A 72,089-nucleotide genomic window follows, 5' to 3' on the forward strand; every position below is an offset into this window, starting at 1 on the left:
TTGGCTGACCTTTGGTCATGTCTAGTGTTTTGGACCGAAGCTTTCTTTGAAAGCTTGGCTGGCTGTGAAGCCATGTCTAATTCCTGGACCGGAGTCTTAGACTAGCATTGCACTGATTCCTGGAATTCTCATTAGAATTTTGATACTTTTTCCACTCTTATTTTCGAAAAAAAAAATAATAAAAAAAAAATTTACAAAATCATAAAAAAACCAAAATATTTGATGTTTCTTGCTTAATTCTAGAGTCTCATCTTAAGTTTGGTGTCAAACGCATGTTTTTGTTACATTTTTCGAATCTATGCATATATTTCTTGTTTTGATCTTTGAATTCTTTTGGCTTGAGTTTTTATGTGTCTCATATAGTGTCAGTAGTATACAACTGCTAAGTTTTGGTGTCTTGCATGCATTGTTATTTGATTCTTGTTGCATTTTGATTATTAAAAATCCAAAAATATTTTTAATTTGTGTCTTTTCAAGTCAATGATACAAAGAATTGAAGATTCAGAACATACTGCAGAGGAATACAGAAAAAAGCTGAGCATTCAAAAATGCCCAGTGAAGAAGGCAGACTGGCGTTTAAACGCCAGCCAGGTACCTGGTTGGGCGTTTAACGCCCAAAAGGGTGCATTTTGGGCGTTAAACGCCAGAATGTATACCATTCTGGGCGTTTAACGCCAGGATGGTGCCAGGAGGAAGATTTTGTTTTCAAAATCAATTTTTTTTTCAAGTTTTCAAAGTTTTCAAAACCAAATCTTTTCAAATCATATCTTTTCAATCAATGTTTTCAAAATCAAATTCTTTCCCTTTTCAAAGATACTTACTAACAATTAATGATTTGATTGACATTTTTTGCCTTTTCTATGAAGGAAGGTTTTGTTTGAATCATATCTTTTCTTGTTAGGCAAGTCACTAATTTTCAAAATCATATCTTTTCAAATTGTTTTCAAATCATATCCTTTAAAATTGTTTTCAAATCATATCTTCTCAATCACATCTTTTTAAAACCATAACTTTTCAATCAATTCTTTTTAACCTCATCTTTTTCAAATTAGTTTTCAATCAAATCTTTTTAACTTCTAATTTCAAATCTTTTTCAAAATCATTTGATTTCTTTTCCACTTTGAGTTTTCGAAAATTATCAATCAAATTTTCAAAATGTTTCAAAATCTTTTAATTGCATTTTCGAAAATCATCTTCCCTCCTTCTCACATCCTTCTATTTATGGAGTACCACTCCTTCTAAATGCACAAATTCGAACCTTATCTAATTAAAGTTCGAATTCTTCTTCTCCTTCTTCTTACTATTTCTCTTTTCCTCTGACACTTCAAGGAATCTCTATACTGTGACATAGAGGATTCCACATTCTCTTTTTCTCTTCTCTTTCATATGAGCAGGAGCAGAGACAAAGGCATCCTTGTGGAAGCTGATCCTGAGCCTGAGAGAACCTTAAAGAGAAAGCTAAGAGAAGCCAAGGCACAACTCTCTTTAGAGGACCTGACCGAATTCTTCAAGAAAGAAGAACACATGGCAGCCGAAAACAACAACAATGCCAACAATGCAAGGAAGGTGCTGGGTGACTTTACTGCACCTACTCCTGATTTCTATGGGAGAAGCATCTCTATCCCTGCCATTGGAGCAAACAACTTTGAGCTTAAGCCTCAACTAGTTTCTCTAATGCAACAGAATTGCAAGTTCCATGGACTTTCAATGGAAGATCCTCATCAGTTCTTAGCTGAATTCTTGCAAATCTGTGACACAGTCAAGACTAATGGGGTTAACCCTGAGGTCTATAGACTGATGCTATTCCCTTTTGCTGTAAGAGACAGAGCTAGAATATGGTTGGATTCTCAACCTAAAGAAAGCCTGGACTCTTGGGAAAAGCTAGTCAATGCCTTCTTGGCAAAGTTCTTTCCACCACAAAGATGGAGTAAGCTTAGAGTGGAAGTCCAAACCTTCAGACAGAAGGATGGAGAATCCCTCTATGAAGCTTGGGAAAGATACAAACAATTAATCAGAAGATGTCCTTCTGACATGCTTTCTGAATGGAGCATCATAGGTATTTTCTATGATGGTCTCTCTGAACTATCCAAGATGTCCTTGGATAGCTCTGCTGGAGGATCTCTTCATCTGAAGAAGACGCCTGCAGAGGCTCAAGAACTGATTGAAAGGGTTGCAAATAACCAATTCATGTACACTTCTGAAAGGAATCCTGTGAACAATGGGACTAGTCAGAAGAAAGGAGTTCTTGAGATTGATACTCTGAATGCCATATTGGCTCAGAACAAGATATTGACTCAACAAGTCAATTTGATTTCTCAAAGTCTGTCTGGAATGCAAAATGCACCTGGCAGTACTAAGGAAGCTTCATCTGAGGAAGAAGCTTATGATCCTGAGAACCCTTCAATGGAAGAGGTGAATTACCTAGGAGAACCCTATGGAAACACCTACAATTCTTCATGGAGAAATCACCCAAATCTCTCATGGAAGAATCAAGAGAGAGACCTCAACAAGGTTTCAATAATAATAATAATGGTGGAAGAAACAGGTTTAGTAATAACAAGCCTTTTCCATCATCTTCTCAGCAACAGACAGAGAGTTCTAAGCAGAGTACTTCTGACTTAGCAACAATGGTCTCTGATCTAATAAAGACCACTCAAAGTTTCATGAATGAAACAAGGTCCTCCATTAGGAATTTGGAAGGACAAGTGGGTCAGCTGAGTAAGAAAGTTACTGAACTCCCTCCTAGTACTCTTCCAAGCAATACAGAAGAAAATCCAAAAGGAGAGTGCAAAGCCATAGATATGGCCGAATTCTGGGAGGAAGAAGAGGCAGTGAACGCCACTGAGGAAGGCCTCACTGGACGTCCACTGGCCTCCAATGAGTTCCCCAGTAAGGAACCATGGGAATCTGAGGCTCAAAATGAGACCATAGAGATTTCATTGGACTTACTTCTGCCTTTCATGAGCTCTGATGAGTATTCTTCCTCTGAAGAGGATGAGTATGTCACTGAAGAGCAAGTTGCTAAATACCTTGGAGCAATCATGAAGCTAAATGACAAGTTATTTGGAAATGAGACTTGGGAAGATGAACCCCCCTTGCTCACCAAAGAACTGGATGACTTGTCTAGGCAGAAACTGCCTCAAAAGAGGCAGGATCCTGGGAAGTTTTCTATACCTTGTACCATAGGCACCATGACCTTCAAGAAGGCCTTGTGTGACTTAGGGTCAAGTGTAAACCTCATGCCCCTCTCTGTAATGGAGAAGCTAGGGATCTTTGAGGTACAAGCTGCAAGAATCTCACTAGAGATGGCAGACAACTCAAGAAAACAAGCTTATGGACTTGTAGAGAATGTTTTGGTTAAGATTGAGGACCATTACATCCCTACTGACTTCATAGTCCTAGAGACTGGGAAGTGCATGGATGAATCCATCATCCTTGGCAGACCCTTCCTAGCCACAGCAAAAGCTGTGATTGATGTTGATAGAGGAGAGTTGATCATTCAAGTGAATGGAGAATCCTTGGTGTTTAAGGCCCAAGGACATCCCTCTATCATCATGGAGAGGAAGCATGAAGAGCTTCTCTCAAAACAGAGCCAAGCAGAGCCCCCACAGTCAAACTCTAAGTTTGGTGTTGGGAGGCCACAACCAAACTCTAAGTTTGGTGTTGAACCCCCACATTCAAACTCTAAGTTTGGTGTTGGGAGGTTCCAACACGGTTCTGAGTATTTCTGAGGCTCCATGAGAGTCCTCTGTCAAGCTACTGACATTAAAGAAGCGCTTGTTGGGAGGCAACCCAATGATTATATTTTATATATTTTCTTTTGTTATTTTATGTTTTTTGTAGGTTGATGATCATAAGAAGTCACAAAAACAATGAAAAAAGCAAAAACAAAATAAAAAACAGGAAGAAAAATAGCACACCCTGGAGGAGAAGAAGCTGGCGTTCAAACGCCAGTAATGCTAGCTGTTGGGCGTTTAACGCCCAGTCTGGCACCATTCTGGGCGTTTAACGCCAGAAAGGCACCAGACTGGCGTTAACGCCAGAAAAGGGCAACAACCTGGCGTTAAACGCCAGGAATGGGCACCAGCCCGGCGTTTAACGCCAGAAACAGCTCAAAACGTGATTTTGAGCAACATTTGGTGCAGGGATGACTTTTCCTTGACACCACAGGATCTGTGGACCCCACAGGACCCCACCATCACTCTCTCTCTTCTTCCCCCATTCACCAATCACCTCAATACCTCTTCCCCAAAAACCCTTCACCTATCAAATCCCATCTTTCTCTTCACCACTCACATCCATCCTTCATAAATCCCCACCAACCTCACCCTTCAAATTCAAACCACTTTCCCTCCCAAACCCACCCATAATGGCCGAACCTTTACCCCCTTCTCTTCTATAAATACCCTTCTTCAACCCTTCATTTTCACACAACCTAAACACCCTTTCTTACCCTTCTTGGCCGAACACACCACCATCTCCCTCTTCCTCATTTCTTCTTCTTCTACTCTCTTCTTTCTTCTTTTGCTCGAGGACGAGCAAACATTTTAAGTTTGGTGTGGTAAAAGCGTTGCTTTTTCGTTTTTCCATAACCATTTATGGCATCCAAGGCCGGAGAAACCTCTAAAAAGAGGAAAGGGAAGGCAAAAGCTTCCACCTCCGAGTCATGGGAGATGGATAGATTCCTCTCAAGGGTGCATCAAGACCACTTCTATGAAGTTGTGGCCTTGAAGAAGGTGATCCCCGAAGTCCCCTTTTCACTTAAAAAGGGTGAATATCCAGAGATCCGCCATGAGATCCGAAGAAGAGGTTGGGAAGTACTTACCAACCCCATTCAACAAGTCGGAATCTTGATGGTTCAAGAGTTCTATGCCAATGCATGGATCACCAAGAACCATGACCAAAGTGAACCCGAATCCAAAGAATTATCTCACTATGGTTCGGGGGAAATACTTGGATTTTAGTCCGGAAAGTGTGAGGGTGGCGTTCAACTTGCCTATGATGCAAGGAGATGAGCATCCTTACACTAGAAGGGTCAACTTTGATCAAAGGTTGGACCAAGTCCTCACAACCATATGTGAAGAGGGCGCACAATGGAAGCAAGATTCAAGAGGCAAGCCGGTTCAATTGAGAAGGCATGACCTCAAACCCGTGGCTAGAGGATGGTTAGAGTTCATACAACGCTCAATCATTCCCACTAGCAACCGGTCCGAGGTTACCATAGACCGGGCTATCATGATCCATAGCATCATGATTGGAGAAGAAGTGGAAGTTCATGAGGTTATAGCCCAAGAACTCTACAAGGTGGCGGACAAGACCTCTACTTTGGCAAGGCTAGCCTTTCCTCATCTCATCTGTCACCTCTGTTATTCAATTGGAGTTGACATAGAAGGAGATACCCCCATTGATGAGGACAAGCCCATCACCAAGAAAAGGATGGAGTACACAAGAGACCCCTCTCATCAAGAGATCCCTGAGATACCTCAAGGGATGCACTTTCCTCCACAAAACTATTGGGAGCAACTGAACACCTCCCTAGGAGAGTTGAGTTCCAATATGGGACAACTAAGGGTGGAGCATCAAGAACACTCCATCATCCTTCATGAAATTAGAGAAGACCAAAGAATCATGAGGGAGGAGCAACAAAGACAAGGAAGAGACATTGAGGAGCTCAAGCACTCCATAGGACCTTCAAGAGGAAGGAAGAGCCGCCATCACTAAGGTGGACCCATTCCTTGATTTCCTTGTTCTTTATTCTTCTGTTTTTCGATTTTTGTGCTTTATGTTTATCCATGCTTGTGTCTTGTGATCATTAGTGTCTTAGTGTCTATGCCTTAAAGTTATGAATGTCCTATGAATCCATCACCTCTCTTAAATAAAAATGCGCCTAATTGAAAAGGAAAAGAATAGCATGAATTCTGAATTTTATAATAGTTTAATTATTTTGATGTGGTGGCAACACTTTTGTTCTCTGAATGTATGCTTGAACAGTGCATATGTCTTTTGAATTTGTGGTTCATGAATGTTGGCTCTTGAAAGAATGATGAAAAAGGAGACATGTTACTGAGGATCTGAAAAATCATTAAAAATGATTCTTGAAGCAAGAAAAAGCAGTGAAAAGTATTGAAAAAAAAAAGAAAAAAGAATAGGCGAAAAAAAAAAAAGAAAAACCGAAAAAGAAAAAAAAAAGAGAAGGAATAAAGTTGTGATCCAAGGCAAATAAGAGTGTGCTTAAGAACCCTGGACACCTCTAATTGGAGACTTTAGCAAAGCTGAGTCACAATCTGAAAAGGTTCACCCAATTATGTGTCTGTGGCATGTATGTATCCGGTGGTAATACTGGAAGACAGAGTGCTTTGGGCCACAGCCAAGACTCAATAAGTAGCTGTGTTCAAGAATCATCATACTTAACTAGGAGAATCAATAACACTATCTGGATTCTAAGTTCCTAAAGAAGCCAATCATTCTGAATTACAAGGGATAGAGTGAGATGCCAAAACTATTCAGAGACAAAAAGTTAAAAGCCCCGCTCATCTAATTAATACTGATCTTCATAGATGTTTTTGGAGTTCATTGCATATTCTCTTCTTTTTATCCTATTTGATCTTCAGTTGCTTGGGGACAAGCAACAATTTAAGTTTGGTGTTGTGATGAGCGGATAATTTGTATGCTTTTTGGCATTGTTTTTAGTATGTTTTTGGTAGTTTTAGTTGAGTTTTTAGTATATTTTTATTAGTTTTAAGTTAAAATTCACTTTTCTGGACTTTACTATGAGTTTGTGTGTTTTTCTGTGATTTCAGGTATTTTCTGGCTGAAATTGAGGGATCTGAGCAAAAATCTGATCCAGAGACTCAAAAGGACTGCAGATGCTGTTGGATTCTGACCTCCCTGCACTCGAAGTGGATTTTTTGGAGCTACAGAAGCCCAATTGGCGCGCTCTCAACGGCGTTGGAAAGTAGACATCCTGGGCTTTCCAGCAATATATGATAGTCCATACTTTGCCCAAGATTTTATGGCCCAAACCGGCGTTCAAAGTCACCTCAAGAAATTCCAGTGTTAAACGCCGGAACTGGCACCTAATTGGGAGTTAAACGCCCAAACTGGCACTAAAGCTGGCGTTTAACTCCAAGGAGAGTCTCTACACGAAATTGCTTCATTGCTCAGCCCAAGCACACACCAAATGGGCCCGAAAGTGGATTTTTATGTCATTTTACTCATCTATGTAATAGTTTTCTATAAGTAGGACCTTTTACTATTGTATTAGAGAGATCTTGGGATTGTTTTAGACCTTTTGATCATTTTTAGATCTCTAGATAAAGCTTTTGATCATGTTGTATGATTGAACCCTCTTTGGGAGGCTGGCCATTCGGCCATGCCTAGACCTTGTTCTTATGTATTTTCAACGGTGGAGTTTCTACACACCATAGATTAAGGTGTGGAGCTCTGCTGTACCTCGAGTATTAATGCAATTACTATTGTTCTTCCATTCAATTCCACTTGTTCTTTATCCAAGATATCACTTGTTCTTCAACATGATGAAGGTGATGATTGACGCCCATCACCATCCTCACCCATGAACAAGGTGACTGACAACCATTCTTGTTCTACACGCATCTGAGGCTTAGTGAATATCTCTTGGATTCTTCGGAGTCTTCGTGGTAAAGGCAGGACTTGATGGCAGCTTTCAAGAGAATCCGGAAGGTCTAACCTTGTCTGTGGTATTCTGAGTAGGATTCAATGACTGAATGACTGTGACGTGCTTCAAACCTGTAACCTACTGGGCGTTAGTGACAGACGCAAAAGAGTTATTCTATTCCGGTAGGGGAGGGAACCAAACCGGTGACTGGCAGCACTGTGACAGAGTGTGTGCATTAGCTTTCACTGCGCGGAAGGGAGGTAGCTGCTGACAACAGTGAGACCCTACACGAGCTTGCCATGGAAAGGAGTGAGAAAGGATTGGATGAAGACAGTAGGAAAGCAGAGAGACGGAAGGGAAGGCATCTTCATACACTTGTCTGAAGCTCTTACACCATTGATATACATAAGTATCACTATCCTTATCTTTATGTTATTTTCGTTCATCATCATATACAATTGAGTTTGCCTGACTAAGATTTACAAGATGACCATAGCTTGCTTCAATAGCAACAATCTCCGTGGGATCGACCCTTACTCACGTAAGGTATTACTTGGACGACCCAGTGCACTTGCTGGTTAGTTGTGCGAAGTTGTGTAATGCCATGGTATTGAGCTACCAAGTTCTTGGAGCCATTACCGGGGATTATGAGAGTTGTGAAAAAGTATTGTTCACAATTTCGCGCACCAAGTTTTTGGCGCCGTTGCCGGGGATTGTTCAGTTTGGACAACTGACGGTTCATCTTGTTGCTTAGATTAGGTATTTATTTTTTTTCGAAATTCTTAAAGATGAATTCTAGAGTTTCATGATGATTTGTTGAAATCTGGCTGGCTGAGAAGCCATGTCTAATCTGATTGGACCGAGGTTTCAACTTATCACCACAAGAGCTTGTGGATTTTCATCAATCTTGCTTTTGGAGCAGTGATCTGCTAAGGCTTGGCTGACCTTTGGTCATGTCTAGTGTTTTGGACCGAAGCTTTCTTTGAAAGCTTGGCTGGCTGTGAAGCCATGTCTAATTCCTGGACCGGAGTCTTAGACTAGCATTGCACTGATTCCTGGAATTCTCATTAAGAATTTTGATACTTTTTCCACTCTTATTTTCGAAAAAAAAAATAATAAAAAAAAATTTACAAAATCATAAAAAACCAAAAATATTTGATGTTTCTTGCTTAATTCTAGAGTCTCATCTTAAGTTTGGTGTCAAACGCATGTTTTTGTTACATTTTTCGAATCTATGCATATATTTCTTGTTTTGATCTTTGAATTCTTTTGGCTTGAGTGTTTATGTGTCTCATATAGTGTCAGTAGTATACAAACTGCTAAGTTTGGTGTCTTGCATGCATTGTTATTTGATTCTTGTTGCATTTTGATTATTAAAAATCCAAAAATATTTTTAATTTGTGTCTTTTCAAGTCAATGATACAAAGAATTGAAGATTCAGAACATACTGCAGAGGAATTATACAGAAAAAGCTGAGCATTCAAAAATGCCCAGTGAAGAAGGCAGACTGGCGTTTAAACGCCAGCCAGGGTACCTGGTTGGGCGTTTAACGCCCAAAAAGGGTGCATTTTGGGCGTTAAACGCCAGAATGTATACCATTCTGGGCGTTTAACGCCAGGATGGTGCCAGGAGGAAGATTTTGTTTTCAAAATCAATTTTTTTTCAAGTTTTCAAAGTTTTTCAAAACCAAATCTTTTTCAAATCATATCTTTTCAATCAAATGTTTTCAAAATCAAATTCTTTCCCTTTTCAAAGATACTTACTAACAATTAATGATTTGATTGACATTTTTTGCCTTTTCTATGAAGGAAGGTTTTATGTTTGAATCATATCTTTTCTTGTTAGGCAAGTCACTAATTTTCAAAATCATATCTTTTCAAATTGTTTTCAAAATCATATCCTTTAAAATTGTTTTCAAATCATATCTTCTCAATCACATCTTTTTAAAACCATAACTTTTCAATCAATTCTTTTTAACCTCATCTTTTTCAAATTAGTTTTCAATCAAATCTTTTTAACTTCTAATTTCAAAATCTTTTTCAAAAATCATTTGATTTCTTTTCCACTTTGAGTTTTCGAAAATTATCAATCAAATTTTCAAAATGTTTTCAAAATCTTTTAATTGCATTTTCGAAAATCATCTTCCCTCCTTCTCACATCCTTCTATTTATGGAGTACCACTCCTTCTAAATGCACAAATTCGAACCTTATCTAATTAAAGTTCGAATTCTTCTTCTCCTTCTTCTTACTATTTCTCTTTTCCTCTGACACTTCAAGGAATCTCTATACTGTGACATAGAGGATTCCACATTCTCTTTTTCTCTTCTCTTTCATATGAGCAGGAGCAGAGACAAAGGCATCCTTGTGGAAGCTGATCCTGAGCCTGAGAGAACCTTAAAGAGAAAGCTAAGAGAAGCCAAGGCACAACTCTCTTTAGAGGACCTGACCGAATTCTTCAAGAAAGAAGAACACATGGCAGCCGAAAACAACAACAATGCCAACAATGCAAGGAAGGTGCTGGGTGACTTTACTGCACCTACTCCTGATTTCTATGGGAGAAGCATCTCTATCCCTGCCATTGGAGCAAACAACTTTGAGCTTAAGCCTCAACTAGTTTCTCTAATGCAACAGAATTGCAAGTTCCATGGACTTTCAATGGAAGATCCTCATCAGTTCTTAGCTGAATTTTGTTTTATCCTATATGTCCAATGTTAATGTGTTATATGCATTCATATGATTGAGGCCATTGTTTGTTTAGCTCACTTATCACAAATAAGCATACCCTTTTAATTACCTTTGTTAGTCACTTTGAGCCGTTTTAACCCCATTTGTTCTATATTTTACCACATTACTAGTCTTAAACAGAAAAATAATTAAATATTCCAATTAAATCTTTGGTTAGCTTAAGATAGAAATTGTGTGTTAATTGAGTATGGGAAGATTGTGGGAATAAAGGGTAATAAAGGAATGTGTCATGATAAAATAATGGGAATTTGGGTACCTACTCATGTGAAACTATAAAAGAAAATTAAAAATCTATGTGCATTGATAAGCTATGTTTATTTTCATTCTAAAATAATAATAATAATAATAATAATAATAATAATATAATAATAATAATAATAATATAATAATAATAATAATAATAATAATAATAATAATAATAATAATAATATTTATTTTAGTAAATAAGGGGACAAAATTACCCCAATGATAAGTTAAAGTTCAACAATCAATGCACATATGATAAAATTAAAATAAAGGATGATGCATGAGTATGGAATGTGAAAAGGAAATTCTGGGTAGCTAGGTATGAAATTTGAAGTTATATAGAATATACATATATGATTAGGTGAAAGCTTGGGTTAATTAAAGATTCAATTTATAAGCTCACTTAGCCATATATACCTTTACCCTTACCTTAGCCCAATTACAACCTTGAAAAGACCTCATGATGTTTGCATTGGTACGTTAAATATTGTTGATTGGTTAGGTGACGAACAAAAAATTAGAAAGCATGATTAGAGAAGGATAAAGTGATTACCCTATACACTAGAGAGATTAGAGTGCACACACACCATCAGTGAGGGTTCACTGCTTGATTCCATGTCCCCTGCTTTCACGAGTTGTCTTCTTACAAATTTACCTACTTTTACTGTATGATTTGAACTAGTGGAATCTGCTCCATATTTTGTCTTAGAGAACTTATTTATTTTTAATCAGATAGACAAAATCATATAGTTGCATTCATATATATATATATATATATATATATATATATATATATATATATATATAGGTTGCATTGCATTGTATGAGTCTTACATGTCCCTTTTCGTTCATATTTATCTCCTTCAACTAAGCATGAGGACATGCTAATGTTTAAGTGTGGGGAGGTTGATAAACCATTATTTTATGATTTATATTGCGTTAAATTGAGTGGTTTTATCAAGTCTTCACCCACTTATTCATATGATTTGCATGTATTTATAATCCCTTCCTAAAATTGTTCTATGATTGAAAATTTGCTTCCCAAAGACCTTTTAATTGTAGGGTAAAGTATATTTTTTGTCCCTAATGTTTGTTAAAAATTTCAAAAATATCCCTAAGTTTTAATTTGTTTCAATTTTATCCTTCAAGTTTTCGATTTGTATCAATTTTATCCTTATAATTAATTTTTAGATAATTAATATTTTTTTTACAATTATACCCATGGTCTATCCCCCCACTATCATCATCATCATCACACTCCCCTCTGTTTTTCTCTCTCTATACCCCTCGTCTATCCCCCCACCATCATCATCATCATCACACACCCCTCTCTTTTTCTCTCTCTCTCTCTTTCCCGTTCTCACCATCATCTCCCCCACCGTGAATAACCATTATCAACCTCCTTTTCCATCATCGTCGGCCATACCCCTCTTTCTCCTTTTTTTCTCCTTTTTCCTCCGACCCTCCATCTCCACCAGTGTCGACATCAGCCGCAAGTCCTTCCGCCTTGGAAAATTTGTCCAAGACCTCAACGCACTCCAAGTCCTACACAAACCGCAAGTCTCCTCCGATCTCAAATTCTTTCTCTGTCGTCGCCTTCGACAGCAAGGGAGTCTATTACTTTGTCGAAGAATTCGTGTGGCTCGCCAAATCGGGACTCATCGATCTGAAGTGGTCACGTTCGTTCAGAGGAGGTCCGAGAAGATGAACAGAGATGAAATAGGGTTAGGAGCACTAAAGCCAAACGGAGCTTCGAGGAGGATTTCGCGTTCTGTGAGGAGCAATAGGGTTAGGGAAAGTCGTGGAGTTGGTATGATTTTTCAAAATTTCATGTCAATTTTTAGTTCAAATCAATGAAAATTTTTCTTATGAAATGGTCATTGATGGGTACAAATTTAAGTTTGAACGCTGATAAAGATAAATATTATTGTGGCTTGTGGTGGTGGAATATTACATTTATTTTTGCAGTTTTGTAATTGACTCTAACAGTAGCCATGAGGACAGAGCATGAATTAGAAAAGAGAAAATAATGCTTATTCCAATTGAATGAGTACTCTTCATATTCTATGGGAACTTGAAAAGAAATGATCCTTAATGTTAAATTCAATTGAATGAGTACTCTTACATAATGTTCGTGATAGATAGTCGAAGGAAAAAGAGAGGTATGGATGGAGAAGGAAGTTGATAGTAGTTGTTTGATGACGGTGGTGGTGGAGCTCATGGTGAAGACGGAAGAGAGAGAGAGATGATGATGAAGAAGATGATGGGATAGGAGAGGGGTATAATTGGAAAGAAAAATATTAATTATAAAAAAATTAACTATAAGAATAAAATTGATGCAAATCGAAAACTTAAGGGATGAAATTGAAACAAATTAAAACTTAGGGATATTTTTGAAACTTTTAGCAAACATCAAGGACAAAAAATATACTTTACCCTTAATTGTATATTCTTATTCTTCTTTATACCATTCGATGCCGTGATCTGTGTGTTGAGTGTTTCAGACTTCATAGGGTAGGAATGGCTTAGAGGATGGAGAGGAAGCTTGCAAAAATGGAAGGAACACAAGAAGTTGAGGAGACGACCAGCGAGAAGTGACACGGGAACATGGCTCACGTGTCCGCGCAAAATGAAAAAAATCACAGCGACGCGAACACGTGCCTGACACGAACGCATGGATTGAAAGCTGCACGAGTGACGCGAATGCGTGGACGACGTACACGCGTGGCACGGAAAACACTCAGTGACGCGCACCCGTGGACGACACGTACGCGTGACGTGCACGTTCTGCAGAATTTACAGAAATGATGGCGTAGATTCTGGGCCGCATTTTAACCCAGCTTTCGGCCCAGAAACGCAGATTAGAGCCAGGGAACATGCAGAGACTAAAAGGGACATTCATTTGGCATAATTCTTAGTTTTTAGATCTGATTTTACTCCTCCTCTAGGTTTTCTCTCTACACATTCATAGTTCTTAGGATTTGGTTTTTGTTGCTTTTTGGATTGGAATATTGAGAAGAGTTATTACCTCCGCAAGACTTCATCACTCTAGTTTGTTCTCTTTACTTTTTGCTTACTCTTTCATATCCTTAATTTGTTCAGAGTTACAATTGGATTATTTTTAGAATTTATTAATACAAGAACCATTTTTATTTTTAATTGATCTTTTTTATTATTGTCTATCATGTCTTTCTTTATTCCTTATTTTTATTTTGTGAAATTTACATTCATGATGAGCGAGTAGTTCTCTAACTTGATTGGGAGTTGATTGAAAGGAGAACCTTGAGTTAGAATACTCAAAAGTAAAATTGTAATTGGATTTAATGTTAGATGGCTCTCTAGTCACTGACACTAATCCTTTCCAAAGGAGAGGATTAGGACTTGTGAATAGAAGTAGACTTCCAACTTACTTGACTTTTATTTACCTAGTAAAGGATAACTAAGTAGAACAACATTCAATTATCAATCGATCTTGAAAAAACTCCAACAAGGATAGAACTTCCGATTAATCTACTCCCGGTCAAGATTTTTATTTAAATTACATCAATTCTCTAATTTAATTTCCTGTTTATCAAACTCAAAACTATTTTGAAAAACCTCTGATTAATAAAATAGCACATCTTCCTGCAACTCGTTGGGAGACGACCTGTGATTTATACTCCCAGTATTTTAATTCTAATTTTGTGACAACCCTTCTAAATTGATAAGCGGATTTTTGTTGGTTAAGAACTGTACTTGCAACGTATCACTCATATTAATTTCTTAATCTGCTAATTTTCGTAACGTCAGTATTCAGTATTGTTCTTATAGTGGAAAGAGATCAGAGAAATTCAAATAAGAAAAGAAAGAGGAAAAAGAGGAGGAGGAGGAGATTGGGGTTGTGGTGTGGTGGTAGTGATGATGACGATAACGAAAGAGAAAAATGAGAAAAGAAAAAAAAGAGAAAGCGGGAGAGAAGAAGAAGAAAAAGAAGTAGCAACATCAGCGGGAGGAGGAGGAGGAGGAATGCAAAGGAGAATGAGGAAAAACGTGAAAGAGAAGGAGAAAAATAAGAAGAAAAAGTGCGTAATGTAAAAAACAATTATAACAATTTAGTTAGACTTAGTTAAATATTACTTAATATTAAAATTTTATTCTATTTTTGTGTATATTTAAATTGTAAGAGTTATTGCTATTGTAATTCTCAAAATATCTTCCTTTTTCATGTATTAATTAAATTCAGATTATGACAATTAAAGAAGGAAAAAATAATAGGTGTTCTTTAGCAAGCACTGATCAGCAAAACTTAATGCAAAAACAGTGATATTTAAAAAGAATGAGTATATATTCAAATAGACTTCTAAAAAATTATACATTAGATCTTTTTGTTTTTAAAAATCAAAATTTATATTAAAATTTTTAAATTTTACAAAAATAAGATATATAAATTTTTATTTTAGTCAAATCTATTATTTTTAATTGAATAAATAAATTTTTAAAAGTATAATAAAAAGACTTATATATTTTATTTTTATAAAATTTAAGAACTTTAATGTAATAAAAAATTTTAAAGGTAAAAAATTTGATGCCAAATTTTTTAGAAATTTATTTAGATCAATAATGTAGAATGATATGATGTTTAGGTTGAGTAATTGTTACAAAGAGGAGAGATAGTTATGTATAGAAAGAGAATTGACAAACAATAATTTTCATTCTGCGATTTGCTTGGTTAATTATGGTGCGCATACAAGGAAGGAGAAGCTTGCTGTGTGAAAAGAGTTGAATTTTTATCAAGAATTTGTCAAGTTTCTTTTTGCTTCATGGGTGACTTCAATGAGATTGTGCAGTTAGAGGAAAGAAAAGGCGCTAGTGTGTTAGAGTAGAAGACTTTAAAACATAGATACAGGATATGAAACTGATGGATATAGAATTGAATGACCGTAAGTTTACGTGGTTCAAGGGTCAATCATACAGTCAAATTGATAGAATATGTTGGTGAGTTTGGTTTTATTGTTATCATTTGGAATACTTGATTGGAAAGGAATGACATAATCTTCAGCAATCAAGAAACAGGTGTTGCGGAAGTAGTCAACAAGTCGATTAGGAGTTACAAAGAGTGGAGTAACATTTGATCTTTTGGGTTGTTGATGGCATTGCCAAAGATTATTAAAAATTAGTTTATTTTATCTGTCTAGTACTTTTTATTAATGCTCCACCTTGTTGTGTTGATTTTTTTGTTTAAAAAAAAGATATATACTAAAAAAGGATGGATATTGGTGTTGTTAGAACACTACTTATTAGTTAATTAATAGTTATAATTACACCCGAATATTCTTAAATAGGAAACATTTGACTGTTGGCCAAAAGTTAATTGCATAGGAGAGAACTGACGGTTACTTGTTGGTCTTAAACGAATAAGTGCTGCGGCATGTAAAATAGCATACCCCCGAATTGAAGTTGTGAGATTTGTTCTTGTAAGTAAGGGTCTAGCAATTAACTGGAGGCGTTTAATAAATGATTCTGCTAATCCATTTTGTGTGTGAACATGAGCTACTGGATGTTCAACACTTATTCCATTAGCCATACAATAAGCATCAAAAGTTTGGAAAGTAAATTCACCAGGATTATCAAAACGAATTTCTTTGATTGGATTTTCTAGAAATTGTATTTTTAATCAAATGATTTGAGCAAGTAATCTCGCAAACGCCAGGTTGCGAGAAGAGAATAAGCACACATGTGACCATCTCGAAGATGCGTCTATTAGGACCATAAAATATCTAAAAGATCCACATAGTGGATGAATAGGTCCACATATATCGCCTTGAATCCTTTCTAGGAATTCAGGAGACTAAAATCCAATCTTTGCTAGTGATGTCCTTAAAATTAACTTTCCTTTAGAACATGCAGCATGACAAAATTCATTAGTTTTAAGAATCTTCTACTTCTTTAGTGAATGTCCATGAAAATTTTCAATAATTATCCGCATCATAGTTGTTCCCGGATGACCCAATAGATTATGCCAAGTTATGAATTCATTTGGGCTAGTAAACTTCTAGTTTACAATGGCATGTGATTCAATTGCACTAATTTTGGTATAATAAACCCAGATGAAAGTGAGAATAACTTTTCTAATATAACCTTCTTATTTGAATCATGAGTTGTGATACATAAGTACTCATAATTTTCCTCATTCATAGTTTCAATATGATATCTATTTCAGCGAATATCTTTGAAACTCAATAAGTTCCTTAGAGACTTAGTATACAATAGTACATTATTTATTATGAATTTTGTTCCTCTAGAAAACAAAATTATAGCTCTTCTGGAGCCTTCTGTCACATTACCTGAATCAATTATAGTATTAACATATTCTTCTTTTGGCACAAGATGGGTAAAATATATCACTTTTGAGAATAGTATGCGAACTTGCACTATCCGCAAGGCATACATATTCATTATATATCCTTGTCATTTTCTTCAAAGATAAATAATAATAAAAGAGTAATACCCCAAATAGGTCCCCAAAAAATTTACCATCCGACAGTTTTCCCCCACAAAATTTAACTAAGATTTCAACCCTGAGATTCTCAGATATCCCCCAAATACGTCCCTAAAACCGTTTGATCCAGTTAAAGTGGTGAAGTGTCAAGTTAACTGTGACATGTCACCTTTAGAACATTTCGATCCCCATCCACACTGGACAAAACGATGTCGTATTGGAACCAGGGGCAAAACGACGTTGTTTCGGGGAGGACAAATTCGTCCCCACTTAGACAGAGAATGCAAACGGCGCCGTTTTCATGTGGGGGACCTATTTGCCTTATAATAGTATCTTAGGGGACCTATTTGACCTATAATTTGTGATGTTAAAAGAAGCTATATTTACTTCAACGCAAACCTTAAGAACACATTGACATTGGTCTGTTCATTTATCAAAATGGTAACATAAACCTGAGAACCCAAACATGTTAACCACACAAATATTTGGCTTCAATAGCAACACAAACCAAATCAAGTCAAAAGAAGGTTTATTTTCCTCAACATAAGCTAAACGAAACCATTCTAAAAAACATAACGTCTTCTTCCTCCAACATAACAAAAGGTGGTAACATAACTAAGACAACAACTTTCACACTTATTCTTAGAAGCATCATTTCTTGAAAGACTGGTTCAATCCTCGTGTTGGAATGAATTTAAACAACTTAGATACTGTGCCACTAGTTGCAGCTGATATTGTCTCAGCACTAACACTCCCCAAATTCTTGGCCCTAATTACTGTCTCCTTTGGATGTCTAAAAGAAAGCTGAGTTTGGAATAAACAGTATTGTTATCACCATGTTTCAGCAATACTGAAATTTTGTGTGAAACATGGTGATAACAATACTGTTTATTCCAAGCTCAACTTTTTTTTAGACATCCAAAAGAGACAGTAATTAGGGCAAAGAATTCGGGGAGTGTTAGTGTTGAGACAATATCAGTTGCAACCAGTGGCACAGTATCTAAGTTGTTCAAATTCATTCCAACACGAGGGTTGAACCAGTCTTTCAAGAAATGATGCTTCTAAGAATTAGTGTGAAAGTTGTTGTCTTAGTTATGTTACCACCTTTTGTTATGTTGGAGGAAGAAGACGTTATGTTTTTTAGAATGGTTTCGTTTAGCTTATGTTGAGGAAAATAAACCTTCTTTTGACTTGATTTGGTTTGTGTTGCTATTGAAGCCAAATATTTGTGTGGTTAACATGTTTGGGTTCTCAGGTTTATGTTACCATTTTGATAAATGAACAGACCAATGTCAATGTGTTCTTAAGGTTTGCGTTGAAGTAAATATAGCTTCTTTTAACATCACAAATTATAGGTCAAATAGGTCCTCTAAGATACTATTATAAGACAAATAGGTCCCCAACATGAAAACGGTGCCGTTTGCATTTTCTGTCTAAGTGAGGACGAATTTGTCCTCCCCGAAACGACGTTGTTTTACCCTTGGTTCCAATATGACGTCGTTTTGTCTAGTGTGGATGGGGACCAAAATGTCCTAAAGGTGACATGTCACAGTTAACCTGACATGTCACCACTTTAACCGGATCAAACGGTTTTGAGGACGTATATGGGGAATATCTGAGAACCTCAAGGTCGAAATCTTACTTAAATTTTGTAGGGGACAAAACTGTCAGATGGTAAATTTCTTGGGGACCTATTTGGGGTATTACTCGTAATAAAATGAGTAGTAATACATGCACATGCACAGCCTAATTGATTTCTTGATTTGAATTATTTTTCTAAGAAATACAGTACATAAAAATAATGTTATCACTATTATTATTATTATTTTTAAAACTTGACACATTTAATTATTTCAAAATTTTTAAATATAAATATTAATATTTCATTATTTATATACATCATATTTGAAACTTAAATACATAGAAAATAAAACTTAACAATAAATTTTTTACATTATTTATTTACATGAATACTTAACAATCTCACATATTAAACTATTTCATTATTGATCAAATGACCAATATTTCCTTCAGGATCCTCAAAAAAATCAGATACATCATAATGAGTGGTGTAATTTTTAGCATCATTTGAAACAAAATTTGTTTCCTTTCCTTTGTCATCATTTTTCACAGATGCTTGATAAAGATCAACTAGATGTCTTGGGGTACGACAGGTACATGACCAGTGGCTCTTTCCACCACAATGGAAATATTTATCCTCAATTGATTTATTTTGTTCATTGTTTTTTTCTTTATCCCACTTCCGGTGAGATCCTTTCTTGTGAACATAATTCCTTTTCCTTCCATAATTTTTCTTGTTACCAAAACCTTGCCATTTACCTCTTCTAGAGTAATGATTTAACGCATTTACTTCAGGAAATGGGGCGACGCCAGCTGGACGTGCTTCATGATTTTTTAAAAGTAACTCATTGTTGCGTTCAGCAACAAGAAGGGTAAGAAATTAACTCAAAATATTTTTTAAATCTTTTTTCTCAATACTACTGCTGCAGGAGCACATTCGAAGCCTGGAAGGTCGAGAAAGTTTTCTCTAGCATTTCATTATCAGTTATCTTTTTCCCACATAATTTCATTCATGAGGTGATTCGAAACATTGCTGAATTATATTCATTTATGGATTTAAAATCCTATAGACGCAAGTGCGTCCATTCATATCGGGCTTGAGGAAGTATCATCGTCTTTTGATGATTATACCTTTTTTCAAGATCTTTCCACAGATCTGCAGGATCTTTTAATGTGAGATATTTATTTTACAATCCTTTGTCAAGATGATGACGAAGGAAGATCATAACTTTGACTTTATCCTTTTGGGATGTATTATTTTCAACCTTAATGGTATCTCCAAGATCCATTGAATAAAGATAGATTTCAGCATCTAGTATCCATGATAAACAAGGTTGTGAGAACCGGACCAGTCAATAAACTGTTAGAGTGACTGGTTCACTGGTTCAATGGTTCGACCGAAATTCAACCGGAATTCAACCAGTTTAATTAAATATTAAATAAAATTATTTTTAGAAAATTTAACATAACACCAACTATCATAAAAATTTATCAAAATTCAAGAGAGCAGTAAAACACCATAACAAAATTATGCCAAATTTCCTGAAATCAACCATCAACAGTTAACACAGAGGCAGCAACAAGCCAACAACACTATTCTCCCCTATGTTTTCGCAAGTAATCAGTAATCCACATCAATCAGCAACAAAAGTATAAAACAAGAAAATCTTTCAAAATAATTTTTTATAATTCAAAAATAGAAAAAATCAAAGAATCCAGAAACAAAAATTACACAATTAATCCAAATTCGGCCATCATACAACCATCAACACTAACTCAGAAGTTAAAGAAACAGCAACCAAGAATCAGATTTCAGTAACTCAATAAAATTAATAAAATAAGTAACCATAAATTGAAGCAAACATAGATTTGAATCATTAAAATACAGAAACTCAAATTCATAGAAATTAACAAAAGAAAAAAATGAAGCAAAGTTATAGACGACAGAGAAATCAATCTGACATCAAAGGAAGAGCGAAACAGGCGGCGAGGAAAGAACGAAAGGCAACTACCGGCAAGGGTGGAACGACGAGACTAAGATGAGGATCAAGCAATTCCACGACGAAGAAGACGAAGACGATGGAGGAATCCAACCGACCGCACTTCGATCTGCAAGTCCACGACGAAGAAGACGAAGACGATGTAGTGAAGACAGCCACGAGCTTTGATCTGCAAGTGTAAAGGCGATGACATGGAGGAGAAGAGAATGGACGGCCAAGAGCTTTGAGCTAACCCTCTGTTTGTCACTGCTGGCAGCGAGGCACCCTCTGGCTGACAAGAAGAGTTCGGCGACGGCGGAGGCGGTGGCTGATGGCTGAGAGAGAGAGAGAGAGAGAGAGAGAGAGAGAGAGAGAGAGAGAGAGAGAGAGAGAGAGAGAGAGAGAGAGAGAGAGAGAGAGAGAGGGGTAGTGCCATAGTGGGTTAGGGTTTTTTCTGAGTGAGGGGAACTGGGAAATTAGGTATTTATATGATTCATATTCTTTTTTTATTATTATAATTTTAAAAACCGTTAAAAAACCGACCGATTTTATCGATTCATCAGTTAATCGCCGGTTCGATCGGTTTTTTCACCAATTTTTTACCAGACGGTTCTCTACATCAACCAAACTGGCTAGACGACCGGTTTGCGGTTAACCCGATTAAACTGGCCAATTCGATTCGGCATTCAGAACACTGATGATAAATAGTTGTTTTTAGATATATCAAGAACATTAAATTCAAGATGAGAGAGTTTTGATATAATGAAAATTTGTTACCTGAGTCTTCCTAAAATTTGATTAGAGTCTCGTACTGATAACGTGTTGTAAAATAAATAAATAAATAAGGAAGATATAAATATAAAATAAAAAAAATTAAATATAAAACTCTAATATTAATATTCACCAATATAATTATCTTAATATAATAGAAATAATTTATATATATTACTATATGTGCTCCTATTTATATATGTATAAAATTATTATTTTTTATTTTTATTTAAGTTTATTTTTTTTTTAGAATGGAGTTCACGTTCATCCTTATCACAACAAAAACAATTATTATCAAGCTTTCCATCACTCCACGGTTTTTATTTTTTTTATAAGAAATGTCAGAAGATTATAAAAGTTTATTATTTTTTACTGTTATTATTATTATTAGTTAGTTATCTTTGTTTAAAAATATAGAATAAAGTATGGTATTGAATTAGACTAAAAAAATTAAACTAAAAAAATTAAGTTGATAAGTAAATAATAATAAATTTTAATAATTTTTTATTTTATTTTATTTTATTTTAACTTAAGCACGGTTGAAGGTCATTACTGAAACTGCGTGGAAACAGCATAGCAGTTTCATAGACAATATACAATTAGTCACCAAAAAAATAGACAATATACAATTGTAAGACTAATGCGAAAGTCGCCGAATATTGACAAAATATATAAGCAAACTATTAAATAATAAGAGTATAAGAGTATATTAATTATAAGTGGCAAATATATATAAACAAACAAATTAAATACAATAAGAATAGTAGAATACATCTGATCAGTTTAATGCCTTATATTACACTGGAGATTCGTTTTAGTCTTTAAAAGCCTCCTATTTCTGACTAATGCATTTGCAAAGAAAACAACCCTGAGAAACGCACGGTATGTTTAGTTTGTACTTTTATTTTTTATTTTTATTTTTATTTTTTGTATTTTGTATTTTTTAATTTTGTAAAAAAAATTTAAAAAAATAATATTTTATTTTTTATTTTTATCTCTTATTTTATTTTTTACAAAATTCTAAAAATAAAAAATATTAAAAATAGAACGTAAACTAAACGCAGAGTTATTATTGCAGTGTCTTTTGGATGATAGAAGTGGTTGTCCTCCACTCCCACTTAAATCAATAGAGTACCTGGAAAGACCCTGCGTGTGATTGACCTTTTAAGTTTCAAGTTTCAACCATGCACCTCTTCTCTAATAAATAATTGACTAATAAAAACAAAAGACAGAGTACGTAGATTAGTAAATTAATTCGATTTCTATTTACATTAAGAATTCAAAAATACAATAATTAATTTTCAACTCAATTATATTCAAATCAAATCAATTCTAAAAATATGTAACTATAAACACATACATCCTAATGATAAATTTAGTTAAATTATAAGCCTTTTGGAGTTAGATAAATTTAGATAATAAAAAAAAACATTGAAACGTGTAAACTGTAAATTAAAAACCAAAGAAGAGTCACAACATAAGCTGGGCAATTAAAACAATCCATCACAAATCTACTTCTAATCACAAAATTACTTGCAAGTATGATATGCAATACTGTTAAATAGATTCATAACTAAGAAGATCATGGAATAGATAGTACACAACAAAAACTAGCACAAGATTGATAAAACCCAAATAATTAGATTATAATTGGATTTATTTCTAAAATTTTAGTTAAATAAATTCTTTTACTTTGTTATACAATTTCAATTGGTTTTGTATTTTATTTTCTATATACGATAACAAGTATTCTCCACGTTTAAGTCATTATTCTATACAAGTTCATATAAGTCTCTTTAATCTAATTCACTTCACCCGCTATTATCTAACTAACTTTTTAATCAACGCGCGGATACATAACTGTCTTTTTCGAAAGAATTTCGCTTCTATTTTCGAATTTTCTTAACATTTTCGATCTACATTCTCTTCCATCTCTGCGTTCTCTACGTTTTTGAAATCAAGCTCTAAAATTAGTTTTGAATAGTTATCTCGTTGTTGAAGATAATGAATAATTCAAGTTCAGATTGTCAATTGAACCAGAACGAAATTGATTATTTTTTTGAATCAAATCAAGTGGCTAAGGTGTGATTCGATTCTAGTTAATGTTTTCATTAGTAGTTTATGATTCTATAGGTGAATAATGTTGTTTTGGTTTGTGAAAATTATTATTCATCGTTGATGATTTGAATTGAATGTAATGTAAGAGTTCTGCATTAAAAAAAATATTTTTCTGTATTTATAGCAAATTTCGATATAACACTAAGATATTTAAGTATACGAAAAGTATAGGTGAACAATGAAAATATTAAACAATGTAAACAATAGATATATCGGATGTTCATTTTACTAGTGTACGGATAGTTATTTTAATATTAAAATTTAGAGGGTTAATTTGGAGGTGTAGTGTGTTTTTATTTGATTGGTGATTGTTCATATTGTTCAACAAAGTCATTGTCTCCCTAGCATTTCCCTTAAGTATATTGTTTAAGAATTTTTTATGTATGTATAATTCAAAACTATTCTTCTCTCTCTTCATCTCTTGCTTCTTCTTTTTTATCATCATCTTCTTTTTTTTTATTCATTTTTTTTTTGTTTTATCTTTTCAAATTTCTTCTTATTTTACTCTCTTAACAAGAATAAAAACAAAAAAAATCAAACAAGGAATAAGAAGAAACATATAATGCTCCAAAATTACTTAGAAGAGGATGAACTTATATTCATTTAACTAAAAGAAAGAAAAAAATAAGAAAAAAAAGAAGAAGAAATAAATACAGCATTAGAAGAAATATTTTTCTGTATTTACAGCAAATTTTGGTGTAACACGAAGATATTTAAGAATTTTCGGTGTTTTTGTACTTGTAAGTTCTGCATAATTCAAAACTCTTTATCTTCTTCCTCCCCTCATCTTCTGCTTCTTCTTTTTTTCGTCATCATCACCATGTTCTTCTTTTTTTCTTATTCATCTTTTCCTTTTTGTTTTACATTTTCAAGTTTTTTCTTGTTTTACTCTCTCAACAAGAATAAAAACAAAAAAAATCAAACAAAAAAGAAGAAACACATAATGCTGCAAAATTATTTGGAAGAGGAAGAACTTATATTCATTCAACTAAAAGAAAGAAAGAAATAAAGAAAAAAAGGAAAAAAAAATGCAACATTAGAAAAAATATTTTTCTGTATTTGCAGCAAATTTTGGTGTAACACGAAGATATTTAAGTGTATTGTTTACGAATTTTCGGTGTATGTGTACTGATAAGTTCTACATAATTCAAAACTATTCCTCTTCTTTCTCATCATCTTCTGCTGCTTCTTCTTCATATTCTTATTTCATTTTCTCATAATTCTTTTCGAATTCAGTTTCGCAATTTCCTGCACTTTTCGCGATGATTTTGATCCTTATTTGAATTTTGAGCGTTACAGTTTTGATTGAGGAAGAAGAACCGTTTGCGCTATTCAAGAGTTAGGGAAGCGCGTGTTTACATGCAATCTAAATTAAAAATTGTTTTTGTTGCGTTTGACCCAACTTATATAAACTTGTATATTAAAAAGACTTATATATATAACATCACTTTTTTTTTTGTCAGATTTAATTCAAGAAAGACAATTTTGTAGAATTCAGTTGTGATAGAAAAATCAACCATGTGCAAGAACCTTTGTTAGATCACAATAAAGAATTAAAGATTAAAGTTTGTTTTTTCTATTGAAAAAGTCATGAACATCTTTAATTCTTATTACTTATGGTACAAAAATTAACGTAAAGTTTTTTTTATGATAAATGAATCATAAATAAGAATAGGATAGAAATGTTAAACAAACTCCTCTAAACTCGAGACGTATTCATTCCGTATGAGTGGTACCAACATTTAGCCGCATGTATTTACTCAAAGAAATCGTTACTGATAAATTTGTTTTATCAATGACCATTTTAATTTGAAGAACAACAAAATGGTAAGCAATAGCGAATAAACATTAAGACAGTTTCACCCATAATCAAAGAGAAAACCCATAATTTACATTCATAAGTGAAAATAAACCAATATTATCTAGAAAATTTGCGGCATAATGGTCCAGTAATATGTTCCAGGAATAATGTATTCACTTGTCATACTTTCAACTATATCTTCAAATCTTCATTGATTCAACAGGAATTAGTTTAAGAGTAGAACTTGTAGCTCTTGGCATCCAGTATGATTTGCCTCAATCCTCCAATAGGTGATAAAATCATTAAACATAGGCCAAGCACAATGCAAATCTGTAATCAATGAAGAAATATATAAGACTTCCTTAAAATTAAGGTGAAATTTTAATGGATGAAATTCATGTACACAAAACATACCCAGTTAGCCCACCAGGACAAGCCAAATTTCCTTGGTTTGTAGATCGCTAGCCACATGATGCAGGGGAGCTGAAAATTTAGATAACAAAAGGAACAAAAATTAAGCAAAAAATAAAAAATGACTCTTGATTAATTTACATTTTTTATTATTACTACTTACAAAGTAGGTTGTTGGAGCAAAGGCGAAACCTCCGAAAAATCCAAGGAGACCCCCGAAAAATGGGAAGGTGATAGCAATGAACATGGTGAATGCTGAAAAAGATGAATGGTCAAAGCACAGGAATTTCATTGAAAAGAAAGAACAAGTGTTTAATTTGTTACTTACCAACATACACATTGCGTACAATAAAACGAAGAATTCGGGTTGGTTTGAAATTGAGTTTCTTGACCATGACAGTTTCAATCATGTCAAAGACGGGCATGGCATAGATCTGATAACTTCCAATAACATGGACAACAACAAACATGTTGGCCATAGCAATAAGCCACTTGGGTTTCTCCAAAGAGATGAGGATGTTGTCGGCAACACCATTTCCAAACATCCAATAGCCAACAAGAGCCACAGGGAAGTAGCACAAAGCCACAACTATGTAAGCAACAACCACTCCTCTCCACATTGGACCCTTGGATGGTTTTTCCGGCGTCGACGGAATCGTTGCCTGGATTTCCAACACCACGTTGTGGCCGGCGTAGGCGAACGCCACGTCACCCAGGGCGTTGAAGAAGCTGAACACTGTTCCTACTCTGCTTGAAGATTTGTACCCATACTCCACATTTTCTTGAACCCCCTTGTGAGCTGAAGCTGCCCATGCAATGGTGGAGTAACTTAAGGACATGACAGCTGCTGCCAAGGACACACCAGAGATTGAGTTGAAATTGGGGAGATGAGACAACACAAAGTGAACAGAGGCAAAAATCATAATGAAGAAAGTCAACTTGATCTTTTTGCAATCCGAACAAACAGTATTATGGAACTTCTGTAGTGATTTGCCTCCAGTAACCATGTACACTATGTTCACACCAACTTCAACTATAAGCTGTTGAGGCACCACAATGTAAAGACCAAGCTTTTCGCCGAATGCGTATTGACCCAATTCATGGTACCTGTCGAAACGTTTCCCTGGAACCATTTCATGCATCTCAACCATTTGCCATAGAGTGTACAGGGTAATGATCCATGATAGAACAAGTACAGTCACACCAGGACCCCTGAAAAAAACGTGTAGAAAATAATCATTGAGTTATGAGTTCAATGGCATGCATACGAGTATATGTACAAAGATAGATGTATACCATCCAAGTTCGGACATGGCATAAGGAAGACTGAGAACACCAGCTCCCACCATAGCTGTGACATTGTGAAAAGCCGAGTACCACCATTTTGCATTTCTCGAAGAAGTTATTGGCAGCCACGCTTCAATTGCCTTCTCTCTCTCTGTCTTCCCATCAACCTATTTCAACAAAGATGGAGACCATAGAAAATAAGTTTGTATTGAATTCTGTTTTTGACTTATAAATAAAAGGATAATAGATACATAAATTTGTTTAGTTATAAAAATATAATATCAAAAGAAGAAATGAAAGGGCTTATTTTAATTTTGGAGTTTTCTGAGGTTCTGTTTTAATTGGATTGTATGTAGTGTGTATGTCCAAAAAGTGGTGGAAAAGTGCAATATAAAAAGGCTAAGATCGTTAGTTGTATCTCTTGCATGCTACTAGTGGTGCGTGTATGTCTTTTTCTTGTCATGACTTATGTGCATGCATTTCACAATCACGGTTAACAAGTAACAACTATGGCGTTCTAGTTGACATGCATGTCAATTTTAATACATCTATAAAATGAACTTTAAAACTCATGATGACAGTTTCTTGTGTTATTATTTAGCTACATTATAACATGTAAAAGATTAACTTCTCAAAACAACAACAATAATAATAATTTTTTTTTTAAAGACAAAACTCAACGCAGCCCATACAAGACAAACCAAAAATAGAAAAAAAAATATAAACAGAAACAATTTTAAAGTTATTTCTAGTATAACTATCAACAACTTAAGTTATTATCAAACCTAAAATCTGGAAAATAATTAAATGAGAATATTATTTTAGGATTATAAATATAGTTGCCGCGGAAAAGTCAACGGGATCCAGAATCACGCAAGAGTGATTTGTTAACGTAGTGGGTGATAATGATTCCTTACAAACTAACAATTAACAAAACAATGCACAGTGTCACCAACTTGCTTCGCAAAATCAAATTGTGTAAGACAATAAATGTTAAGACTTAGACACACTGAATACAAGTCAGAATATCTACGTCAGGAAATAGTCAAAGTTAAAATCCGAAATTTAAAAAAAGGGTGAATTATTAAACAAAATTCCACGCGGTTGTTACGTCGGTGTTTGAAATTTAGTTATTGGCAGTGAGTGTGTGATATGCAGATTGCAGGTTCATGGATAATATCCTCTGAATTCAAATTGAGAAAGAAATTAAAGATTTTACCAAAATAGTTTTTTCCTTGACTTTTAGAAGTACTAATTTATGTTTTGAAAGACATGGAATAAAAAAGTGTATACCATTATTACTTTATAAAAATAAAAAAACTTAGGTCAATAATAAATATAATATAAATTTAATGATTTTATTGATTTTCATAATTTTATTAAATTTACAATTAGATTTTTATATTTTTTCCAATTAATTTTCTACAGTCTACACAGTTTTAAATTTTACAATTAAATATTTTTTAACATAAAAAACATTAGAATTAATTAAATATTTTTTTATAAATTAAAAATATTTATGATTAAAAATTTATTTAAATCTTTAATTGTATATATTTTAAAAAATATATTTTATTAATTTTAAGATTTTTAATATGAAAATAATTTAATTATACAATAAAAATAATATAAAAATCTAATTCAAAAATATAAAAAATTAATTAAAAAATTAGTAAAATTATAGGAAGTAACATACTAATTAAACTTATAATATAATATAGATGCAAGACTGTACATGACACATCCATTCATCCATGTGAAATGCTTTTTAGCAAGTTAAACAAAGCATATGAAAGGAAAAGCTTCTTCAAATGCTTTTAGCTAGCCGCAAAGGCTTAAACTATACTATACATAATTGCACACGATAAATTATGAAATTTGACCAATTCTCCAAACACCCAAACAACGCAAATTAAAATTATCTCCTAACGAAACAAAATAGTACCACTAAGGTACAGATTAAGATTGCATAAAAATACAGATTAGGATTACATCATCTACCTATGCTAGTTGATTCATTATTATATGTAAGAACAATTAAAATATTATTCAAGTACTCAAGTGTGTATTTAACCTATAAATATTGTGAATTATATTTTCTGAAAAATATTAAAATGTGCTTTTAACGGAAACTACGTGCCCTGCAATTTATTATCAATGGAGGTCTGTTAGCAATTTATTCTGTATGAAACCATGTGGAACCGTAAAATAAGGCTGGATTAACGAAAAGCATACGTAGTATTTTTATCTTATTATATTTTTACTGGATAGGAATAAGGATGAGATTAAATTATTAGGGTCAAATATCAAAAGTCAAACATGAGCAAGTTCCCATTATCTGCCATTATTGCTTCTATTCGAGTATTCCAGCTAATTCTTCTTATTATAAGAGGTAACGAAGAGTTAAAGACTCTGTGCTGTCAAGTTTCAATTTAACCCTTTGTCACGTGACTTCGTCAAGACTCTTAACTCTTTAAGTCGTCATTAAAAGAAAATAAAACAATCAAGAAGGACGTTTATTATTCCGCAAAATTCTCATGATTTCTTGCGATTTTCCAGAAAAGAAAGAGATAAAGGAAGAAGGAAGAAAGAGACTTCAACAGCATTGTGTTTGGGATAAAACAATAAATGAAAACAGGACAAGAAGCCACAACAAGATTCAAAAAAAAAAAAGATGGCGAATAAAGGATTTATTTTAACGATTTAAATAGTCATAATTCTATTATCCGTTCATGATCAAATTCATATTCATGTTTTGGCAGAAACAAGAACTTATTTATTGCAAATACAATAATGATAAAAATAATATACAAAAAGATAAATAGAGATAGAGACTTACAGAGCCAGAGCCATTAGTATGAGAGTTGAGTTCAGTTGGTCCTTGAGTTCCCATGACTAATCAGAATTGAGAACTGAGTGGAGAATGGAACTATGGAAGGCAGAGGAATGATGATGTGATAATAATTAGGATATAGAAATCTTTGAGGGTGGGTTTCTAATAATATGAAGTAGGAAGTGCCTGCCAAACTTGAATGTAGAGTTATACGATCACTCTGTCTTTCTATATAAATAGAGAAAGTGTGATCATATCTTAGAGAGGAATAAGATAGTGGGGCCCAGAGTTCTTGTAGAATTTCTTAATAATCTTTAATTAATTCAAAGTCTACACTTAATATGAACATCACATATTATTAACTTTAAAGGGGAATTTAAGTAATGCTAAATAGCCACTTATCTCTGCTTCTTTAACAGATTAATTTGTTTATTTTTAAATTGCTAAAGGATAATCTTCAATATCTTTTTAACGCTATTTTCTTAAGTAATTATATTTTGATATTCAATTCTATTAGGTAACTAAATAGGAGTTAATTAACCTTTTCTTTTGAACTTGTTATTTTGTAAAAAAAATAAATTTAAATTATTATGAGAAATATTTAAAAATTAATAAAGAATATCCAAAATTAAAAAAATAAAACAAGCACATCTAAAATTATAAATAAATTTAATATCTTTTTAAAATTAAATACAAATTAAATAAAATTAAAATTTAAAATTTTAATTTTAATTTTAAATTTCTGTTTTAGATTTAATATATTTAATAATTAATATATTATAATTTAAATACACATTTAAAAAAAATTTTCAAAAATAAAATAAAAAAATTTATTATTTTCCTAAACAAGATTTTTATATTTTAATTTTTTAAATACGACTTTTTTTTTTTTATTTGGACAAGTTAGTCGGTTCCAACGAACTCTATAAAAATTGCAAGTTTACCGTACCCCCACGGTGTATCCTCTCTCGAACTACCCTTTAAAATTTTTAAAATACACGTTTTTAATCCATGTCATCATCTCTAAAAAAGTATATAAATCTACAAACACTATATAAGAGTACACAAAAATATACAAAAAATAAACATGGCTTCTTCAAGAATTTTTTTAATTATACATTAAAAAAATAAAGCATATTTAATAATAACAATAACAATATTATTATCGTCTCTAAAAATATACAGGTATACCGAAATAAGTTATATTTAACAAAAAATTTTAATTATAAATAAAAAAATAAAATACGATTTATTTTTATGTATTATTATATACTCTTATATATTTTATTTTTAATATATAAAAATAAACCAAAATACACAAAAGTACACGAAAATAAAAATTTCTTAATAATCTTTAATTAATTCAAAGTCTACACGTAATGTGAACATATTATTAACTTTAAAGGGGAATTTAAGTAATGCTAGCCACTTATCCTCTCTTCTGTAACACATTAATTTGTTTCTTTTTAAATTGCTAAAGGATAAACTTCAATATTTAAACGGTTATAAATAAAAATTTGATTTCAATTTAAATAATTATATTTTGATATTCAATTCTATTAGGCAACTAAATAGGAGTTAGTTAATCATTTTTTAATTTTTTATTTTATTAAAAAATAAATTTAAATTATTATAAGAAATATTTAAAAATTAATAAAAAATATTCAAAATCTAAAAAAATATCTACACCAAATATTAATAACCATTTAAAATCATATAAAATTATTTTAAAATTTCATTTCAAAAAATTTAAAATTATTTTAAAAATTTATAATAAAAAACATAATAAAAAAACATAAAAAAATCTAATAAAAAGGGGATATTCTAAACTTTTTTAAAATTTTAAAATCTAATAAAATGAAACATTTAATAAAATATTAAAAAAATAACATATAAAAATTAATAAAAAAAATTAAAATTATTAAAAAATCATTTAAAATAAAAAAATACATATTCAAAATATAAAAAATATTTAAAATTAAAAAAATTAAAAAATATTCAAATTAATTAAAAAAATCCTCCAAAACTAAAAAAAAAAGGAAGACCATTACAGGAGAGAGAGGACGCGAGAGGAAGCCGAATAGTGCAGTGACGTCGCGTGAACTGCCTCACAAGCGAGGTCCGAAAAAGCTCTGAACGTTATAGTAGCAACACGAAGACTGAAGAGACAATGGCAGTTGAAGCGGCGTGATGGCCAAAATAACGCCTGCGTTAACAGCGCACCCACAACATCGCAATAGAGAGCACAACCACACAATAGATGCTGGCAACACGGCGCACCAGAAAGATGACGGCAGCAAAATGAATAGGAAATGGCAGACGTTAAAGGTGCGACAAAAAAAAAAAAAAACAGAAGAGAAAGGACAGGAGCGCGTATAGTGAATAGAATTTTTTTTTGAGAAAGTATAGAGAGTTTATGGTCTAAGCGTACAATGTGTACAATAGGAGTTTAAGAAATATTAGAGATATCACTTGTTACATTATCCTATCAGATTACGCTCTTGTGGGATGAGTGAGTTTATGACATGGTATTAAAATTTTAGATCTGATAGTATGGGTGATATTTATTTTATTCAGCCCATTGTACACATTGTATGTTTAGACCATTAATTTCCTAGCACTACTCTTTTTTTTTTATCCAAATTAGAATTAAAGAAAAGTTGGCTAGAATTATAATTGGTTCGTTTGAGTTTCTCTTTGATATTAATATTTTGTAATCATAAAATAATTTTCTTTCATTCTAGCACATTTCTAAGTTGCTGTTATTGACTTATTGGGACGAAGAATGATTTTACGTTCATAATATCAAATGAGCAACTAATTACTTATTTATTTATTTATGTTAAATTTGCAAGTATCATCTTATATTTATATTTGTCTATGATTTATGATATAATTTAACTAGATATTCTTTAAAAATTATACAATATTCAACTTTTTATTATAAAAATTAAAAAAATAAAATAAATACATTTAAAAATTATAAATAAATTTAATATTTTTTTAAAATTAAATACACATTTAAAATACAAAATTAAATAAAATTAAAACTTGAAATTAAATTTTAATTTTAAATTTTTATTTCAGAATTAATATATTTAATTATTAATATATTATAATTTAAATACATATCTCAAAAATCAAATTAGTTAAAATTTAAAATTTTAATTTTAAAATTTTAAAATAAATTTTAAACCATCTAATTATTAACTAATACCATACAAAATCTTAAACCCAGAGGCACTTACCGTCCGTAGTTAGTCATCCTCTGACACTTTTCATCTGCGTTACCATCCTCCTTGGCGCTCATCCTCGACTTCACCTTCCCTCTCCTCAACATTCATCCACAATGCTGGTTTTCTCTTCATTGGCGCTCGTCGCCACCTTCCTCCTTCTCACTACAACATTTTCAGGTTGTGGCAACATTTAAAAAGTGTTGCTTAAAATCTAATAAAAGGTTGCTTTTGATCTATGGCAACACTTTTGGACCTAAGACAACGTTTTTGGGGGGCGTTGCATATGCGGCCGTTGCCTTAGATCAAGGCAACACTTTTTTGCTTCAAAAGCGTTGCTTTTGATGGCAACACCTGGTAAGTGTTGCCTTTGGTTGAAAAACAACAACATTTTAGAGGTGTGTTTGAGACAACACTTTTGCAGTGTTGTCTTTTCTCTCATATTTTGACCATTACTAAAAAGTGTTGCCTATTTACCATAAAATACAACCGTTTTACGTGTTGTTTATAAGTTTGAATTTGCAATCCTTTGAAGTGTTGCCTATTAGTTTTGAATATGCAACCTTTAAAAACATTGCCTTTTCTTTTGGATATGCAACCTATACAAGTGTTACCTTTTCTTTTAGATATGCAACCATACAAATATTGTCTAATATTCAGAATATACAACTAATAAAAGGGTTACCTTTTTGACAAAAATAAAAGTTACTTTTATAATAAAAATACAAAAAGCAATAAAATTTTTCGTTCATATATGTGTAATTATTTTAATTAATAAATAAGTTTGGACACAACAGAAAAAATTTATAAAAGAGACAAAATAACTAATAATAACATTCTAATTAAAATAGATATTAAAAGATTCAATTAGTATTTCAAATACATATTTATCAGGTAGCTATTCCTCTTAGAGCTGCAAACTTTAATAATTAAGATCAGGCTCTTGTCCTATGAAGAGCTAATTGACAATGCAACTATACTCTTGTTGATTCTTGACAGTGTTATCAAGGAGTGCTACTTGTTGCAGTTGCAGTGGCAAGAGTAGTGATATCATCATGAGAGCGGACATTGACAGCTGAGCTAACCACAAAAGCTAAGTGATCTCTCTAAGCCCCCATTGCCTCAGCAGCCTCGACAGACTGCGTGGCCACCAATGTGGCTGCAGAGGCCATAGCCATGTCAATCTTGGCCATCCTCTAATCCTTGCTTGGTGCAGATGAAGCAGCCATTGCAGCTGCGATGGCTGCCACAGCAGAAGCCACTGCAGCTACTGAGATGGTAGGATGCAGCTGAGCATTGTGAGTTCTTGTTTCTTTTTTCTTTTTCTCCCTTCTGTCTCCCTGGCCATGCTAGTGAGTCAATGCAAATATCTAGCATAACATCTGCAAATTCAAGATTAAAAAGAATTTAGTTAGTATATTACTATATCAAGGATCATAAGTAGAAAGCTTTGGTTCCAAAGCATATGGTCGAATAATACAAACATATAAGAAGGGAAGGCAAAAGACAACGTATCCACTTATTACCTCAGCTACTACCACAAGTAACCTGCACATATATCAATGAAGCTTAGTTTTTATTATTGAGATGCATAAAATCTCTTCACCATAACAAAATTATCTTAAAGCTATACTGTTACATTAAAAAATCAAATCACTAATGATCTGACACTTGAGAATCACACCCATCGCCTCTCTGTGAATCAAATTCTACCTTTGCAGCTTAGTCTTGTTCATATCGAGATGATAAAGATGCTTTCATGATCCTGATAACACCAAAAACTATCTTTATGCCTAAGATCAGAATTTTAAAACAGTCGCACAATCACAAAATATAAAGGGGAAAGTAAAAACCTTGGTGCTGGATGGAAACAAACAGTGAACATTGTATTAGTTGTTCTCTCGTCAAACCAATCTTTTCTTCTGTGAAGTTCACATATCGTCACAAGCACTTTCCTAATTCATGCTTTATCCTCTTCCTTTTGAACACAGACAAAGAACAAACACACACATAAACATTCATTCAAATTGTTCAATAAGCACAGCCATCTAAGGACATCATGTAAAACCCGGTTAATTAACGGCTAATTAACCCATAAATGAGAATTTATTCTAGAAAGCCTAAAATGTGATTTTATGGCTAAATGTGATAGAGGAGATTGAGACGAGAATTTTGGTACCAATTTTATAGGATTCGGACCAAGATTGGACCGAACGGGCCAAACCGGGCCAACCGGACCCAAAGTGGGCCCTTGGCCCAACATAACTTAACCAAAACCCTAGTTTTCAGCACTCTCTCTCCTCATTTGTTACACACACAAGCTGAAATAGAGTGAGGGAGGAGAAGAACACTCTCTCAAGTTCTCTCCTTTGCTTAATCTTCAAACCACCATAACTTTTGATCTAGAGCTCCGATTGTCGCTCCGTTTGCGGCCACGCGTTCACCGCGAAGAGTTCTACAAAACCCATACAATCAATCTTGAGGTAAGCCACGTGTTTCTGTTCGAAATTCCAGAGCTTATTTTCGAGTTTCATGGGTGAAATGTTGAGATTTTGGGTTCTTTGATGTTATAGGACCCAACTCTCTTGAAGGAGAAGGTTAATCTTGTCTCCTTGGATCTTGGGTGTGGTAAGATTCTCAACCATAGTGTAATTTATTGTTCTATGATGTTTGGGTATTGAGATGTTGTGTATGGGTATGATGATTGTGGCTTAGGTTGTGTATATGTGAATATTGGAGCTTGATTGGTGATTTTGAAAAGCTTGAAAAAGGGATTTGGTGGTGAAAAATCTGTTCTTGGAGGTGTTGAGGCCTTGAGAGCTTGTGGATAAGTGATTTGGAAGTGCTCCGGTGGAGCTTGGGAAATTCGGCTAAGGTATGGTTTCGGTTTCCCGTATCTAATATGTAATGTGGTAGGAAATACTTAGGTTAGAGGCCCTAAGATAGGCATTGAATTGTTGATGTTGTTGAACGATTGAGATATATGATGTGGTCAAATATGTGATGATGATTATTGATGCCTTGGTAGTATGATGCATGAGAAATATGCATGTTGTGATATATGCTTGATGATTGGTTATGGTTGAATTGTGGGTTGAACCATGTTGATGGTGAATATGATGTTGATTGTGTACAATAATGATTTATTGGAATTAGTGTTGTTGAGAATTGGCATGAGGAATAGTATATGATATGTCAATATGTTTGAGTTTGAGCCACTTGGGTGAAGTGGGTTAAAATGATGAGATAGTGATTTTGTATATTGTGGTAAAGTGTCAATGTGTGAGTTGAGGAGGCTTGATGTTGAATTTGATATATTTTGATTGATTTCAAAGAAAAGGGATGAAATTGGCATGCTTTGATTGATTTTGAAAAGAGTTGAAAATGGCTTGTTTTGAAAATGGCATATTGTGGTTTTTTATGAAAAACATGGTTTTTGGGCATACTTTGGCGGGGCATAACTTGGACTACGGATCTCTGTTTTGTACCAAATCTTTTTAGAAATGAAATTGGATCCGGGATGTCCGTGCCGTTTGAAGAACGGGTGAAAAATGATTTAAAATGAGGAAGTTATGTCCGTCGGAAGATTGGGGTCTAAATCTGTGAATTCTGCAGCTTTTAACTTAGAAAATTTTTAGCATAATAACCCTTGGCGCGTGGGCGCACCTGACGCGTACGCGCCGTTCTTCCCGAGAATGCCATCCACGCGTGCGCGTGATGTGCGCGGGCGCGCCAATTGTGCTGCACCCAATGCCCGGCCATTTTCCAGAGAGTTATGCCAGAACTGTGCTAGTGTTGTGCCTGGAGCACGAGAACACCCACGCGTACGCGTGGTTGACGCGTACGCGTCGATTGGCAAATTTTTAATCCACGCGTTAGCGTGCATGACGCTTGCGCGTCGATGAGTTTTGAGGCCATCCACGCGTGCGCGTGGAGTGCGCGTACGCGTGGCCCTGTTTTCATCCCAAAGTTGATTTTTGAGTTTTAAAAGTAAAATCTCATACTTCTAAGCCTCCGATCTCACCACTTATATCTTAAATCATTATGATATGTCTAGCTATGAGAAGAAAGGCTAGTGAATGTGGTAACTTGCGAGTGAAGCAAGGGGAAAATGAATGATCAATGAGGATCATTGATGATTATGTGAGATGTGGAGGATGGTGGTGGAAGTGCTTGTATGCCATTGGCCGAAGGGCCGTAATTGTTTATGAATTGGCTGGTTCTGGATTGAACCGTGAGCCGGAATAGCTGTGTATGCTATGAATATTGGCTGGTTATGGATTTAACCGTGAGCCGGATGGCTGATATGGATCTTGATCCATGGATGAGAATTCATGCATGTTTATGCTGAATTATTGATAATTGTGATTTGCACTTCCACTATCGGAGATATGAGTTTCCCTGGGTAGTAGCAGTGGCTAGCCACCACGTGCTCCAGGTTGAGACTCGAAGCTCTTTTGACCCTATGTCATAAGTGTGGCCGGGCACTGTGAAAGACCCGGATGAGCTCGCCCCCGTAAATATTCACCAGTGAAGGTGATGGATATAGATCATGATTATGATCAAGTTTATGATGAGTATAACTCGAGTTGGGGATGCGTGACAGAGGGACAGTCCAATGGTTAACTGCCAGGACTTGTCGGGTTGGCTCTATAACCGACAGATGATATCATCAGCCACTAGGGACAGGCATTCATCATATGCATACTATGTGAATTGTTTGAGATTGCCTATTTGACTGCATATTACTTGCTAATTGTCTAAATGTCTTAACTGCTCCTATTTGTATATTCCTTGTTTGATATAACTGTGTTTGCTACTTTATACTTCTGCTAGTGGTTGGGAGGTCTGAAGGAATTGGAAAGGGAAGTATTAGTTAGACTGAAGAATCTTTAGTCAGATGCCCTTTCATGGTTTAGCCTGTTTATAAGCTTTGATATTATCTGGAGGAAGTTCTAGGATTGCCTTTGGCTTTCCTCCATTATTATGTATTATATATGTGGAAGCTGTTACCATGCTGGGGACCTCTGGTTCTCACCCATGCGGATTTTGTGGTTTTCAGATGCAGGACGTGAGGTTTCCCGCTGAGGCATGCTGGAGACTTCTAGATTTGCGAAGATCCTTTGTTCTCGGGGCTATGTTTTGGTTTATATGTTTTGTTTAGATACCTTTATCTCCATTAAATAATACAAACTGTGATGACTCCTCTTATGGGAGATTTTGGAGAATAGGTTTTATATATTTGTGTCCCTTTGGGTTTCCTTTGGGGTTTTCCTTATTTTTATCATATGTATATATGTTATGCTCGGACCAGTTATCTTCGCAGCCGGATCTTGAGTCTTGATATTCCTGTTTTTGACACTCCTTTGTATATATATAATCTCGCGTTGGTTATCCTTGTTCGTTACGTTATCGATCGGAGTGTTGCGCTTTTGAGTTGCGATTTTTGTTTACCCCTTTTTCTACAAAGGCTCCTAGTTATAATCAATTATTCATACTACTATACGTACTAATTTTTATTTTAGAGGTCGTAATACCTTGCCATCACTAAATTATGACTTAAGCATAAGACTCTGTATGGTAGGGTGTTACACATCACACATCCAACATAACCAAAAGGTTCATCTCAAATTAAACGAGTCCTATAGCATTAAAAACAAGACACTTTCAAAGCATGGTTCTTCGCTTTTTTTCTTATGCTTCTATTTCATGCACTTAATACTGTGAATTATGTGAGCTGCTAAAATAATAGATACTGGCCAGAACTATAGTTGGGGACTAATTGGAGTGTACTTGAGTACAAATGACCAGATGAGACAGCGACAGTTTGCTGATTTGCATACAATCATACAACAATTTCAGGACAATGTGATTGTTTTGGGAGACTTCACTGCCATCTCAATCTTTTATAATTTTTTGTGATTGTGATTTAATGTGTTCCTTGGCATTGCTATTTTCAGTAATCATTTTATTTTAATCATTTGTGTATATTGCTTCATTTATACAACTTAGTTGTTGGTAACCTTGTGAATAGTTAAACTTACTTGGCAGTAAGAAAATTTGCTCACATAGTACTTGTATTTTTAGACACTCATGTTGCTATGGAAGTTACCTGCAGCCTCTACTGCTGCCTCCAACCCTATTTGATTACTCAATCTGTGAAATTCATCAAAAGGAAATATATTAGTGATCATTACAATCTTCTTAAACATAAAGAAGATGCAATTCAGTGATAAAGAAAAATAAAATAAAATTAAGTAAAGAAGATGAGAATCATACTTTGGAGACAACAAAAATGGAACTGGCTTCCTACTGAAAGTGGGGTGAGGAATTGCAGCCAAGTTACAGCTGATGCTGATATAAATAGGTTTGCTTTCTTTCAGTGCGGTTGAGATTGCAGTGTCAAGGATCTAATGAGCATCTTCCAGGTTATTAACCACAACCTATTATCAAAATCAATAAGAAAACCTAGTTTAATTACACATTAAGCTCACATTTCAGCATCAAAGAATAATAATAATAATAATATATGCAAACCCAAATACCCCTTTAATTTCATATTTGTAACCAAACAAAAATCACAAAATAGTCTACCTATGGTGGAAAGATTATGCTATATATAATCAAGCATTGGCAATAATATAATGTCTTTCAATAAAATAAAGCACTACTAGACATCCAGAACGTTTGACTTCAAACAAGGACGAGTGATCAACATAGAATAAAGTATCATGACCCAAATTGATGCATGTTTTCATTTTTCTTAAAAAATAATAATAAACAAAGAAGAAAAAATCATAGTGATGCAATCATATAATGTCACACGAATTATAATACGTAAATTTTACTTTATAACTTTTTTTAAAACAAATGTTTTAATTTCTTTATAATCCATTAAAATAAAGGGACATGACACATCTCAAACTGAACTAACCAATTGTTTATCCCTTCTCCGAATCCCCTATCAAGATGGTAAGCTGGTGCACTCCCATCCAAACAAACTGTAGAGTAATTTTTAGGGGGTAGGGGGATTACCAAATATTATAATAAATTAATTAAAATAGAACAGCTCAATAAAGAAAGTTAACTTCTATCAGACGCAGCGAAAAATTCCTCACCAGCTCCTTTTGTGACAGCATTCTGGATAAAAGTGATTGGAACATAAGAAGCTTCTGCCTTCAACAATAGAAGTACACAAAATAGAAGGCACATACCATTTTGTGCAATCCATCATTCTGCAACAAATCCAACAAATAGAATAAGGAATGCAAAGTAACTTATGTAGAAGTATCAAATGAGGGCATATATTGTTATTAGTATTGTTGCTGTTATTGTTATTGGTATTTGTAGTACCTTTGCCGCAAATTCCAATCCCTCACCTGCCTTTCTCTAATGGTGTCACTGCAGCAATGTTCCATACAGACAGAAAATTCAGTTTACTTAGTGAAAAAAAAAAAATAAAGACACAATAAAATTCAGTTTCATCTACTGGTTTTTCAACATATTGATAATTAAAATATAGGAAACAAAAAGACAACTAGTAGAAAGAGAAAAAAGCTTAGTGAAAAAAACTTATTTTTTAAAATTTACATGTGATTTCGTGTATGTATCTTCAGTGATATGGTAGAATGCCTGCACATCCAAGGGTTAATTTCCTCATACTTCCTGAACATTGACAAGTGAAAAAGAAATAATTAATTAATTAATCAATTAATTAGAATTATCAAGTTTGATAAGATATATCATAAAGAAATGTGTTGAATGAATGCCTATACGATGCAATGAGCATGGAGAAAACACCGATAAACTGAAACAACGAGCATGAGAAAGCAGAGTTTATAGATAGGAATTTATTTATCAATGTAAAAAATGAAGAGAGAAAGAATCTCTACTGCACATAACACATCACTAATTGCTTTATTTTCATGTAAGTATAACAGTTTTGACCACTAACATGAATTCAAGTATAATGAGAGTTGAAGAACTTGTCAAGAAACTCTCTTGAACTTTGCTGAATCTATCAACCTCTTCCTCCTCCCTGAAGAAGTAAGTTCAATTAAGCAGAGAAAAAGAAAAAGTGAAGGTAATTGGAAGCATGGTGAAAAACCTAGCAGTAAATTGATTGAACTGGAAGCCATCTCAGCCAACTCCAACACCTACAATAACTATGAATCTAATGTTAAGTTCCCTAAATTGATATTCCACCAACAATAATTAAATTTCAAGCCCTAAAATTGACATCATTTAGTGATTAAAGCACAGGCCGGCGAATACACAATAACAATAAATCATTGCAGTGATTTAATAGGATCATAATTAATTAAATAGTAATTTCTCATCAAAGAAGAAAAATTTTCATTACCAGAATTTCTCATCAACTTCAGCCATAACAAAGCTGAGTAAAGCAAGGAGCCTATCTGTGTTGGAAAGAGCACGAGCACCACGGGGGAGCAGAGCATATCAGCACCCAGCCAGGGGCCAAGCAAAACATCACAAGTAGAATAAGGCGAGCAAATTGGAATCGAGCAGAGCAAAATTCAAAAGCTCAAAATGCAGAGCGACGAACACGACGGCGATGCAAGCAGCGACGAGCACGAAGGAGCGCGAGCAGCAACAAGCACGACGGCGTGCGAGCAGAGACGAGCCCGACGGCGACGCGAGCAGAGAGGAACACGACAACAACGCGAGCAGAGAGGAACACAACTTCAGAAGCAACGATGAGAAAATGCAGGGTAGCGACGAACACGACGGCGATGCGAGCAGCGATGAGCACAACAGCGATGCGAGCAGCGATGAGCACGACGGCGCGCGAGCAGCGATGAGCACGATGGCGACGCGAGCAAAGAGGAACACAACTTCACAAGCAACGATGAGGAAATCGAACAAACAAGGGTAAATCGCGCAGAAGGGTTTGAAATGGTTGGGGTTAGGGTTTCTAATTGGAAATAAGGCTTGGAATTTTGTTTTGAACTCAGTAGGATTTGAATTAGTAAATAATATATAAATCATAAACATATATTTTGTGCTAAGTTAAAAGAAGGAAGGACAAAATTTTTGTTAAAATATTTGGAAGGAATGTTAAAATTTTAGAGAAAAAATTTTAATTGAATTTTGGCAACATTTATAATTAGAAGCTTATTAAAAATGTAAGAACAACACGGCGAAAGCTAGTGCACTCCAGGTAAAGTAGAGAGTGCAACACTCTTTAAAAGTTAACCTACTATCAAAAGTTATCATGTAAATTAAATTTATTTATTATTGTTATTATTTTTTTGTCATGGACTGAACAAACAAACCGGCACTAACAAAAATACTAATTCCCTCATTTAACACACGGAAGACCTTTACACCACAAAAATACTCTTGGAAAATTTGATTGAATTTCTCTGTTATTCTCGATGTGATGTCTTCAAACATTTTTACTGTTTTATTTGTTGGCAGGTGCTTCCATGATCGTTCTGACTAGTCACAGATTTTAACGCTCTTGAACCCACCACATTCCACCTCTACCATAAATGACCTTCAAAGTCCGAAAAATTGCTGCCATAGAAAAGGAAGACGCATGTTTGTTGCTGGTTGGCTAACTCCAAACGCAAAATCGATTCTGTAGAAGAATCCCAGTCTCCATGAAGGTGCCATGATTCTCAGATGACGATATAGTCAAAGCACAAAATAGATCAGTTACAACAAGTTTATTATCTTTTATTTCAAATTATCCTCAAATTGTACGTATTAAAATGAAAAATTAAAATACAATTATATTTAAACAATTATTTATATTATTTTTTTATTAATTTATTCAAAAAATAATTAAATTTTAAAGTTAATTGGTATAAAATATTACAGATATAAAATTAAGAAAATTTTTTATTTGTATAAGAATGAGCCTAATAAATAATTATTCTATTTAATATATAATTAAGAATATTTCTTTCTTTATCAACGAGTTATAGTTCAAATGACATAATTTTTATCTAAAAGTTAAAAAAAATACTTCTTTCTTTTATTAACTTTTTTTAAACATTAATTATTTATTTTACATACAATATAGAAATAAATGAATATAATATTTATTGAATAGACGCAGTTACGTAAATTTTTTTATTGTCATAGTGTTTGAACTAAATAAAAAATATATTATTTTAAGAAAAATTAATAATATATTTTTAATAATATTCTTAATACAAAATAATAAATTTTAAATATTTTTTTAAATAATATATATTAACTAAAATAATATAATTATCCAAAATAATATATTATAAATATAATAAAATAACATATTTCAATAAAAAAATTGTTAATAAAAAATTATATAAATATTTTTTATATAAATTTTTGTTTCGCACAAAATAAAATTATTATATGTTTGTTTGCTTTTTATGTTGTATATATGTTCTTTTTAATTAAATTTATATAATACAAAATTTTTTATCATTTTATTCATATTTAATGTTTTAATTTTGTTTCACACAATATATATATAACACAAAATTTTTTATCATTGTCTTTATATTTAATATTATAATTTTATTTTACATAAAACAAAATTTATTTAAATTTTAATATTATATATATATAACGCACAATTTTTTATTATTGTGTTTATATTTAATATTATAGTTTTATTTCACACAAAATAAAATTTATTTAAATTTTAATATTATATACATAATATATATTTAATATTATTTTTTTTAAGATTCTAATATATCTTTTTTTTTCTGGATTTTAGTACATGAATTTCTTATTTTTTATGTATTATTTATTTTAATTCTAAAGTCTAATAACTTTTTTTTTGTACAAACATGTTGTTTTTAATATTTATATACTATTTTTTTATTTTGAACTTCAGCCCAATATTGAGATTTACAAAAAAATCTAAAACTTGTAAAAAAATGATTAACCTGATTAACAGGTTGCCTTTTTAAATCTAAACCATTCAAATAAAATATAATAAATAAAGAGTTTAGATTTAATAAATTCACAAGGTGTGCAGCACTCCATACTTAGCAAGGAGCGTTTAAGAATGAGCCGAACAACACTTATAAAGTGTAATATATATGTATCACAAATGTTGTTTGTTTAATTTATAAAAGCAACACTTTTTAATTGTACTTTAATTAATCAAAAGGGAATATTTATGGTGTGTTGTTAAAAAAGTGTTACAACAGCTTTATTTATATGTAACAAATATTAAGTGTTGTCTTTAATTAGTTTAGACAATATTTTTCAACTGTTATTTGCAGTACATGTTGCAATAGCTAAAAGCTGTTGTAGTGGTATAATTTTTTTAAATATAATTAATAAATTAATAACTATTAATAACTAAAAAAAGTACTTATAATTTTATTCAAATAAAAAATCTTCCTAAAAAAGATTTAAAGAAATAATTAAGTACCTTTTTCGAACACTAAATAAATTCACCCTCAAATCGGTAAAAGTGTGAAAAGGGAGTTAGGGATATACTAGTTATATATTTTAGGAATATAAATTGAATCTTTTAAAAGGACTCATCCTCCCAAAAAAGAAAAGAAAGAATTCTTTGAAGAGAAATTCTCCATATACAAGCATTTTTTTATACAAGTCTTTACAAGTTATTATATTAACGCGCTTGAACGTTACTGCACGTTCTTCTTCCTCTTCCTCTTCTTCTTTTTTTCTTTCGTTTCTTACTTTCTCTTTCTCCTTCTTCAACCGTTACTGCACAATTTCACTGCATCGTCTTCTTCTTCTTGCTGCACATTCTTCTTCCTCTTCCTCCTCTTCTTCTTCTTCTTTTCTTTCGTTTTTTGCCTTCTCTTTCTCCTTCTTCATTTACGTGCTTTTCTCTTTGTTTTCTTTTTTCGTTATTCTTGATTTCCATTATTTTTTGATATCAAGCTCTGAAATCATTTTTGAAGAAGAAGAAGCAGCAAAATATGAGGAGGAGAAAGAGAAAGAGTTCTGAATTATGCATAAAGTGTCCTTTGGGTGTATTTTCTATAATCGTTTGGGTGTATTTTCTGTAATCGTTTGGGTGTATTTCTGAAGTTTCATTATTTTCAAACGATTTCAAAGCTTGATTTCAGAAACCATGAAAATCGAAAAAAAGAAGTAAGAATACCAGTAATAAACGAGTAAAACAACTAATGAAAAGGCAAAGAGAATAACGAAGAAATATCGTTTGGGTGTATTTTCTATAATCGTTTGGGTGTATTTCTGAAGTTCTATTATTTTCAAAACGATTTCAAAGTTTGATTTCAGAAACCATGAAAATCGAAAAAAAGAAGCAAGAATACCAGTAATAAATGCAAGTAAAACACTAATGAAAAGGCAAAGAGAATAACGAAGAAATATCGTTTGGGTGTATTTTTTATAATCGTTTGGGTGTATTTTCTATAATCGTTTGGGTGTATTTCTGAAGTTTCATTATCTTCAAAACGATTTCAAAGCTTGATTTCAGAAACCATGAAAATCGAAAAAAAAACGAAGCAAGAATACCAGTAATAAACGCAAATAAAACAACTAATGAAAAGGCAAAGAAATAACGAAGAAATACATGGAGGAGGAAGAAGAAGAAGAAGAAAGAAGAAAGAAGAGGAAGAGAAGATGAGTTGTTCATAATCCACGTGAGTGAAGAAGAAGAAGAAGAGAAGAAGAAGAAGAAGAAGAAGAAGAAGAAGAAGAAGAAGAAGAAGAGAAGAAGAAGAAGAAGAAGAGAAGAAGAAGAAGAAGGAAGATGAAGATGAGTTGTTCATAATTCATGGTGAGTGAAGAAGAAGAAGAGGAAGAGGAAGAGGAAGAGGAAGAGGAGTCGTTCATAATTCACGGTGAGTGTAGCGCTTTGGAAATTAAATAACGCATTAAAAGACTCTAATGTGTAGCAACTTGTAAAACTTGTAAGTCAAAAAGACTTGTATGTGTAGCAAGCCTCTTCTTTAAATATGACGTGATCTGTTGTCTGTAGTACCCTGAAAAAAATGAAAAAATGATAAAATAAAAAATAAAAAGTAAATTATTATTAAATTTTTTATTTTCATCATATTTAAATTTGCTATCTTAATTTAAAAAAAAATTATAATTTGTTTTACTTCTCAGTTCTCACTCTAAATAACTTGTAGTAGTATTTTACTATCGTAGCTATTCTCCAATCCTTCATTGACCTTATGCGTTGACTGCAAGTTGCTTTATAATATTGGCCACGTGGCACAAAAAAAGGCCTTTTGCACTTTTTTTTCTATATGTGCAAATAGTTTAATAATCAAATAAATTAATTATGATGGATTATATATATATATATATATATATATATATATATATATATATACTAAAAATAGAGAGATTTAAATTTATAATTTTTTAGGTAAGTATAAAAAGACTATATTATTTGAAATATAATTTATTAAAAAATTATATATATACTGTTAATTTATTTTAAGTATTTTATATAAAAATTAATTTAATAATTAATTTTTTTAATACACCTAATATAATTGGTCACAGTTTTAAAAACCCAACCAATGACTTTCAAATTTGTCAACTATGAAATTGAATTGCAAATCAATGATGGATCAGCCACTGTTCCTCAAATGAGCTGGAATCTTTTATAGTCGGCGGAAGGTGCATGGAAACACGCCGGCAGTTCAACGAACTTTTTTTTTTTAGTATTGGGTCAAAGTTGGTGTTATCTACCAAAATGGCGAAACAGGGGAATTTAACGTCGCTATGGGAGTCGTCAAATGCTGCAAGAAAGACGTCAACGCCGTTATGTGAAAAACGTCATTGACGTTTTGATCAAAACGTCACCGACGTTTTGTTTTGCATGATCAACACGTGGCAATTACTTCTCTCTTCCCACACGATTAATGAAAACGCCAACTCTCTTCTTCCTTCATTCTTTTTTCTTCAGGCCATAGCTTTCATTATACACTTTGTTTGAAGAAGCTGGAAGTTACCATTTATTTACCCCACATCTCCACAACAACAAAAAACGGCAGCCCCACATTCCCGCAACAAGAAAAACGGCAACAGTCAAAGATAGAAAAAGGTTAGTAATTTAAACGTATTATTAGTAGTTAGTTAGGGTATTATTGTTTTGAACTCAAAAAAAAAAAAAAGTATATAATATTTTTAAAATAGTTTTTTGGTTACGTAGATGAATAAATTAATTATTAGTTCTTGATTAGGAGTTGTAAAAAATATATTATCTTTGTTATAGTTATAATTATAATAATAATATTAATTGTTAGCGTATCGTTAGTGTATATATTATTCGTTGAATGTTAGTATAGATTTTTTTAATTTTAATTTTGTTTAATTAATTTTTTTTAAAAAAATAGAATATTTATTAATTTTAGTTTGAATTTATATAATTTATATGAAAAAAAGGAAAGGCCGCTTTAGAATTTTTGTTTAGTTTTGTTTTAATTTTTACCTATTTGAGAAACAGAGGTTTTTAGTAATTTTAGTTATATTTTAAATAATTTATTCAAAAAAAATTAATAATTTTAGTTTTATTTAAAATAATTAATTTCAAAACAGAATTATTTATTTAATTCGGATAAAATTTTTTAGTGATTTAGATTTTTAGGTTAAAATTTAACTAAAATATATAGTCTTAATTATTATCTAATGAGCATGGGTTATTTTTTAAATTTTTTATATAAAATATTAGGTGTTTTAGATTTTATTAGTTTAAATTTTTAGTTAATTTATATGTGTAGCGCGTGAAGTTTTTAATAATAAAATTGAATTATTATTAATTATTAATATATATATATATACCATTACGTTTTTTTATTTTATTTAATTATTGGAAAACAAAATTATTGTTATTAAATTTTAGTATGTTTAGTAATTTTAGACATTTTTGCAATATATATTAAAAATAATAGAAACATATTTAGATCGGATAATTAGTAATTCTTAGGATATGTGTTTAGTAAATAGATTAAGAGTTATTATTATTATTATTTTTGGTAAAAAATAAAAAAAGTATATAAGTAATTTCTTTCTATATTATTTTAGTGTAGCGTTAAAGACAAAAATGGGAAAACGTGACATCACACGTGTTGACGAGCATATATCAGAATATCTTCAACATCCTATATATGTAAGTAATTTTTGTATGTACTGTTATGCTTAATAATGAATAATTCAATTAGTATTTATAAATTATTTGAATTTTTAGTAATTATTAATTATATTTTTTACTAAACCGAGTATTAGTTTAGTAATATTGACTAGTTCTGGTTATTGACAGTTAGTTATTATTTTTGTTATCAGGGTTCAAGAAATTTGCACACCAGACACTTACACCAAATAGACTCATATGATGCTAGGGTGGAAGAACAACTCAGAGAGAGCGGATTCTATCATATATCTCAGATTGGAAGGATCATGTCTCACGGTCCAACTATAGACGCACTAGTTGAAAGGTGGCGGCCTGAGACGCACACATTCCATCTTCCACATGGCGAGTGCACGATTACGTTGGAGGACGTTGCCATGATTTTTGGACTCCGAACTCACGGCTTGCCAGTTACTGGATCAACTGACCACAGCACAAGTGGGTTAGAAAATGAGTGCATGACCCAATTTGGTATTGCTCCTGGCCCGAACGACCATAGAGGAAGCGGAGTCAAGCTAGCATGGTTCCGCACCCTAAAGCGGCGCCAACATTTGACTGACACAGTAAGTAGGGAAATTTATGTAAAATGTCACATAATGTGTCTATTTGGAACAACTTTATTTAGTGACAAGTCTGGAGTCAGTGTGCACTGGAAGTATTTGCCGTTGCTTCGTGACTTTTCTCAGATTCACAAGTTTAGTTGGGGTTCAGCTTGCCTTGCACACATGTATCGATCCTTATGTCGGGCATCTAGGTATGATTGCAAGGACATTGATGGTCCTATGCCATTGCTCCTTGTATGGGCATGGTTACGAATGCCATCAATAGGACCACTGCCGATGGATACTAGCTTTCCACTTGCTCGCAGGTAAAATTTAGCTAAGATATGGATTTAGTGATTTTTACTGTAGTAACTGATATTATGAATGACTTATGATTTAATTTGATGTGGTGAGTGGTTGATGGTTGAAATGATTTATGAATTGAGGGAACCCTTAAGGGTGGTTAAGTCCAGTTTTAGGGGAGGTTATGTCCAAATTTTTATAAAAATATGAGTTATTGCAATATGCCAGGTGGAATGATTATCAATCAGCTGTAGAGCAGTATAAAAATTGGACAACTGCTGATGTCAGGAGAAGGTTGGACAATCTTTCTCCGGACGAGGTATGTGTTTCATCATTTAGATTTGATGTTAAAAATTGATTGCTAACAATACTAATAATAATTCAAATATTCCTAACAACAACAACAACAACAATAATAATAATAATAATAATAATAATAAATTTACCTCTATTGACATATTCAGGAAATTCTGGAACATGCATGGCATCAAGATTCAAAGTATGCATAAACGATGGCTCTCCTGATAGATGTTGATCCACTAGTGCATTAGCAACATCTGCTACATTTCCGTCAACTGATATATCATCTTCTTCCACATCTTCAGTTGGACCAACAACTTCATAATTACCTTCAAACTCTTCATCACTTTCGGTATTATAACCCATCCAGTCTATATTAGGTTCCGGAAAATCAATATCTTCAATTTCTTCGAACTCAACATATAACTCGATGAGTGAGGCTCGTGCTCTAGTTTGATGGTAGGTCAAAAACATTCCTTGTATACTAGCTTCATCCGCCACGTGCATTACTTGAAATTGAACGAAACCACCAAATACTAACACAGGCTGCCTATATAAAATATTGGTCACTCTCTTCCGGCCTTGCTGACCTACACTCTGACAGAGTACACTCTTAAGTCCTTCATATGTTATTGAAAAAGGAACAACAATAACACATGGATTCTCACACAAAAAACTCACACCTTCATGTGTATCATACAAAATCTGACCATTGAAATATATTTTTAAACTAACATAACTCTCCATTTTATACACTTATTACATTTACCTACAACTTATTTCACTCAACATGCAGAACAACTTCAACTGCTAAATAATGAAGAACAGCTAAAGAAGTAAGAACAAATTCAACTGCTAAAGAAGAAAGAACTCTAAGCTTTCTGGAAATGTGAAGGCAAATAACTTTGTGTTATTCACTTTCTACTCTATTCAAGATGTTTCCCGCACAACACTAGCATGCCTTATATAGCTAATTTTAAATTTTTTTATTCATACTTGTACTAAACGTCACCACCGTTTTAATAATTTCTAACGGTAAAATTTGCTTTTATACAAAACGGCACCGCCGTTTTCTATTTTTAAATTAAAAAAATTTTGCCTCCTACACAAAACGGCAACGCCGTTTTCAGCTATGCTTATTTTTTTAATTATTTATTCTAACAAAACGGTAGTGCCGTTTTGATTTTATTTATTAAAAAAATTCAAATCATATACAAAACGTCTCCAACGTTTTGTATCTTCTGACAAAAAACAGTTTCTCTCCCATAGCAATGTTAAACTCACTCAAAACAAAATATTAAAGAGAAACACACACTTATTCCCAATATTTAAAAAACTCAGCCGCAGTTCAACAGAGATATTTACTGGATTAAATTTTCAAACTTTTTAGAAGAATTAACTGATGAAATTTCGTTACAAAACCAACATCTTTTATATATAATTTTTTTTTTAAAGATTACGAGTGAGATTCGAATTCGAAATTTCTAAACGAAGATAAAAAATTATATTATTTGAGGTATAATTTGTTAGCTTATATATAAATTTTGTTATTTAAATATAAAATTCAAAATATATACATTTCTAATATTAAAATTATACATCTAAAATTCAAAATTAGTATAAAACTTTTTCATAAGAAAAAGTTGCATGTCATAAAATTAAAATTCAGAATTTAAAATTCATACACATAAAATTCAAAACTAATGCATCCAAAATTGGAAACCAAATATTTGATGTAATTTAAAATAAATGAAATTAATTCATAAATTAGAATTAATTTATTTGTACATTGTGGTATATGTTTAGGATATGGTTCTAAAATTTAAATGTTAAAATGTTTTTTAGATTTTGTATATAGAGATTCTTTTCATTTTCTTTTTGGAAATTGTTTGTGTTTGTGTTTGTGTTTGCTTTTATTCTTAATGTGTGGAATAAGATAATTAGAAGGATCATGAGTAATAAATGTAATTATAAATTGTATAATATTGATTTATTTTGTTATTTAATGTAATGTATAAAATTAAAATTAAAAAATTAAGATAAAATTTGAAAATTCACAGTCTCTTACTTTGAAGAGAGATTTTGTCCAAATTTTTTAGAAATTAAAAGGAAACAAATTAACTAAAGAATCCATCTTTTGGCAAAAGTAAATATGGATTGATTGTGACACCAATGACTCAAAATAGATAATAGACGTATTATAAAATGCACGCAAAGGGGCGGTTTATGGGTTATAATTGTCTATGAATTTAAAACCACAAATGATGTTAGGTATGGCATGATAATAGATAATATTTGTGCTTAATTATTGGATTTGACACTATAAAAAAATGTTGGGTACTGTTAAATTTATTATAAAAAAATAAAATTTGACAATAATTTAATTATCGTCAAATTTAATGTCGAAAATAATTAGACGATATAAATTTCGCTGATAGATATTTATCGACAAAATTTTTTTGTTTAATGATAATTATTGTCAGATTTTACGACGGATTATCAGCTTAAAAAACCAATTGGTTATAGGTAAATTTTGTCGACAGTATTGTTGATGCCAAAAATGTTTCATACACTGTTACTGTCGGGTTAATCTTACGATAATTTTGACAGTAATATCAATTTTTTTTCAATTTAAAATAAATAATCAATTTTAATTTTAAAATTTTTCACATAATTAGTGGTCTATTCATAAATAATGAAAACTTTTTATTTAAAATAAATAATATAATGTTCAAATAAATTAAAAGTCAAGTACATCAAATAAATATAATGAAATAATAAAACAAAAAACTAATAACTATAGATCCAAATAGTCATCATCGTCGTCGGTCCTGTGGCCTTAAGTCGGCAGCGCAGCAAGACCGCTGCCACCAATAAGTTCGATGCCAACGACGCACATCTGGACTTGGTACACCTCTATTTGAGCCTCCATACGCTGTATTCGTTTTAACGAATGCCTCAACTCCAGCCTGAGCTTATCTGTAGACGTCACACAATTGAGGATCTTCTTATATCTCTCTCGATAATCGTTATGCTTCTGAGCCTGCTGCTAAAGGCTGCGTTGGAGCTCCTGTACCCGCAGCCTCAAATCCACACATTCTTTGGGGTCGACGGCTCGACTAGTGGTGGAGCCTAACAATAGCCTCAATGTGTATGTGCAGTGGCTGCTGGCGAAAAACGACTCCATCCCATATATGTGGTTCTTGTACGGCGTTGAGATGGTCTCGCGCCAAACCGCATCAGGATCAATGATTGAAAAATTTTTGATTCTGAAAAAATTCAAGTTTTAACTCATACGTTACTTTGAAGGGCTATACTTTATGTTAATTTTTTTAACATCAAAAATCTCGATAACGATTCTTTAGATATTAATGAGTCAAATGATGATTTTTAATGAATCTTTAGAAATCGTTTATTGTTCTATTTTAAATTTATAAATTTATAAAAGTATAGATTTTTTGAAATTTGAACTAAAAGACAAAATTAAATTTCTATTCTTATTGGTTTTGATTTTTTTGATATTTTATTTAAAGCAAAATGAGAAGACAAACCTATTCCTAATATATAGTTACATGTTTTATCACATGTTAAACTTAGTTGTATTGACTTCTCTAATTAGGTAGTATTCACTCCAATTGTCAATTACAACAAGAATGTGAGATACTAAGTTTAAAAATAACCATTTTCAATATTCATTTGAGCAAATGATGATCTTAATTATGGAAATGACAGAGTTCTAGCCATATTTTCAAAAATTATTATAAAACCAAAAAAAATAATTTTCAATTGAGATTGAATTCGTGTAAAATAAATTGTTGCATGAAATATTACAAAGATGAGAAAAGATTGAATGAGTGTAACTTTTTCATAGGTTTGGCCTTAATAAATGTACCCTGTACTTGCCCTTCATCACTGGATTCCTAGACTCCAAAGATTATGCGCATCAATGAGTTTAGCATCTCTCATATAAGGCACAAAGGCAAAGTCAAGGACTCAAGGTCATCGGCAAAAAAACAGAAATGTTTGATAATTAAAAAAAAATAATAAAAAATAATTATAATTTATTTTATTTAATATTGTAATAATTAATGAATGTTAAATAAGATAAATTTTAATTTTTATGTCTGACAAAAAATCTACAGAGTTCATTAGTGCTCACTGGCAGCTACAGTACATATGGCGCACAACAAAGCAAATAGTAGGAAAACAATCATAATTTGGTTATCCAACTACCAGATATGAACTCTTTCAGTACGTAGCATTTAAAATTAAGTATGATTTTGATCTCTAAAGTATAGGTCGAAATTTTTTTTATCTTTAACATTTTTTGGCATATAAATCGTCTCTAAAATTTAATTTGATTTTAAAATTGTCCTTACTTGAGAGTAGGGGTGTTCGCGGTGCGGTTTGGATCGGTTTTGAGTCAAAAACTCATCCGATCCGAACACTAATTTTACTTGCGGTGCGGTTTGGATTGGATGATGTTTTAAAAAAAATCCGATCCGATCCGATCCAATTTCAAGCGGTTTGGATTGGATTGGATTTGCGGTTTTGTAAATTAAAAAAATTAAATACATATAACAAGTCTTAACATTAAATTTTAAATAATTAACAACGACATAATAAGTCTCAACAATATCTTAAAAAACTAACGATAACATAACATAGAAATAAAATTATAGGTTAGTTAAAATAAATAATAAATAACATTTTGAACATAAACTATTTATTAAATAATAATAATACATGAATAATATAAAAATATATAATAAATTAAACATGTTATAAGTATAATTATAAATATAATAATAAAATAATAATATTATAGTACATTGTGCGGTTTGGATTGGATTGGATCGGTTTTGAAAAGTAGATCCAAAATCCGATCCGATCCAGCGGTTTGTAAAAAATAAAATCCAATCAGATCCAAATTAGTGCGGTTTTAATCGGTTTCGGTTTGGATTGGATTGGATGAGCGGTTTAATTTGGATCGGTTTGGATTTGAACACCCCTACTTGAGAGACTAAAATCGTACAGAAGTGGCGATAAAAACGGAGACAAAAGTGGATCATAAATAACTTCTTCTTCTTCTTTCCTTTCCGATTCTTCTTCTTCTCTTCCCCTTTTCAGAAGAGCAAAAATACTCTCTTCTTCTTATTTTTTTTATTTTAAAAATTTTTTTATGGATAATTTGATTTAAAATTTTAATATTTAAATAAAAAAGATAACTTTAAAATTTAATTTAAATTTTAGAGACGATTTTGTATACAAAAATTTATTGACATATACTTAAAAACCAAAATTATACTTAATCCTTATATTTATGATAAATTAATTTTTTTTATTATTGTTGAATTATTATTATCAAGTTATCTGAGTATATTTCCAACTCAAGAAAACCATTAGGAGCGAACTCTTTGAGCATGTCCACCCAAATAAGAAGGACCGCAACAAATGTGGTTGAACATGCTCAGAAGACACCTTTTTAAGTTTAATTTTAGTTGCTGATGTTCTTTTTAACATTAAGCTTGATATTTTTGTATTCTTGCCTAATTAATTGTTTATGTTTCCTATTGTAGTGCCAATTCAAGTGACTTGAAAATACTGTAGAATAGAAGAGTATGCTAATATTAGAGTTATAAAAATCGAACCAATAATTAAACTAATAAAATAAAAAATTTAAAAATTTAAAGATTTAAGATTTAAAGAGATTCAATCAAATTTTATTGGACATAATAAAATATATATTTTTTTAAAAAATAATTTTTTATATTTTATTATTTTAAATTAATTAACCACTAAAAAATCATATTAATTCGACAATTAACAAATTTTTGACCGATTTGTTATTAATGAATTTTTTATTATAATCAAACCAATTTAATGACTAATTTTTAATTAATTTATTTAAACCGATCAATTTGGTTTGATTTCCAGAATCATGTATGGCTAATACAAAGTTTTGCTTGCTAATAAGTGACTTGGGTTCAAATTTCCAATTTTATAATCTTTTATGCTTGTTGCCTCTTATCTGTGATATTACATAAGCTCTAATTGGACTTCGTAATATCCATATATATAAAGTTACTAATATTTTCTTCACTTATATTTTTATTTTTCTTATTTCTAAACTTATAATAATTTATTTCAATATAGAATCAGTAGACCTATTTGCATAAAAAATAGTAGGATTGTTTTGTGTCATAAAAAAATAGTAGAATAATCAATTAATCATATAAGAATATATATTTGATAAAATAGTAAAATGCACAGGTTTGTTTCAATCATTTAGTCATAAGTAATACATGATCATTATTGATTCCAAATTTGGTCAACGTTGAGAATGAGGAAGGGTGAGGTCATAAAGACGAGTAGGAATCAGTCTTCCTCTTGAGAAATTTGTAATTTGCTTCTTCCATTGTGTAATGTGTAAATGCTCTTTTCATACTCTACATTAATTGTAATTATACACACACAATGTCATTATCACTAATGTCATAGTACTTTTACGGAACTTCAATGTTCTTTGTACGATTAAATTGTAAGTAAATTTATTTGTCTTATAGTTTTTTATAAAATGACGAATATAATCCTTTAATAAAAAAAAAAAGATAAAAACAGTAACTTTAAAAATGATTCTACAAATAAGTGTTAAAATAAAAGACCATAATAAATTTAAGAGATTATTTGATATTAATTTTTTTTAAAATGGTTGAAAAAAATATTGTATGAAAAATTTTAGGAGTTAATAATATATTTTTTTAAATTTTTATCTAATTTTTAAATTAATATTATCTAATATTTTTCTCTTTTATAAGGTATTAATAGATCAAAATGTTTTTAGTGAGTGAACTAGGTGTAAAACATTTTTTATTATATATTTGAGAATTTTTCAAAAAAAAAAACTCTTATTCGTTGGAATATTATTTTTTATTTTTCGGTATGTGCAAAAAAAATAAAAGCATATATGACAGTTTGAATATTAATTTTTAATATTTTAAGTCAATTATTGATTTATACTTTGATAAATATATATATATATCTCAATTAATATAAAAAATTTCACATTTTTAACAATGTGATAGTAACATCGGCAAGAAAATCCCTTATTTTTTTATGTATTTCTCTTGTACATAATATATTTATTAATTTATAATTATTAATGTTACTAATATTTAGTATAGGTGCAGAATACATTAATATATATTATAATGTATATATTATTTTTATTATATATTTTATATAAATAGTTAATTTAGTAAATAATTATTAATATACATATAGTATAAGTAGACATTTTATTCTTATTGTTATTAATATAGTTTTGAACATTACCTAAAAGTAATAATTTATAAGGAGGTATATATTATTGTTATATAGTAAAAATATTTATTTACAAATATTAATTCATACGATGATACATAAATATTATTCAAGTGTTATTATTTTAAAATTGTAATGGGACACATTTATTGAATTTATATATTATGCTCTTATGTGTGAATTATGTTAAATTTTATAATTTATTTTATTGTATAATTATCCGTTAAATTCTATAAATAAGAATCTAATTAAGACACACAAAAAATACAGTTTAATAATTAATTTTCAATATAACCTACTTAATAAGAATAATTCAAACAAAGTATTTTTGTCATTTTATATATTTTCACAATTTTAATTTATATAAAAATAATTTTACCTACAATTTAAGATTTATATACAGTGATGATAAGATTTTAGTTACTATATTATAATTAATCTTTAAATAGTACATAAATAAATAATAAATTAATTTTGATAATTTTAAATTGATAATGTCCCTCTTTTAAAAAAAATGATAATATCTCCCTCAAATTCATATATATAAGTATATTACTTTTAATGTAAAATACATTGTTATTGAATTTTCATCAAATTAGACTAACATTATAATTTTAAAGATAATTCTTAAATATTTTTTTATTAAGTAAGAAATGTTATATTTTTTGTCAATTAAATAAATTTTAATTTTTTATTATTATATTTTATATTAATACTTTAAATTGAGAGTTTAAAATTTACTAAGATTTAGGGTCGGGTTTAAAACTTAAAATTAAAAGTTTAGAATTTAGAATTCAAAAATTAAGATTTATAGTCTATAGCATTTAAATAGCATTGCACTCTTTACTTTTTTTCAGAGCACAATACCATTATTTTAATTAGAATACTCTAAATATTTTTTTCAAAAAAATAATCTAATAGATATACATTACAAACTAAATTCAAGTATATATGAAATTATTACTCAATTATTTTATTTATTTTCATTCATATATATTTATGTCATTTATAATATTTACACAATATTAATTTTCTATTCAAATTTTTTAATGATAATATAATTTTAATTTTATTAACATATACTTTAAGGAAATATTTTAACAGTATTATGAAAAAAATATTTTATTAAAAAATTATAAAAATAGATTTTATATTTTTTAATGTATTAAATATATTAAAAAATTAGAATTTTTAATTATTATACTATTAAATGTGTTTTTAAAACACAAGAGAATTAAATTATTCATATAAAATACATATTAAAATATAAAATATAAATTAAAAATATATAAAAAATATTATGTATTTTTATACAAATATATAGTAGTTAATTTTTAATATATATATATAATTAATATTTTTTAAAAAATAATTAAATTAAATAATCCACTCCAACAGACATAAAAGTGTTAAACTTTTTAATAATATTAAATTTTTGTAAAAAATTTTTTGCAACTAACACAGAAATTTTATCACAAAAAAATTATTTCCTTATACACGTACATAAAAAGTGATATGAAGATTATTTTTACGAAAACATTTTTGTTATAATTCATTATCTTTTTCAAACACAAAAAATATATATTTTTATGGTTGCATCTAAAATATTTCGGTAAAAATAAAATTTAAACATTAATCTTTCGGTGAATATTATTTATTGAGATTATTAGATTATGATAAATATAAAAGTTTATATTAAAATGAATGTTATAAAATAAATTTATAATAAAGATAATATTTTAAAATATAAATATATAATAAATATCTAAATTAAATATTTATTTACTGTAAAAAAATTATATATATTACAAAAACTTAAATAATATATGTGTGTGTAACATTTTATTAGATAAAAATATTTTATTAAATACCATTTCAATTATATTAAAAATCTAAATAAAATAATAATTATTTTGTAACAAAAATGCTAGTTAAAAAGAGATTCGCTCATGTTAATTCATCACAACGTTCAGCTCTTTTTAATACAAACTGGTTAAAGCATTAAAGGACAAGACAATAATTTTATTTCTTATTATGTGGATGAAGGAAAGTGTAAGTTGCTTTTTTACTATGTTCTTTAAACAAATAATTTTACTTACAAAATTTTTACTTTCATCTCATCTTTCGTTATATTTTATTATAAATCTTATTGGTTAAAATAATAAAGATAATAATATTCTATTAAAGTACAATGATATACTTCAACAGCTTCCAAAAATATATAGCAAAGATAAAGAGTAATAAACTCTTGTTGAAGTTACAAATTAAATCAGCTGAAACAAATGAAACAAACGCTATACGTATGAAACAATCATAGTGTGCTTACGTAATACACCAAATCATCATCAGCTCTAACTAACATGCAATAGCTTCAACTATGACCCTTTTCTTTCAATTTTTAATTATTTGGTCAATGAAGTTTGGGAATATATATATATATATATATATACTTAAATTAGTTCATTTAAAATTTTAATTTATTTAATTTAATTCTCCAATTCAACTGTGGTGATTTAAGTTAGTCATTATTTTTATTTTTATCACATAACCGTTAACAGAATAATAAATAGACGAATAATTATTTCGTTAATTTTTCTAACAACTATATCTAAATAATAATTAAAAGTTTTTTTTATCTCAATTTACATCTTGTGAAACATTTAAAATTCTAATTCTAATTTTACTTAAGAGTTTTAACAGATTTTAAAAAATAAATTAAGACAAAAAATTATAATGATCGCATTAAATAGCCGTTAAAAAATTTAATATGATAGTCATTATTAATCTATCTCAACATACCGTTAATAATTTTCTAATGAAAACAGAATCAAACACTAACATAAATTATAAATAATAAATTAAAATAACAAATTAAATAAATTAAAATTTTAAAGATTAGATTAAAATGCAAATGTAATTTTAAGAACTAATTTAAATATGAAAAAATATAGGTAGATAATAAAAATATTAAATAATAAAAATAATAGATATATTAGATATTCAATTCATTAGGTGTGTGAATAATTATTCTAATATTAAAATTTAGATAAATAATTTAAAAATGTAGTGTATTTTATTTAAATTAAACTAATTTTAAAATTTATTATTTATATTGTTGAAAAAAATTATTAATTACCAAATATAACCCTTTAAATGTTATATTTAATTGCTCATAATTCATGAGATTATAGCTAGTATTTATCATAGCTGGTATGCGCTGTTTAATTAATTATTGGCTTTGACATTTGACAGGTTCGGCTTTGAACTTAATTGTCCGCAACTGATTGGCATTTTCTCATACCATTTCGTAACTAATTCCAAATAAATTTGAGTATATGACAAGGAAACTCATGAGCTGAAACTCATGGGTTTCGATTTCCAAAACTGAGAAAAACGCGTGGTATGTATTTTTGTTATTATTAGTGGCACTTAATTAATTTGTGTCAGGAAGGAACAGGCAATTGCAGTCTCTTTTTTTTTATTTTTTTAAATAAATAATTTAATTATTTTATTCATCGAAATATATAATTTACATTACATAATTTATTTCGTTTATAATATAAACGAAGTATAAATAAGATGATTTTGTATGTATGTTATAACTTATAAATACTATAAGTCAAATTTTATTTTACACGTATAAATATAAATAAAATATATTCATAATATAACATCAACTTCACGCTTCTCATCTATTGTATTTATTCTTATCATAGAACTTGAATACGTAAAAATTTTTTTTTTTTAAATTTAGATCAATCTAATTCGATCTATAATTTAATCTAAATTTTTTTTATATATTTCTTTTAAAAATTAATTATTCAAATATATCATTCGTTTTAATCTCTTCTATCAATTTCTTGAATATTAATTGCACATTAAAAATTTGCTATATTGTATTATTTTAATCATAATTTTTTTACAATAATACATATATTTCGTTGTAAATAAAAAAATATAATATAAACGAGATATGTTTTCTTTTCAAACTTTAAATATCTTATTTACATACAAAATACGTACAAAGTAAAATTTGGTGAATCATGTTTACATTGTAAACGAAATACACACAAATTCATTTCATTTACACAATAAACGAGATAAATCATATGATATAAATTGTTAAATATATTACAAATTATATATTTTAATAAATAAAATAATTAAATTATTTATTTTAAAAATCCTTCTTTTTATATCATTATTATTATATGAAATTACTGAATCTTTTTTATTTGAAACATAAATTACGCATATATAAATCTTTTATACAACTTGAAATTGCAGTCTACTTTTGTCTTCTAATGATTCTTTTATACACAAAAATTTAACTCTAAATTTTTTAGTTATAAAATTTTTAATAATATAGTATAAAATCACTTATTTAAAAAATTTAAATTATTAAATAAAGATATATAAATAATTATATATCAACAATTATTCACATTCTTCAAAACCTCTAGAAATATGATTTCACGTTTAGCAGTGACCACTATATATCAACCCTCTACAAAACAAAGTTTTTTTTTTTTTTTGACATTGATTTAATTTAAGTATGCCATGGATTTAAGTATACTGAAACTAAGTATGAGTTCTTTAATTTTGTATTGTTAAAAGTTTTCATATTATCGTTCTAACATATATTATCTTATCAAAATATTTTTATATTCATTTCAATAAAAAAAAGCCAAGTTGGCGGTGCGTGCATATTACAATCAGCTTGCTTGCGGAGTCATGATTTTATTGGTTGTTACATTCACACACACAATATATAATTGCTTGTTAAATTAAAAATAAAGAAAATTAAATTATTTTTATTTTATAATAATAATCTAAAGATGAATTTAGGCTTGCACTAGTATCTTGTACTTGGTAACAAGAACACGACAGAAAATAATTAAATTAGGGTGCATAAATATTGAATGAATAAGTGGAGGATTTTTTTCTTATAAAAAAAATATTTTATCCCAAAACAAATTAAACTTCTTTATTTTCCAAAATGCAAATTTTTTAGGGGTATTTAGGCATAATCGATGTGGGTCTCATCTTTTTAGGGCATAATCGGTGAAGGTCTCTCCAATTGGGGACAAAATAGATAAAATCGGATAAAATTTTTCCAATTTTGGATAGAAAATTAATGAGAGTCAGGTTAAACTTTTTCAGTAATGATAGCATTAAAGCCCAAATTGGTTAACTCCGATATTTGATTAATCTATGAATAATGAACTCTCAATAAGCTGTATGGTGAATTTTTAGGTGTATTATATTAGCTATTCGAAAGTAAAATTTACTCTTAAATCTTTGCATATTGTCTTTTAAATTAAGATTAATTGATATTTTAGTTTTGTCTGTCAATAAATGCTGGAATTTTTTTTAAATAAATAAAATAAAATATTTTAATTTTCGCAATATATATTTTAGAATGTTTTTATCGAAAAGCATCATATTTCTTATTTCGTTTATAGTGTAAACGAAATAAGTTAATACGTATCTTGTTTACAGTGTAAACGATTGTAAACGAGATAAGGTCAATAATAACGTGATCGTATCACGTTTATACATGTGTTATGTAACGACCTTATTTCGTTTATAGTGTAAACGAAATAAAAAAAGCGGAGACCTATATATATGTATCTCGTCCATAACCTCTTCAGTAAAAATAGCATTAAAATCCAAATTGATTAACTCAGATATTTGATTAATCTAAGAGTTGTTTTTTTTTGGACTCCCTTCCTATGTGAAGAAAAAGTTCAAATGTTAGTATCCAAACCCATTAAAAATTAAAGTAGCTGAGGTGAGTTAGAGTTGAGTGAGAAAGGTCTCATTTGTAAGAAGAGCACCAAACACTAGAGAGAAGAGGAGAGAAAGTCATTTTCGCACATATACAAAGCTGTCTTTGTAAATTGGTTGCTACAGATTCGTTAACCGTTGGATCAAGCTCAAATTTAGACAGTGTGTTTCACACATCTGGTTCGTTGTTTTCACTGTTTGGATCTTCGATTAGATGTCGGTAGTTGGAGATATGGCCACGCACAACAGCTCTGTTTTTGTGGTATTTTCATCTTCTTGTTCTTATTTTGTAAGCTTTGAAGCTTGGGTTGTTTGACTTGTTGTATGCACGTTTTGTACAGTAATTTATGACTCTCTTGTACCCTATTTTTCATCATAGTGACGCTATTTTCTGATCTTGGTGACTCGTGGTTTTTACTTCTCTTATTGATGAGGTTTTCCACGTTAAAAATTTTGGTGTGTTAGCTTGTCTCTAATTCCTGGTTTATGTGATTTTTTCGCTGCTATTGGATATTATTGTGCTACTGTTAATACTTGTTGTGAGTGGATTGTTGCTCCTCTAATTCTTGCAAGTAGAAAATTGTGTGTTTTATTCCTATCAATTGGTATCAGAGCTCAGTTTTGGGTATTTGGTTATAACTTGCTTGAAAGATGGAGACAAATAACTCTACTAGGATGATAAGTTTGAATGTCATTAATTACTATCTATGAAATGAAAAAATAAAGGATTTGTTGTTTGTAAAGAATCTACATTTACCCATATTTTCTACACAAAAATCAAAATCTAAAACAGATGAAGAATGAGAGTTTAAACACCAACAAACTTATGGGTTTATTAGGCAATGGGTGGAAGATAATGTTTACAATCACATTGCTAATGAGACTCACGTTAGGGCTTTATGGAATCAAATTGAATCCTTGTATGCTTCCAAGTCTAGTAATAATAATTGTACTTGTTGAATATGTTGATGAATTTGAGATACAAGGAGGAGTTACAAGTATTACATCACTTGAATGAATTTCAAGGGGTTTTGGATTAGTTGTCAAGCATGGGAATGAAGTTTGAAGATGAGGTTCAAGGATTGTGGTTGCTAAATACTCTACCAGATTCTTGGGAGACATTTCGTATCTTTCTTATTAATTCTGCTCCAAATGGTTAAGTGAGCATGCAACTTGTTAAAGGTGGCATTTTAAATAAAGAGATGAGAAGGAAGATGCAGAATTCTTCGTCACACTCTGAAATGTTAGTCACTAAAACCAGGGGGAGAAATCAGAATAGAAGTCAAAAGGGTAGAGGTAAAAGCAGGAGCAAATCCAAGTCAAAATACAAGAATGTTGAGTGTTTAAAAAATATTGCTTTCTTTGGAAAAAGAAGAATAAAGGTAAGTAAAAAAAGAAGGATGATAGTGGTAATAATCATGTATCTTTTGTTTCAGATGATCTTTTTACTGTTGATATTGTTGATTATGAGTACAAGATCAATCTTGTTTTTGATGATGAGTTCAGCTTGGTAATTGATAGTGGCGCCTCAATACATGTTACATCGAAGAAGGAGTTCTTCACTTCTTATACTCCAGGTAATTTTGGAGTGCTTAAGATGGATAATGATGGCTTGGCCAAGATTATTGGTGTAGGAGATGTTTGTCTTGAGACTAATATGGGAATGAAGCTGCTACTCAAAGATGATAGACACGCTCCAGATGTTTGCTTGAATTTGGTTTCAGTTAAAAGGATTGATAATGAAGGCTTTGTAAACACTTTCGGCTTTGGACAATGGAAGCTTACTAAAGGTAACTTAGTGGTGACTCGAGAAAAAGGTACTTCATGTTTGTATGTGATGTATGCCATGATTGCAAAAGGTAGTGTGAATGCGATTGAAAGTAAAAAAGTTTGTAACTTGTAGCACAGACGACTTGGTCATATTAGTCAAAAAGGACTTAATTGTTTGGTTCGAAAGGATGCTCTTTCCGGTTTGAAGAATGCGGAGTTGGAGAAATATTCCCATTGCATGGCTGGCAAATAAAGAAGATTATCCTACAAGAAGCATCAACCTTCAAGAAAATCAAAATTCTTAAAATTTGTGTACTCTGATATTTGTGGTCCTTTGAAGGTACGGTCTTTTAGTGGAGCTTTTTACTTTATTACTTTTATTAATGATCAATCAAGAAAACTTTAGACTTATGCTTTGAAAACAAAGAACCAAGCTTTGGAAAAGTTCAAACAATTCCAAGCTTTGGTTGAGAGACAAACAGGTACAAATCTTAAATGTATTCGCACTGATAATGGTGGTGAGTATTGTGGACCATTTGATGAGTATTGCAAGCAGCAAGACATTAGGCATGAAAAGACGCCTCCTAAAATACCTCAGTTGAATTGTTTGGCAAAAAGAATGAATAGAACATTGATTGAAAGAGTTAGGTGTATGCTTACTGAAGCTATGCTACCTAAAGTCTTTTGGGGTGAAGCGCTACTTACAGCGGCTGATGTGATTAATTTGAGTCTTACAATTGCTTTGGACAATGATGTTCCGAATCATGTTTGGTCAGGCAAAGATGTCTCGTATGGTCACTTGAGAGTCTTTGACTGTAAAGTATTTGTTCATGTTCCAAAGGATAAGAGGTCCAAGTTGAGACAAGGCAGTGCATTTTTATTGGGTATGGTCAAGATGAGTTTGGTTACAGGCTTTATGATCCAGTTGAAAAGAAGCTTGTAAGAAACCGTGATGTAGAGTTTATTGAAAACCAGACTATTGGAGATATTGATATGGCAAAGAAGAGTCAATCACAAGAGAGCAGTGACTTGAATGATGTAGATCCAGTTCAGTCGCCCCCTTCGTCAGAACTAGCAAAGAATCAAGATCAGGAGCATATGCAGCAAAATGAGCCTTTGGTTCCTGATGACCAGGATATAGGAGATCCGATTGATGCTCCAGTTGATGACGATGCTGATAATCAACCTGAGCTACCTGATGATCCACCAGGGTTCCATCCTTGGAGGTCTACTAGAGAGCGACGACCTTCAACAAAGTATCCTTCTAATGAGTATGTGATATTTACTGATGGATATGTGACCTTGATTGATAGGGGAGAACCTGAATGCTATGCGGAAGCTATGGAAGGCGACGACAATAAGAAATGGTTTAATACAATGCAAGATGAAATGAAATCCTTGCATGATAATCAAACATTTGTGCTTGTGAAGTTTTCAAAAGGGAAGAAAGCTTTGCAGAATAGGTGGGTTTATAGGTTGAAACATAAAGAAAATTCTCAGTGTCCAAGGTATAAGGCTAGATTGGTGGTCAAGGGCTACAGACAGAAAAAGCGAGTTGACTATACTGAAATCTTTTCATCGGTTGTGGGAAGATCTTCTATTTGGACTGTTTTGAGTTTAGTTGCAAGTCTTGATTTAGAGATAGAGCAGATAGATGTGAAAACTGCTTCCTTCATGATGATCTTAAGGATGAAATTTACATAGAACAACCTGAAGGTTTCATGGTAAAAGGCAAATAGGATCATGTTTACAAACTGAGGAAGAGCTTGTATGGATTGAAGTAAGCTCCAAGACAATGGTATAAGAAGTTCGAGTCTATTATGACAGAACAAGGCTACAAAAAGACTACCTATGATCATTGTGTATTTGTTAAACAGTTTGCAAGTAATGATTTTATTATCCTTTTGATATATGTTGATGACATGCTTATTGTTGGTCAGAATGCTTCTAGGATTGATATGTTAAAGAAGAAACTTGCAATGTCATTTGCAATGAAGGACCTTGGGCTGGCGAAGGAGATTCTTGGCATAAGAATCTAGCGTGATAGAAAGGAGAAGAAACTTTGGTTGTCACAGGAGAAATACATAGAGACAATGTTACATAGGTTTCAAATGGAGAAAGCAAAGGCCGTTAGTACTCCTCTTGCTACACACTTCAAATTGAGTTGCAAGCAAAGTCTATCAAGTGATAAAAAGAAGAAAGACATGGAAAAAGTTTCATATGCATCAGCCGTGGGTAGTTTAATGTATGCTATGCTGTGCACAAGACCGGATATAGCTCATGCTGTTGATTGTGTTAGCCATTTTGTTTCAAACCCAGGAAGAGAGCATTGGAATGCGGTAAAATGGATAATGCGATATCTTCGTAGTACTTCTAGTATGAAGTTATGTTATGAAAATGATAAGCCTACTCTAATTGGTTACACTGACTCAGACATGGCAGGAGATATTGATTCTAGAAGGTCCATTTCAGGCTTCTTGATTAACTTTGCGAGTTGAGCTGTGTCTTGACAATCTAGATTAAAAAAATATGTTGTTTTGTCTACTACCGAGGCTGAGTTTATTTCCATTATCGAAGCGTGTAACAAGATGCTTTGGATGAAGAAATTCTTAAAAAAACTTGGGTTTACTCAAGAGAGGTATGTGCTGCTTTGTGATAGTCAAAGTGCTATACATCTTTGTAAAAACTCTACTTTTCATTCTCGATCCAAACATATTGATGTGAGGTATCATTGGATACGTAAAATTTTGGATGCTGAATTATTGGAACTTGAAAATATTCATACTGATGAGAATGGTTCTAATACGATGACCAAGACATTACCAAATTGGAAGTTTGAAATTTGTTGCTTAATCGCTGGATTGGCGGTTACCTCCACATAGTCGTGAGGGAGAGATTTGTTGGGTTTTTTGGACTCCCTTTTTATGTGGAGAAAAAATCCAAATGTTAGTATCCAAGCCCATGAATAGTTAAAGTGGCTGAGGTGAGTTAGAGTTGATTGAGAGAGGTCTCATTTGCAAGAAGAACACCAAACATTAGAGAGAAGAGAAGAGAAAAAGTCATTTTCGCACATATACAAAACTGTCATCGTAAATTGGTCGCTACAGATTTATTTGTTAGGATTTGGTTGAATTAGTCCCACATTGCTTAGGATAGCAAATGGAGTGGGTGGCCTAGGCTATAAATATGAGGCTAAGTTCTCCATTTGTTTTTAGTTTCCAAGTTAAATTCTTGTGTTGTGATTGTGTCTATTTTATTTCTCTGTCAAAGGTGTTTTCTCAAGGGGGAATGGTGTCTTATTCCCAACAAGTGGTATTAGAGCTTCGGTTCGGTGGGATTTATTCTTAGTATGCTCTGTGGTTGCAGCCTAGTTTAACCTTCCACATCAGAAAAAAATTTTGTCCTGTGGCTTGAGGTTGAGCTTTGGTTGCTGTTGTTGTTGCTGGAAGGCAGTATGACACTGTGAGAGTGCAGTTTGGATAGGTTCTGGCTAAGGAAAGACTTGGTATTTAAGTGTGTCCATTATGACCCACCTCTCTTTCCTGGGGACCCTTCCTAGTGTACGGTTTACAGTTGAGTTATACTATTCCAGTATACGGTTGCAACAATGTCAGGATATTCAAGTGCTGTGAAGCTTGAAATAGAGAAATTTGATGGAAGAATCAATTTTGGCTTGTGGCAAATACAAGTCAAGGATGTGTTAATACAATCAGGTTTGCATAAGGCGTTGAAGACAAGAAGTATCCTCATGGTATTACCGCACTACCATGGATAAGGATAAGCTGTGGTAATCGGGTCCACAATTGCACACGGGCATTGGTTGGCGTTGAGATGCAAGGTGTGTGGCGGAGTTAGGTCGATGACTGAAGAACTTCCAGGAAAAGCCAATTTGGAAGTTGCACCATGAATTTTCAGCAAGGTTTCAATCTGTACCAAGGCGAAAGGCTTGGAGTGGTCTAATTCCAAGTGAGTATACTTTCATGATGGAGTATGATAGTTCTCTGAACTATGATTGTCGGTATAGACAATGGCAGCAAAGAATTGTCGGTGTTGACAATGGAAGCTGAAGATGTGTGACTATTTCAATCAAGGTGGAGATTGTTAGGATTTGGTTGAATTAGTCCCACATTGCTTAGGATAGCAAATGGAGTGGGTGGCCTAGGCTATAAATATGAGGCTAAGTTCTCCATTTATTTTTGCACCAGTCAGAAACACTTTAAGCTTGTATCTGATTTTTTCTTTTCCTCTGTACTCTTTGAATAGAGAGTGTTGTGAGGTGTAGTTAGATATTTGCTTTGAGAGAGTGTGGGTGTACTGGGGTGCCGGTGTTAGAGAGAAAGAAGTCTATGTGTTGTAACAATTTTCACATAGTGATATTCTCTGGTTGTCATTTGACAACGGTCGTGGTTTTTTCTCCGGTAATTGGAGTTTCCAAGTTAAATTCTTGTGTTGTGATTGTGTCTATTTTATTTCTCTGTCAAAGATGTTTTCTCAAGGGGGAATGGTGTCTTATTCCCAACATTATTAACCGTTGGATCTAGCTCAAATTTGAACAGTTATTCTATACATCTGGTTCTTTGATTGCACTGTTCGGATCTTTGATTCGATGTCTTTAACTAGAGATATTGGTCACGCACAACAGCTCTGTTTTTGTGGTATTTTCATCTTCTTGTTCTTGTTTTGTAAGTTTTGAAACTTAGTTATTTGGCTTATTGTATCCACATTTTGTGCATTAATTTGTGACTCTTTTGTATCCTATTTTCATCATAATAAAACTATTTTCTGGTCTTAGTAACTCAATTTTTACTTCTCTTATTAAAAAGATTTTTCATGTTAAAAATTTTGGTATGTTAACTTATTTCTAATTTCTGGTTTATGTAATTTTTCTGCGGTTATTAAATATTATTATGCTACTATTAATATTTGTTGTGAGTGAATTATTATTTCTCTAATTTTTATAAATAAAAAATTGTGTATTTTATTTCTATTACTAATAATAATAAACTCTCAATAAACTAGGTAATGAACTTTTAGATGTACTATAATAATTGTTTGAAAGTGAAATTTATTCTTAAATTTTTGTATACTGTTTTTTTTAAATTAAGATAAATTAATATTTTAATTTTATCTATCAATAAAGGCTGAAATGATTTATCAATTATTAATATAAGTAAAGATCACAACTAATTCGGTGCGAACTTACCCGATTTGGATGCACATTGATGAAAATCGGAGTGGCCTTTTTCCGATTTGTGCTAGCATGGATGAGAATGTCGCCAATTTGTGATTACATATAGGAGAATTGGGGAGGCCTTCCCCTATTTACATGGCTCCACCCAAAAAAAAAAAATGTGTAAATAAAGTTCAGTTTTATTTGTTTTAAAATTTAAAAGATTAGTTTATTTTATTTTAAAAAAAATTCGGTTTTTGAACAGCGATAATAAAGATAGATAAGCTTGCATGAGCTTAAAATAAATGGAGTATTAGGTAGTTTATGATATTTTTATATACTAGTTGAACATTTTTTAATGGTGATGACGAATTTAATGTTTTAAAAATTAATTTAAGAATTAAAATTGTTATTCAAAATACAATTTTTTTAAAGAGTTATCCATAAAAAATTATCTGTATTCAATTTGATCAATTAAAATTTTTTAAATATTTTAATAATATATTTAAGATGTAAAAATGACAACGAAATAATCAGTCACATTTTAGTGCAATGCGATTTCACTCTTAAAATTTGGTCTTTTTTTATATGAATGCTATAGTACAAAGTAGAACCATAAAATTTACACTCTGGTAACAAATGATAAATACAAACATTAGAAGAAGACAATCTTTTATGGTCTTTCCTGTATTTCCGTATTGAGTGTTGTGAAAGGCGAGAAATTTAAAAGTCTTTAAAATTGAGAAGTTGGCGGCAATAATAATTGTGAAAATAGCAAGCAAGAAACTCTAATAAAAAATGATTCAAATTATAGAACACCATTTTTGGTGATTTCCTAATTTTTTCTATTAGTTTTCCTTTTGTTAGCATTTGGTGTTTATTAAAGTAGAAGATTCCTCTTTTTTTTTTTTTGCCCTATAATGAACAGTGTATTTAAAAAAAGAAAATCAGTTTTTAAATATCAAATTTAAATTCATAAATTGTAATACAATTATACATCCTTAATCTTTAAAGAGTTTTAACCTATTTAAATTTAATATTAAAAAATTATTTAAGTCTTTTAAAATCTAACCAAAAAGTATTTTGGTTTTTGTTAAAATCAAATTAAAGTTTTTAATAAAATATAGAATCTTAATTAATCTAATGAGACTATGAGAGTATTTTAGTCTTTTCAAAATATTTTAAAAAGATATTTTAATTAAACAAAATACTATATATATTAAAATTAACCACCAAATCAATTACTATATATATATATTTACATTTATACACATTGATTCACACTTTCTTAACTAAACAATCAACTATTAGAATAATTAAACATGTCATAGAATGATCAAACCCAAAATAGACTAATAATAAAAAATGTTTATATAGTAGTATGATAATTTTTTTATAAAATGTCAAATACATATTTTTATACGCAATGATTAATTGATGGTTGATTTTTTTAAAAAATCATAATATAATTACTTGTCAAAATATTTAAAAGGATACTTTAATCCTTTTGAAAAAGTAATCATAAGTGTATTTTAGTCTTTTAAGTGTTAATTAGACTAGCATTTAATTTTAGTATATCAAATTATATAATGTAGCTATAATTATAAAAAATATTGGGGCCAAATTGAAAGAAAAATAAATTTTGATATTTAAGACCAATTTTAAAATAACATGGCAAAAGTAGAACACATGTTATTTTATTAGCATGCCTTTTAAAAAGAGTATTTGAAGTTTCACTCAGATTTCACAAACATTTTGCTCATCTTTGTTCAACTGGGTCATGCTCTAATTTTGGAGAATGAGCATTAAAATGCTAGAAAATGTTGAAAAGAATTGCTTGGAACCTTGGACTGCTTGAATTGTGAAGTAAAGCTCTTTGAAATTATGGAATGAATCTTTAAAAAAGAGTGAAGATTTTTCTTGCAGGATAATCCCAAAATGACAAATAACCTTGACTAGTATAATATTTGTGTCACACTGTTATTCAAATAAAACTGAAAACTATATAAATAAAAAAAATCCCGTTATACTTAATTTATTAAGAAACATAAAGCAATAAATTGAATGGTGTAACTTTTAAACTTTTAATTTTAAATTATTTTTATATAATAAAATATAATAAATAATGTAAATAATTTTACATTTTTTAAAAAGTTAAATGAATTTTTTTTTTGAAAAGTGGCTCTTACTGCTACAGTGCTACTTAGCTTTGACTTCAAAATATTTTAAAAGATCTCTATTCTCCAAAGGTGGACTTTTAGCCGCAATATAACAGCACTTTTATTTTCGTCTACCCTATATTATTGAACATTGATAATCAAATTTCAAAATAAATAATGCTTAAAGAATCTAACTAACTAACAATACTATATGTTATATCTCATGGTTTTGACTTATTGAGGCACATTCTCATAAAGTATATTTGGGATTAAGAACTTTAATTAAAGGTACTGATGTGGCATGTAACCAAAAAATGTGTTTACATCTTATATATTTGCATATATAAATGGTTGTTGATATAGTCAACTATCTTGTGTGTATTATTGAACATGCGGCCTATTGCGTGAGACGCAAATTTCGAATGCCATGTTTACACCATGACTTCTCAAAGGTTTATTAATTCATTACAGCTTCAACTCCTAATTATATATATATCTTCT

At 31.2% G+C, this 72,089-nt stretch overlaps 2 protein-coding genes and 1 non-coding gene across 3 annotated transcripts; 1 reads left to right on the top strand and 2 right to left on the bottom strand.

Annotated features, from left to right (window-relative positions):
* Window positions 1-1,929: 1,929 nt before the first annotated feature.
* LOC130937594 (small nucleolar RNA R71) lies at window positions 1,930-2,037 on the bottom strand. The gene has a single exon (XR_009068806.1). It is a non-coding gene; the product is annotated as a small nucleolar RNA R71 (small nucleolar RNA).
* A 23,200-nt stretch (window positions 2,038-25,237) lies between these two features.
* On the bottom strand, window positions 25,238-30,106 carry LOC130935415 (lysine histidine transporter 1-like). Its single transcript, XM_057865155.1, has 6 exons — window positions 29,893-30,106; window positions 27,063-27,220; window positions 26,095-26,978; window positions 25,930-26,021; window positions 25,770-25,838; window positions 25,238-25,685 (listed from the first exon to the last, which is right to left on the bottom strand). Exons 1-6 carry the CDS (start codon window positions 29,944-29,946, stop codon window positions 25,587-25,589), a joined length of 1,356 nt encoding a protein of 451 aa, XP_057721138.1. The 5' UTR covers window positions 29,947-30,106; the 3' UTR covers window positions 25,238-25,586.
* Window positions 30,107-48,147: 18,041 nt separating this feature from the next.
* LOC130934608 (serine/threonine-protein phosphatase 7 long form homolog) lies at window positions 48,148-49,103 on the top strand. Its single transcript, XM_057864165.1, has 2 exons — window positions 48,148-48,213; window positions 48,387-49,103. Exons 1-2 carry the CDS (start codon window positions 48,148-48,150, stop codon window positions 49,101-49,103), a joined length of 783 nt encoding a protein of 260 aa, XP_057720148.1.
* Window positions 49,104-72,089: the final 22,986 nt, after the last annotated feature.

The sequence above is a fragment of the Arachis stenosperma genome, chromosome 6 (assembly GCF_014773155.1).
Source record: "Arachis stenosperma cultivar V10309 chromosome 6, arast.V10309.gnm1.PFL2, whole genome shotgun sequence".
NCBI lineage: Eukaryota > Viridiplantae > Streptophyta > Magnoliopsida > Fabales > Fabaceae > Arachis > Arachis stenosperma.

Bases quoted from the DNA above. Each gene is read 5' to 3' on its own strand.
- LOC130935415 (XM_057865155.1), bottom strand. From the start codon at position 29,946: ATGGGAACTCAAGGACCAACTGAACTCAACTCTCATACTAATGGCTCT. The intron at 26,979-27,062 runs GTATACATCTAT...CGTTTTTTTCAG, and splicing joins GCCATGTCCGAACTTGGATG to GGGTCCTGGTGTGACTGTAC. The intron at 25,839-25,929 runs GTAAGTAGTAAT...CTAAATTTTCAG, and splicing joins TTGCTCCAACAACCTACTTT to CTCCCCTGCATCATGTGGCT.
- LOC130934608 (XM_057864165.1), top strand. From the start codon at position 48,148: ATGGGAAAACGTGACATCACACGTGTTGACGAGCATATATCAGAATAT. The intron at 48,214-48,386 runs GTAAGTAATTTT...TTTTGTTATCAG, and splicing joins ATCTTCAACATCCTATATAT to GGTTCAAGAAATTTGCACAC.